The sequence below is a fragment of the Magnolia sinica genome, chromosome 2, assembly GCF_029962835.1.
Source record: "Magnolia sinica isolate HGM2019 chromosome 2, MsV1, whole genome shotgun sequence".
NCBI lineage: Eukaryota > Viridiplantae > Streptophyta > Magnoliopsida > Magnoliales > Magnoliaceae > Magnolia > Magnolia sinica.
The window spans coordinates 134,871,821-134,943,909 of NC_080574.1; the positions used below are offsets into that span (position 1 = coordinate 134,871,821).

Genomic DNA, 72,089 nt, shown 5'->3' on the forward strand with positions numbered 1-72,089 from the left:
GATCTAGATGTATCACAAACGTAAATTACACTTACTTGATTACCTGCTAATCAGTTCACTGCACATTTATTGGACGGCTGAGAATGAAAACATCCAACGGTCGGTCTTCACCAAAAAAGTGCCCGCAGATGAGAGGTAGCATTTTTAAAACAGTCAGCCCCACAGTGTTGTTGGTTTAATTTGAATTTAACTTTTTCCAACTTTACAACTGATGAGTGCATGCATATCAAGCGTCACACTCTGCCAGAGTATGAAATCTCTCCATTCAGCATACGCGTGTCGTCCACCTGCTGATCGATCAGCCTGATCCTTGGCCAGAAGACGTCCACAGCCGGGGCCTCATCATTTGAACGGCCTGGATTCCACACACGTATGTTTGTTAGCACGTGTGTCATGAAATAGCAGTCTCCTAAAAAAATAGTTAGCCACGTTTTCACGGAGACGGATTGGACACCAGCCCCGTGGCTTGTGGTCGGTGCTCTGTGGGCCCTACCATGATGTATCTATTTCATCGATTCGGTTAATCCATTTCTAAAGATCATTTTATGGATTTGTACAAAAAATTATATGGATATAAGTCTTAGGTGGACCACACCACAAGAAAACAATAATGTTTGGATATCCACCGTTACAATCATCCTAAGGCCCACTGTACTGCTTATTGGACATCCACTCTGTTTATTAGGTCATAAAGACTCCGATGAAGGGAAAAAATAAATATCAGCTTGATCCAAAACTTTTATGGCCCCAAAACGTTTTTAATGGTCAAAGTTCATTCAACACTGTTTCCTATAATGTGGTCCAACTGAGATTGAAATATAACTCATTTTTTGTTTCCTACCATAAAATGATCTATAAAAATAGATGGACGGAATGGATGAAACACATACATTATGGTGTGGCCCACAGAGCACGACCACCAGCCAATGGCTGGTGACGGGGGAGTAGCCACTCCGTTCCCCGTTTTCACGGACGCGGTTTGGCCAGTGCCGCTGCCACTAGCCAGGTGGCTAATGGTCTGTGTTATGTGGACCCCACCATAATGTATGTAGTTTATCCACGCCGTCCATCCATTTTTAAAGATAATTTTAGGCTTGATCCCAAAAACTAGGTATATCTAACTGTCAATTGGACCACACCATGGGAAAACAGTAGTGATTGAATGTCCACCATTAATAACCTCCTAGGGCCCACTGTAATGGTTATTTGACATCTAACCTGTTTATTAGGTCATAAATACTTGGATGAAGGTAAAATAAATATATCATCTTGCTCCAAAATTTTTGTGGTCCCAAGAAGTTTTTAATGGTGGGCGTTCAATCAACAATGCGCGGTCCACTTCAGATTTGGATCAACCTCATTTTTGGGCTCATAACATAAAATGATCTGGAAGAATGGGTGGACGGCATGGATGGAACACATACATCATGTCGGGGCCCACAGAGCATTTACCGTTTTCACAGCATATTTCCCGCCCATAGATTGGACGGTTTGCAAAAATCCATCCAACCAAGCCATTTATTTTATTTTGTCCACCTAGAAAATATTCGGTACTCTGGAAGACATTGATGGGTGGTGTACACGTAATCAAAAATAATCTATAATTGGCATTATTTATCTAAGATCAAGCCGTCCAAATCTCAGTACCTACATTAGATGGTCCATAAGCAACATTAAAATAGTATTCTAAGCAGCCTATCCGTGTTGATTTCAAAATGAAAGACATTGAACGGTCTTGATCCAAGTTTCAGATGTCCATTAGTCAGAGGTTTTATTTCTGGCTGAGTACTTTATCACTTGTACTTAAGTGGGTCCCATCACTTGGACGGTTTAAAAAAACAATTGTATAATTTCCAAGTGCATGCGCATGGACCACTGTGCCTGCCAGAGTATATTAAATAACTCCTCAGCATGCGCTGGAAGAGAAGTAGAAAATGACAGGCATTACAGCAGGGCTTATATAACTCGGTGGCGTGACTCAGAACCAAAGAACCGACCGAGTCAACTCACCGACCCAAGCGAGTCGTTTTGTTCTGGCATTTCATCAAACAGCTAGAGAGCAGAAGCTGGAGGAGAAGAAGAAGATTACAATAACGTCGCTCTCGAGGAAGCACTCCGAAGCTCCCGCCACCCTTTTCATACTCTAGCTACAACTTCCAATAAAAAGACTAAAATACCCCGAGGTCATTTTCGTAATTTACGAAACCCCCCTTTCTCCCTTCTCTACAAGCCCTATTCGCCCTCGGAGATGTTCAATTCCTCTTCTATTTCATCTTTCTCCAGTTGGGCTTGTCGTAAATAATCCAAACTCTGTTCTTGGATTGCTTGGGTTGTCAGATAATAGGATTTTCCTCAGTTGGATTTGATTAGATTTTCATTTTTTACTGTATCTGTTTGAATATTTTTTTCTTTTTCTTTTTAAATTTCCGAGGGTTTTTAGAGAATGGAACCGACGGACATCGTCGGGAAGTCGAAAGAGGACGTCTCGTTGCCGAAAGGTGAGATCTCCTTTTGCCTCCTCGTTTGATGATCTCGATGAAGGGTTCTTGATTCTTTCATTGATTTTTCGATTTGGGTAGCTTTAATTCGTTATGAATGTTATTGATGCTAGTTTGGGTGGATAATTAGATCTCTGCTGACTGCAAAGTGAGTTTTTTGCTCAATTTGATTATTTTATTGAAGATATCTTGAATTTCTATGAATTTGGAACTTGGGTAGTTTTGATTTGTTATGATTGGTATTGGTGGAAGCTTGTTGATGTTGAATTGATGATTGGATTTCCACTGATTGGTGGGTAAGGTTGTTCTCTTCTCAATTCGATGATTTTGATCTAAGAATTCTTGACTTTGTGTGTGGGTTTTGCGATTGGGTAGTTTTGATTTGTTTCCACTATTATTGATGCAAATTTGTGTGAATTTGAATCGATAGTTGGATTTCCATTGACCGTTGAGGCTTCGGCCTCTCAATTTGATTTTAGCAAAGTATTCATGGTTTTTTAGGCTTTGGGTAGTTTTGATTTATTATGGTAATTACTTTTGTTAGTTTGTGTGAATTTGAATCGATATTTGGATTTCCATTAACTTAATGGTGTGGTTTTTCGCCTCTTTTTTCATGTCAGTTATGGAGTTTTGGTTTTTTATGAGTATTATTGATACGCTTTTTGTGGATTTGAATTGGTAATTGGAGGATTTCCTTTGACCAAAAGGTTATGTTTTTCGCCTCTCAATCTGATGATTTTGGTGAAGAATTCTCGACTTTGACTGGTTTCATGAATTGGGGAGCTTGTTTTGTTAAAATATTATTGATGTGAAATTAGAATGTTGAATTTCCAGTGCCGATGTGAGTTCCTTTCCTACTATTGTGAGGAAGTTTTCGTTTTTATTTTTAAAATTTTTGTTGATGGGTTTTGTGTATTGGGGTAATTTGATTTCTTAGGAATGTGGTTGATCCAAATTATTTGAGTTGATAATCGCATTTTTCTTTCTGTCATGATCAAATGGAACTTCTCAATTTGCAATCGAAGGGAGCTAGGCATCTTAGAATTTTTGTTCTTTTCTTTTTCTCATGCGTATCAAGCAATCATCACTCTGAAGAAGAAATGAAACTTTTTTTATGTGTAGTATATTATATGGTGAGTTCATTTTGCATTGGGCAATGATTTTAACTTTGGAATTTGTGGAAGAACGTGCCAGTTTCTGCTTATGTTTGATATGGGTTGTATCTTTGGAAAATCATAGTAATTGATAGGTGGCCATGTCTGGCAATTCATGGTTGGTCGGGCATCTCTTGCTTGTGAACAAGGAATATGGGGTTTTGGAGTTTTTCTTTCCTTTCTTAGTTTTGATCAATCAAGCGAGTGATGTTTTATCCATCCTCATCTATGGTTAAAGTTACCAAAATCAATTTCAGAAAAGATGCTTTGGCAGAATGGATGGTTCTATTTTGCCAACTGTCTGGCCTATAGGTTAGATAAAGATGGAGTATTTCACACCTACCTTTGTAGTGGGAACTCTATTCCCCCTCCTCGATGTAGCTTTCTCTTTTTGTTGAATTATATATATATATATATATATATATATATATATATATATATATATATATATATATATATATATATATATATATATATATATATATATATATATATATATATATATCTGCCAACTGTTTCGGTTGCTGATGAAAACCAGAACTGCATTATGTGTGATATGGTTTTTCTGCCTTCTCCACCTGAATCAACATCCAATGTATTTCAGGTCCTACTGGAAAGCTATTGTGTGTTACTTTGGACAGAAAAGCATTCCACCTTTCCTACTTTCCTAGGTTGATGAATAGCTTAAAAGAAGGTTTATTTTGGGTATTAATATCAATGAGGTGGTGGAAATGTTTCAAGCAAACATGCATTCCCCACCTTTTTTGGACAGAATAGGCAAAACATACTCGATTTGGCTATGTTCTATGCTAGCAGGTGGGATGGATGAATCGTCTGGGGCTCCGCCAATACCTGGTGCATCTAATTCTCAAGTTGAAAGTGGTGGTGGAATAGTTCATGGTGATTTGGTAACTTGGAGAGGGCGCCCATCATGTCTTATGTGCAAGGGCCCCACTTGTTTTCCAACAATGTTATTTCTTTGTTTATATTGTGTACATTTCAATTCTGGTCAATGCGAAAACCGGAATGCATGTTTATCTTCTTAGCCTTGGGTTCTTTTCGAAATGGAGCTTTCAAGCCCCAAATCATGCTTTTATGATGTCTGTCTCATGGGAGGTGTAAGCCTCAAAGATTTTATATTTATGCCTTTATTATTAAGCCACTTGCACTTGCTTCCTGTTTTAGCAAACATTCTTCTCTTTGTAGAATTGGATGGTTTATGAAACAGTGCGTCTTCTATCTCTATCATCCTGTGTAACAAAGCATATGTAAAGCAAGAAAGTAGACTAATATAGTATAGTCAATGTATTCCATAACAGTAACTGTGGCCATAATGGCCGCCACTGTTACCTTTACGATACAGCCTCTATAATGGCGGTTACGGCCTCTATAACACCTGTTACGGGCTCTGTAACTGCTGTTACGGTCTCTATTTTATTGAAAGAAAAATGCCAAAAAACCTATAGCTGCTCTATAACATTAAAAAACAAAATCTAAAAAACCTGTATTTGCACCGTAACAAACCATTACGGGGCTATTACGGCCTTCATAGGGATGTAACGGGCTGTTAATGGTTTTTTCCATAATGGCTGTTTCAACCGTTACGACCCCATAACATGTAACAGTTGCCACCATTACCTTTACATAACGGCCTTTACGGCACACCACGAGTATAGTTCATTAACGTAAACATTCATATGCGTGCACATGCATATGCATAAGAAAAGGAAAAAGAAGCTGCTGCCTTGTATTATTTTGTCTAGCATATGAGATTGCATGCTGCTATTTATAAATATATCCATAAACAAGTAACATAAAGTTGGGAATTTTCCTTTAAAAATAATTTGTTAGATGAAGTAATTAATGCAGTTTACTATTCCTTTCCAGCAACTATGTTTAAGATCATTAAGGAGATGCTGCCACCAGATGTCCGAGTTGCAAGAGATGCCCAAGATCTTCTCGTTGAGTGTTGTGTAGGTGAGAATGCAATAATGAGATTATTGATGGCTTGAATCAATAATGACTTATGCCGTCTTTTTCTCTCTTTTTCTTAATGCATGTCTGATTGCTACTAGTGGTTTATAGATATTTAAATGAAAATTTCTCTATGACCATGCATGTCATTGCATGGGTATGGGATCCATGTTGGACAGAGCTATAACCTTATATTTCAATATTATATATAAAAGATAATTAAAAAGTTTGGATATGTCTTTTAAAAATATGTTAAAACACATTAATTTTGACCTTAATGTTGTGCTCTGGACCATAGAATTTGGGATCAAACAAATCCAACACCACAATTCCTAGCCGTACATGACACACTTATCCATACCCAAGTAATATAGGTTTGTTCCACAGGTCCTAGCTGTTTCTCCTCAGAATTACCTAATTTCTCTCTTCCCATTTCCCTTATCCAGCCCATGCATTTGTTTAACTGATAATAAAATGCTATGAAACAAGATGCTTCCAACGTCTGTTTCTAAGTCCAGGAACCATCTCTTGTACCTTCACATTATTATTCTGCCATGGAGGTCATCTTGACGCACCTGTCTCGAGAAACTGCTACCTTGTAGCTGGCTTTTTCTTTCATATATGTGTCAGCGGTCCTTAGTTTTTCATATCTAGGCAATCCTGGAGTTGGAATTGGACATTATGTCAGAGATTCCTACAAAAGTTGTTCTGATATGCAAGGCCTCGTTTGGACTATGACGCAAATTGCAACTGTTCCCTATTTAAATGGCAAACTTTAAATATGAAATTGATTACATTTGGGAAATGCACAAACCCAGTTCTGCATTGAGTGGAAGGGATAAAGTCCACCAAACAGTTCAAATGGCAAGTGATTTTAATGCAGCATTGAACTGAATTGAGTGCAATTGCCATTCTGTGCAATGCAAATAAGTCAAACTTCCAAGGCTGCCTAAGCCTAATGTTTGACTCCATCACATCTACATTTTACATTGGGGGCTATTACTCCTATGGAAATTATCAAGAGTCAACATAGGTTGTCATAAATCACATTGTTCATAGGTTCGGTTTGCAAGCGCATGTGGATCATGCTGTTCCAATATTTCATATTGTTGTGGCAAGCAAGTCTGGGAATGAGTTGATCTGATATGCCCCACCATGGATGGGGGTTGAATAGCATCCTGATGCATGTGAATGCGAATATTGTTTAATCCACCTAGCCAGTAAAAGTGGGACCCATGGTTCTGTAATCTAGACCATTGATCTTTCGGCCCCCCATGGATTGGGGATGCCCCAGAAATCCTTTGGGGCCTGTTTAGTAGATGCTTAAAATGAGTTCATCTCATTTTAGTTAGTCCTAATTGTATATTATAGATCATGATTGTTGGTTATCAACATTATTTTAGTCCTTACCAATAAGAAATACGATCTCTAATAAATAATTACGATTAACTAAAACAAGATGGACTCATTTCTAAGCATCTATGAAAAAGGCCCTTAGTCCTTGGTGAATCTCTCCAATGTTCCTTCTCCCATCAGCTGCTCATCTGTTCCTGCTCATTTTTGGCATTTTATCTAAAATTTCATTATCATATTCATCTGTGGATCATCCTGAAAAATGTTGCTAAAGTATATGGATCCTGACTTTGCATCCCTGCAGTTGGATTACATGCATCTAATATAGTGTGTCATGTGAGTTATTTGATATGCTGCTGCTACTAAATTGTAAACATTTTGTGGAAACCATGTCGCTAAGGGGGCGTTTGGATTGTAAGTTACTTAAGATAAGCGACTTATGCCACAAGTAGCTTATCTTGTTTTCTCCTAATGAAGGAGATAAGTATGTTTAGTAACAGCATACTTATCCAACAACACAAGTATTTATCCCTCAAGTATGCTTGGCCCCCGTTACATCCACTGTCCATCATGTTAGGCCAACCTTCGATGTGGACAGTTCATTGTGTGGGTCCGCCTGAGACTGGAGTCCTTACAATTTTGGGTCCTAACATAAAGTGAGCTAGAAAGAAAAGAAAAAGAAAGAAAAAGGGATGGCCAGCTTGGTCACACAACACATACAGCAACATGGGCCCAGGGGGTTTCCACAGCATGGGTTTAAATCTGACAGTTTTTCTGTTGTGGGGTCCACTCACTAGACCCAGGAGTGTTTCAATGGTAGAGATTCTATCCTCATTGTTTTCTGCTGGTGGGACCCACTTAATTAGCTCAGATGGCAAATGCATCATAGTGGGTCCCAGCTATGGGCACCATTTCAGTGGACCCTACGGAGGCTAAGTGGTGGGCACACATAAATAGGAAAACGGATTGATGGCATGGATATACAACACATACAGAGCGGTGGGCCGTCAGGGCATGTGCAACGGTGGGTGTCATTGCTTCCCTGCTGCTAGTGGTGGGGTTAATTTGATGGATAGTGTGGATCCCTCAAAATTATGGTGGGTCCCACTGTCCCATGTGATGGGACCCACACTCAAAAGGATCTGACGAAAGGGATGGATAGTGATGATCTAACACATATGGCAGGGTGGTACTCCAGAGAGGTTTTAGCGGTAGGTGCTTGGTCACCCCCGTTTGCAGACGATGGGGCCCACATCTGAGATTTAACTCTGCCACAGTTTGGGCCTGAAAATGGATGGACGGTGTGGGCATGACATACGTCAGTGGGGTCCACAAACTGGTGGCCCACTGGTGATACATTAAGCTGGTGTTAGTGTTCACGTCAACCGGGTCTGTATGCCCAACAACAGGTTGGGTTGCAGTATGCCCAACAACAGGTTGGGTTGCAATCAACCTGCTGTGTCACCAACAAAAATGAAGGAAATAAGTTGCTTTTTGGAAGTTGAAAAGCAAAAAAAAAAAAAGAAAAAAAGACACAGAAATAAATAAGTTACTATTTTCTTAAAAGCTACTTATTTTAAGTTTAATAACCAAACTACCTTTTAAGAATAGTAACTTATTGACTTACATTTGTTTTTTAAAAAAGTTACTTGTTTGGTAGTGTCCAAACAGGCCCTAAGTGACAGTCCCAAAATCAGTTTGGTTGAACAATCCTAACATCTAATTCATAGGCACTTGTTTATTGCAATAGGACCGTTGGATGTTTTAATTTTTAACCATCCAATAAATATCCACCAATCCAATAGTGAGATAACCAAATAAGCATAATGTCCAGTTCATGATTCATCTTAACCGTGACCCATAATTTGGACAGTTTAGTTTGAATTACTTTATGCCACACATGCAGTTTCTAAGTGCCTGCATATCATGCATCACACTCTACCTGAGTATCAAAGTTTTTCTTAGTGTACTAAAGGTCTGGTATGTGTTTGTTTCTTCTTGCAGAGTTCATCAACCTTGTTTCGTCGGAGTCTAATGAAGTATGTAGCAAAGAGGAAAAAAGAACAATTGCACCTGAACATGTTCTCAAGGCTCTAGAGGTTTTTGACCCGCCTCACATTTCACTCTTGAGTTAGATTCTAAGCTTCCATAACCCATGCTCATTTGTCAGCATCTGTTCAGTCTAGAATGCAAACCAGACTACCATATGCATTATGGACTATGAGGAAGAATATGATCTGTCTAAAGATATCTGTACTATCTTTGGGTCTTCAGTTTGTAGAAGCGCATGGTCCTATTGTGGAGACCGTTTATCTGATGGTCCCATCCTGGACTGAGGAGTTGGGATACTCCAAAAAGCTCTTGAGAAGGAAAATTCTGACCTTTTGAGTGGTAGCTCTAGATAGAGAGTTCAGAAAAGAAATGCAGCAATGGCCACATTCAATGGAACCAAAACCAAATACTGTATAGCTGAGATCTCCTGGGAGAATTTTGGGCATGGCCCATCAACTTTGGGCTCATCAACGGTACTGGTCACCAAAAACTGGTCCTAGTGTCTACAAACTGAGGACCCGAGTACACTTTATGTATCATCAGGTGAAGAATCACAAACTTCACCACGCAGTATATGCCTGTCTTTACTCATTTCTGTCAAGAAGTTAAATATTCGAAGGCTCGGAGCAAGGCCCCCGCGACAGGCTGAAACATAACTGCTAAAGCCTCAACTGAGTGAGTCCTGTCTGATGAACACATACAATCTGGCTTAGATTATCAACTCAAACAGGAGTCCAAGTTCACAAGACTCCTTTGCCAAGGTGCAAATAGCACTGCAGCCAACCACCTGACAGTACCACCCTTTTAGATTTTGCAATTTTCATTTAATATCACTGTGAAAACTACCCTGTCATTTGGACCCGCAGAAGGATTTCACAAGTACCTCAACTGTTACTGCCACCAACAGCAATCCTGTTGGTTCCAACTGCCTATATTCTTTCATCTACCCACCCAAGAACTAGCTCCAACATGCACCTCCCCTCCATGTTTGCATCACACTGATGGCATGACTCACATTCATATGAAAGCCAAAAAAAAAAGAAAGGAAAAACCATAGAAGTTGTTCAGACCTTTTGGAGGACGGAAATCATAGGTTTGCCACAGCCCGTGACAATTGATCCTTGATTATAAATCCATAGGATTTTGTGGATTTTGTTTGCATAAGCTGCCCACTTGTGCCCTCCCGAGTTCTCTTTTTCTTTCCTTCAATCTTTTCAAAGTATGGAGGGGATAAGGAAGCTATGAATCTAGGAACATAGCAAACCTCTGATTGCTTGACCATGTCCTAGTTGCTTAACTTCGGTCTTGTTTAACAGAAAGGCCTAATGAGTAAGGGGCACATTTCAGTGTTACCGGGCAGATGTTGGATCCAGTGATGCGTCCATAGAATCGTACCCGTACATAAGATGCGTCACCTCAGAAAACCTGCAGATACCAAAAATCAGACCGATCCAAAACTTGGATGGGCCACAGCACAGGGAACAAATTGAGAGGGTACACTCACTATTGATTAGTGTGCGGGGCCCCCCGTGTTGTGCATATATATATGAAAGAAAGGCAGAAATAAGAAAGAGATTATTCCCCGAGAGCTTCTCCAGTAACAGAAATGCCCCACACTATCCCTCAGTGATGACACTTCCGGAGTTGCGAGCCTTGGGCTTCCTGACTCCCTCAGCGAACTATCAGTTCGTGAACTCAATCTGGGTGACTCCATTGGTCTTGAGTCCCTAGCAACAGGAATTTCCTCCTGTTCTTGGAACAACGCTCACATCATTGTGTCTAAGAATTCTGTATCTGGTAGTACCTCTTTCTCAGTAGACCACCATGACTAGGCATCGTCAAATACAACGTGCCGAGAGATATACGCTTTCTTGGTAGTAGGATCCACACGCCTCCACCCTTTCTTTTGCTCATCGTAGCTGATAAAGATGCACCTCATATATGTATATATAATATCATATAAAATCAAGGCCATTCAGACCCTTCATACAAATGAAGGGTCATACCAAGATTCAGACTGTCTTGCGACTCAGGTGGACCCCTGTAGAATTCAAGGGTGGGTGTTCCCTTGCAGGTTGTTCACTTTGCTGTGATCCACATTAGTTTTTGATTGGGCTGAGTTTTGGGTGCTTGCGGATTTCGGAGGTGACACATCTGATAGAAGGGTTGGATGGTGAAAATACATAACCTGGGCCCCACATCTGCGCAGTACCACCACAAGCTTACGGTGGTACTGATACCACTGGAGCACCAACAATGAGTAATTCTATGTAATTTCAATCAATACAAGCAATTAATTTACATGCACTTGTCCTTATCTTTGATAAAATTGCAATATGCTGTTGCCAGGTTCTTGGGTTTGGTGATTACATTGAGGAGGTCTATGCTGCATATGAACAACATAGACTGGAAACTCTGGTGTGCATTCCCATCTCTTTCTAGCATATTACTCATCTAGAATTTCCCGGTGAATGCATCTCTAAGTATATTACACATATCTCTCTCTCTCTCTCTCTCTCTCTCTCTCTCTCTAAGTATATTACTCATCTCTCTCTCTCTCTAGTATATTTACTCATCTAGAATTTCCCTGTGAATACCTCTCTTTCTCTAGCATGTTACTCATCTCTCTCTACTATATTTCTCATCTAGAATTTTCCTGTAAATGCCTCTCTCTCTAGTATATTACTCATCTAGAATTTCCTTGTGAATGCATTGCTTTATGGAAGGATTCTCCTAAAGGCGGGAAGTGGAGCGGTGGAGGTGGAGCTGAGATGACAGAGGAAGAAGCACTCGCAGAGCAGCAGAGAATGTTTGCTGAGGCACGCGCAAGAATGAACAATGGACCAATCATTCCAAAGCGATCAGACTCTGACCGGAGTTTAGACAGCTGATTTCTACCTTGGTTACATGAACCATAGGCATCCTTGGATCCTTACGTGTGGGTTTATTTTCGATCCTAGTTTGTGAAAAGTGAGGGATCTGTTCTCTGTGGTTTTACACTCAAACTTTGTATCTACCTATGAAATATGTAAAAATGACAGATGGGTTTTTTCCTTATTGTAAGTCATACTCAAACCCAATGCATCTGTTATTGAGTGGGCCACTGGAGAGTGTATGATTCATATGCCATACGATACCAGCTACTCAGGAAATGATTGATACTCTCGCAGAGTGTGATGGTTGATGTGTAGGCTTTGAAAATTTGCATATGCAGCATACAGGAAATATAAATTAAACTGTTTGAATTGTGGTCCTGGACTCCCAGTTAAGATGGCTTATAAACCAAAGTTTCCACTGATTTGATTTTGGAACGGACAAAGGAAGAACTGCAACAGTCCTAATTTGACAAATGCCTATTAATCAAAAGTCAGAATGGTGAAACAATCTTGCTTTGGACGATAATGTCCTGTAATTTCAGGAGTTTAATTTGAGTTTATCCATGCCATATGTACAAATTCTAAGTGCCTGCACATGAACCATCACTCTGTCAGAGTATCAAATGACTGCCAATTCCCCAAGCCTACAGTAGTAGTATATGAGGAACTTCTGGAATAAGTTGGGCCGTCTGAAAGATGAATGTTTGTTAATATATTCTCTTCTTGAAAACAAAAAAGTCACAAGAATTGCATGCTTTTCTCAGTGCCAGAAGATTGGACGAATTGTAGGTCTGCTGATGAATCTTTCTTCCTTCTTTCTTTTTTCTTTTAAATTTAATTTACGCACATACCCCACATGGGTACTTGAACCCATGACCTCAGTGTTGACACCTAAAGGATCTACGGCCAAGCCATGAGTAGGTTAGCTGATGAATCTAACACCTAATGTCCTCCTATGGTTCCTATGTCCTCCTTGATTCATCTGGACTGTTTGATGGATCCCCTCATGTTGGATTTTCCAGTGGCCCAATATCCACTCATAAGATAATCTAACCATATGTATGATAAAGAGCATTCAAACAGACAACAAATAATAAAGTGGATGCCCACACTCCATATCCACAAATCATTGATCACAAGGTTAAGAATGACTTCTGGTCCATTGACAATCCAAAGTGGGGGCCACCCATCCAGTACAAGCCAGTCCCCTCTGCAATATACTGAAGAGGGAGCCAACTGGATCATCGCTCCTAATATGATTGGCGATATTGAATTTTAAGATGTGTAAATTTAATAACTGTCTGATAATGATCAGACAGTTATCAAATGGGGAGACACCCTCAACCAAACCCATGCCCCAGCGGTTATAGGCAGGGATTCTAACATGGGATGACCGTTTGACAAAGATTGGATGGTTTTAGCAACTGCTTACACCAGAAATACATTTGGAAGTTGTAATACAAGCTGTTGAAGAAAATCTCTCTTCCTTGATTGCATGGAAATCAAACATCTGTCTTTTCCAGTGACATCAACACCCTCTTCTCAATCACAGAAATAACCCAAACACCCTTTTAACTCATTAAATAAATCTGTGTTTAAGGAGAGTCTGTGATGGTTCAATCCCACACAATGACACTCCTTGTAACAAATATATACTATGAAGATGATCCAGTAAGAATTCTTCTGCATAGAGTATGAGTTTCTCTATTGGACCCAGTTGGGCAACATATGATCATTTACTGCTTTTGGATAGGAAGGGATCACTGATTGCTCATGGCCCCGGATGATCACAGCCACCCGGTTAACGTGCATTCAAAATGGATGCAATCTCTTATTGGATGGCTATGATCATCCAACCACGGTGACGGTGGGTCCATGCAAAACAAAATAGCAGGACCATCTATCCAATGGCCTAACATGATCAGGCGGCCCACCTGGACCCATTGCAAGAAGAATTCATACTGGTTCTTGGCTATATAATGCATGAGCTGTTCTTTCAGCTCACCCAAGAAAAAGGCTAGTTAATAAATCAACCTGTATTCCTCATGCCTGCAGCTATACCATTGATGGTGATGAGCAATGCATCTCTAAGCTTCTTGTTGTCGTCATCCTTCCTCAGCCTCTTCAGTATCTCTACCTGTAACATGTTTATTGGATTAAGATTCGGTAGTCTACTGTCAATCAGTCGCTTCAAGCTTCGGTTATTTTCCAATAGCTTCTCATGCCCGCTAACCACCAGTATGTACTTCTCCGTCGTCAAGAGCTCACTCCTTAGCGCTGCTCCGAGCTCCATCCTCGTTTCTGACACTAGAACTTCATCATAGTGCCTTGCTATGGGAATGTTGGCCTTGCCGAGCACCATCTCTATAAGGTCTATGGTGGACTGAAAGAACGGCCATTCCTTGTACATTGCTTGCAAGTCCTCTTTGTATCCTTTTTCACATGCACCCTTGAGGCCGGCCCCCACTCCAAGCCATGCAGGTAGCACAAACCGCGTCTGGGTCCACGCGAACACCCATGGTATGGCCCGGAGGTGCCCGATGCCCACCGTGCTCTTCCGTCTTGTGGGACGACTTCCAATGTTGAGGTATCCAAGCTCGGCCTGTGGGGTCGCCTCATGGAAATAGTGCAGGAACTCTGGGTTGTCGTAGACTGTGCTCCTGTAGCTGTTGCAGCTGATCTTAGAGATCTCATCCATCACGTCACGCCATCTCTCTTCCCTCGGTGGGATCGGGGGACGTACTGTTGCGAGCAGGACGGCTGTTGTGTAGATCTCTAGCTGCCTCACCGCCATCTTGGGCAGCCCAAACTTGGCCTGCACCATCTCACCTTGCTCTGTTGAGCGGAGCGTTCCCTGGCCACAATAACTGACCATCGGTACCAAATGCTCAAAAACATAAAAACTTCAAACATTGCAACTTTCATCACATGAGCCAATGTAGCAGGTGTGAGAGTTCTAAGCTGTTCATCCAGTGTGCCCAAACTGAAAACCAGGCCAGTTCAAACATCAGGTGGGCCTCACCTGCATCTCAAATGTGGATAGCTTTTCATTCCTTCTTAACTGTCCATTCTTCATATAAGCATGGCCTATGCCTGATGATCAGAACTCCCTGATTTTTTTAACAAGGGCGCGTGTGCAGTAACCTACCAATGAATGTCCCAGAAATTATGTGTGTGTGAATAGCATCTCTCTCAGTTTGTCTGGTTCTCAACCAGAGGCAATCTTCTGAACTGAATGAAATTGTAGATTGACTTACCATAACAGAACCAGGAGGTTGTGACTGTATGGCAAGATAAGTAGGCCCGCCACCACGACCGATACTCCCTCCACGCCCGTGAAACAGCGTAACTTTAATGCCATACTCGTTACAGGCAGCTACAACATCCTCTTGCGCTTTGTAGAGCTCCCATGCTGCAGAAAAGCGGCCAGCATCTTTACCTGAATCAGAATACCCAACCATGACCTGTACACAAAGATCTTGTTTAAGTTTGGTAAGCCTTATGGGGACTCAATAAATTGTGAACCATCAAATGGTTACGTAACGGCTGTTATGGCCTTTATGTAGCGGTGACCGAAGGTACCGTTACATGTTACTGTAACGTCCCATTACAGGGCCTTTACAGTGTTTTTTTTTTTTTTTTTCCTTTTTAATTTAGCCATAACAACCGTTACGGCCCGTATCGTAATGGCAAGGATGGTGGCTGTTACAACCACCATTGCCGTTATTGAATACCTTGATCATTAGAGTACCCGCAATGAAAATACCTCTTGCTTTCCATTGTGGTTCTTTATGATGTGCTCCCGATACCAATCAATGGACAACAACTTCCTGATCACTGAACCGGCCGCTCTCAAGTCCTTCACCGTTTCGAATAAGGGAACCACTCGCAAGCTGTTGCGAGGATGATTGAACAATGTCAATAAACGGGTACAGGAAGATGGTGATGGTTATTGTAGCTGTTTGTGTGGGGTGCACCTTTTTGGTAACATAATCCATTGATCAGGTGGGCCCCATGATGGAAACGGATATGCCCCAATGTCACCCCCTATCAGATGATCCTAGCCATCCCCTGAAAATGGTAACTTACTAACAGGGTGGAATTGGATGTTAGGATCATCCAACGGGACACTTTGGGGTGCCTCCCATCCACCGTGGATCTCACCATATGAAGAATTGGATCACTTACAGGCAAAGTTATCATAATCATTATCGTCTTGCAAATCGTAGTAGGTCCGGAATCAAATTGTATAGTAAATTGTAACATTCTTTTCTTTCCATTTTCTTAAAAATTAGAAAATTTTGAATAAATTATAAATAAATCAGGAAAAAAAAAAAAACTAAGAAAACACATCAATTATTCATTTTCCATCAATATGCACCAAGAAAGTAACATATCATGATATTATCAATTGAGAACCAATAACATGTGCACCTCAAAATAATGTTCTCCTGAAAGCTTAAATGTTGTCATTTTTTAAAGTCAAAATCTTAAAGTGCAAGCCCCTAACAAGGCCTTCGGAAACAAACAAAAAAAAAAAAAAATCTTTTATAATTTTTCATTATTATATAAAGAATCAAATAAAGCTTTTGAGTTTATAGTCACATAATGGAACTCTAAAAAAACAGAATTTGAATTAAAGTTATGTGGACAAAATAAATAAAATAAGTATGCGTCTTTAACTTGAAGTCAAATCCTAAACACCATTGCTACAATAAATGTAGGTAAATATAATCAAATTGTCCATAAAAGTTTCCAGATAAACCATAGATAAATTTGGTGTTTCGACTAGTTAAGAGGTAAGAAATCATAAAAAGAAAAGTTACACAATTTAAGATTAGAGATAAGATCCATCATTGTATCTCTTATAAAGAATTAAAAATAATAATTTTTGACTTGTTTTAAAAGATTCTTAAAGCCCCCACAAATTTAAAAACATGAAATGGAAGCTAAAGAGAACAAATATAATTTAATTTGAATCGTAGATCATAGGATTCAAATCATAGAATCATAGGATTTATCCAAAAAGGGATTCAAATCATTTTGTTTAAGATTTTACTTAAATCGTACAATGGAATGTGTGTATATGTGTATATAATCTTACGTTCCACCAGGACACGGTCTCCCGAGCTCCCCACTAACAGAAAGCCGGGCATCTTTCTGGAACAACTCCACAGCAAGAACATCGCTTGCCTGTCAGTCACCATGTGGGATCCATCATTACCATTAATGCCATTAGACTTGGAATAAATTGTACATAATCCATGTCCAAGAAACCATAAAACCAGTGCTCAAAACATACATTTGAGGCCATGGAAATGACATATGCCCCAAGCGCATCGCTCCCTAGTTCAGCAGCGACACGGAAGGAATCCAGGACCTCCTTCACATCAGGAGCTACCTGAAAAAGATCCGGATGAAAGAGAAAAGATCAGTTTTGGCAAAATGTGCATGACAAAGTGATGCTGGACAATTAACCACTTGCTCTAATAGCTCAAACTAATAGAGCATGGCCCCACATCGCATGGGTTAGGACCTCAGCCGAACCCCTTTGTGGTCCCCACTTCACATGGGTTCCACTTCACATGAGCCACCCGCCTCACACGGGCCGCCCATGCCGAGTGTGCCCCTGCAACCCACAAGCGACCCCACTCAAGCCTGGTGTGAAAATGCCCCTGCATTAAAAAGAGGTACTAATTCTAACATGGAATATATAATTATCTTTGTGATATGTAACATTATGTTTTATTAACATCAATGTTCATATAGCTTTTTGAGCCAATTCGTTCTCATTGTAGTGATTTTTTACTCAAATTTTACATTGTTAGTGAATCAATAATTTTACAAGATATCTTCTATCACTCTACTTAAAATAAATTGATTTTATATGCTCTAGCATAAAATATGTTCTTTGATCAGCGCTTAGAGGACAAGGACATTAAATGTGAACAGATGGTCTATTGCCAAACATTTCATTTGCACATGTTGGTGAGGCAATTTGGAAGAAGAGAGTTCAACTGTCCTGCTCTTTTGCATGAGAATAGCTTCCCTATTCTCTGATTTTCCTCAATAAAATTCTTTGTATGCCTCAAACAGGGGGAAAAAAAAAGCATGGACAGTTGATCAGATTTTGTCACCATCCATTTTTTTCATATGCTCGTAGCCCACCTGATAAGTGGACCAAGAGATTTATGGGCCAGGGCATGTACGTGGTGGGACCCACCTGATGAGCAGACTGTGCCACACATGTGGCCCACATTGGCACATGTGGTACATGTGTCCGAGTACCCAGGATGATAGAGTCCCTACTTCACCTTTGGGCAGATGATGCAACTGCATCCATTGCATATATTAGCGCAAACCAATTTGAAATTTAATTTGTGAGATAATCTGTATGTTATTTTCTTTTCTCTCTTAACCTGTCCGGATAGAGAGAAACCAAAATGTGGGCATGGAAAAACCCTATTAAATCCTCAGGACTGGAAAATTGCAGAATCCATCAGTAATTCCATTGTCTGGTTCATGAGTGTTGCTTTTTAACATGGAAATTTTAAAAGGTCAATAGTCAAACAATGAGAGCTCTCTCATAACCATGGAAATTAACATTTTCAAATGAATTTATTTATTTTTTTATTTGCAAGAAATCAATTTCCATGACTACTCTTCTTTTCTTTTCTTTTTTTCAAACATGGGAAAAGTTGATTTCTGAAATGATTCTGGGTCTTGTGGAGTCTAAATTGAATCGGGAGCCGAGCCAAGCTTATGGTCCAACTCGACTCCGGTCCCTTGAGTCAAGTTGTTGAAGATTCGATAACGGGGCTATATTTACTTCTCTAATTCTATAGTTCTTCAATCTTCAATCTGAGAGTTCTATGAAAGATTTGAAGTGTAATCTTGCAACCAGTTTAAGATATCTATGAAAAGTGGTGTCATGACTTCTTAAGGAAGGTCCCATCAATTTAATATATGTTTTACACAACCGGGAATTACTATTACAATTGCACAAGAATGAATACCAAACGATTCCATCCTATATGATTAAACATTAGTTAAAAATTCAAACAAGGCACCATCTATGTTAACTCATACAGAGCATCTTCAGAAGAGGTTTGCTAAGCCACACGTGTATCGCCCTACACATCTACAGGCCAGTGCATATGCCACAATGACACACGTGCAACATCTGAGCATCATATCATGCATGCCACACTGATGCCCTATTGCAAAAATTAAGCTAGAATATCAAGAGTGTGGCCCACCTAATGGACCAATTGGATCTTGCACATCTGTGCCACATTAGCATGTGATCTGGCTTTTAAACTAGCAGCACTATACGCACACCTTGGGCTTGGCATACTTCTGTAGAAGGGGAAAAAAGGGCTTTATCTGATCCTTAGAACAAATATAAACCTCAAAATCAAGGCCCTGTCAAGAAAATCAACTCACCTCTATGGATTGAGGAACTAGTGGCCTCTTGTTTTTGAGCTCTCTAGTAAGAAATTCCAGTTTTCTTTCTTCATCCCATTCGCTAAATACACCCATGTCTAAGTATTTAGTGACTGAATCCAGTGCTTCAGCATGCCTGCCAGATTCCTGGCAAAAAGAAGAAATTTAGACTATGCCAATGACCTTAGGTGCATTTGGATGCAAAAGTGAATCGAATTGTGAATGTTGAGGAAATGACAAAAATTATATGATGTTTCTGAGCATTCGCCAATGGGAAGTAGTCATTGATTGTAGTTGTGTTATCTTCAGTTCCAATAGAGAGTAACCTAATTGCAATTTGTAGCTGGAACCTCAATATGAATTATAAGAAAACTACCGTTTTGTTATTTCCATTCTAATAGACTGATAACTGCTATTCAATTCAATAGTGCATCCAAACACATGAAAAAAAGTTGCAGCTCAGAATGCAACTTGCACACACCTGACGCAAATCAAGCTTCATTAATATCATTCCGAAGGTGGCAACCCTTCGGATCAGATCCGCAAGCCGTCCGTCAGCAAGAATGCCGGATCCACATGATTGCTGCAAACATCAGGGGCCATGCATCAATTTAGAAATAGAGAACTTTATAAGCAACATATTTTGAAATGCTAGAACATGAAGACAATGATACCAGAGATTCATAGCAAAGGAGTAGCGGTTCTGCCAGTTGATCTGGTGTTTCATAGTACTCTGAAGGATCATAATCGCATGGAAGATTCTCAAGGAGAAGTTCCAGTCGCTTCCGTGTCTTCAAGAGCTAAAACCATCAATCACAAACATATGTTGAGTATTGCATTGTATCATTTTATGTTATAAAAAATTTGTGTAGTATTGCATCATAAATAGTGCATAACCTAGATGATCAAAAGCGTTCGCCAAGGGTTCACGTGATAGTAGTACTCAAGGTCCAACTTCCCATGCATGCAATGTAACATGTGTAAGAAGTTGAACCGTTCATTAAGAGAGCCCCACTGCATATGCCATGGACCAAAAGTCAGGACAATCTGGCTGTCAAGTGGATCACATGTGTACATTGAATGTGGACTGTTGGTGAAATTTTATAGCTGTCCTTTTTCTCGTACATGTAGCCCACTTGATGATTGAGTGGTGGAGACCACTAGATGAACATCCTGGATCTTGCTCAGTTGCCTCTTTTTCAAATGTGGGCAAACTAAGAATGGAAATCCTGCTCTTGCTGGTGGCCATCACCACTTCTCAGAATTTCACATGGCACATATTTGGAAATTAAATGAAAATTAATGATGAATGACTAATTAGTAGAGAAGTGGTTCCTTCTCCAAAACTAAGTGATTTGAAATCTTACTGCCAGATTAATGAATGTCTTTGATACTTATGAAAAACAATATAACGAAAAATGGATCTTACCTTTTCTTTTACGTCCCCAAGAACAACTCTATAAGAAGCAATTCCGGGATGTTGAGTTGGCTCTAGAAGCTTCTGGAAGCTCGTTCTTCCTATTTGAGATTCTGCGAATTTTTTCCTTTGAGCAAGGAGTTGACTGGAGCTAAAAGAATTACACCGAGCAGGTGCTGGCACTGATGGAGATCCTGTTGCGGTAAACTGAGATTTGGTAGGAACCTTAAAGGATTTGCTGCCCGTAGCTAGATTTCCATTTCCAAATCTTTTGCAGAATTTTTGAGTGGAATCTTGTGATGAAGAAACTGAACTCAAAGAACCTTCAACATCCTTCAGTCAGAAAATTACGTAATGTAAAGACCATGATCAAGTTAACAGAACATAAGAAAGGTGGCCTTGACTTGTGTAACTGAAGGAAGATAAAGTAAAATAAAATAATCTTAAAAATTCCGGCCTTTTTTTTTTAACCTGGTGAGCATGTGTCGTGTAATCAGTGCCAGGAAATTCAAGCATGGAATATTGAGATTCTCCATCCTTGTAGTCTGCAAAAGAGACATGCACTAACAAATTATTATCCTTCACCTTCCTGACAGGCTATTGCTTCAATAGTTAAATTTCATCTTCAAGTAGATAGCCATCATCATCATCATCATCTAAGCCTTATTCCACTCTATCAAGGCTTCAAGTATATAGCCACGGATATGAAATGTTAGTGGACAGATAAGAATATTCATAATTCAAAACTAGTGACAACTCCTTGGATGGTTTCATGTGAATTGAAAATTTCCATCCCTAAGTTTTGGTCAAAGGAATAAAGAAATGAGGCCAGCAGTGAATATCAAGTAATATAAATTCCTATTCTTTGTAAAAGGGCACCACATGTTTCTTGAGGAATAACAGTAAATATTGATCAAATCTTTCCCCATCATCATAAAGTTTTTTTTTTTTTTTTTTTTTAAAGGTAAAATGGATAGGACTTGCCATACAAATAAATTTTTAAAACAGTTAAAGGGAAAGAACTACTATAAAAACCATGAGTTGGAAATAACTCTGAACTTAGCAGTAAAATCCCCTTAGATATTGAGGGTCACCCTTTCCACCCTAAAACATGATAATTGAACCATTCATCATGAAGGACACACATAGATTGGCCACAATGCAAAAATCCCACTCATAAAAAATTGCAATTTCCACAAAAAATGTGAGAAGTGACTGCCCAGAAAAGAATTTCTAACTCACCTTCATACGAATGGTGAGGATTCCCAATCAGCGAGTTTTTTTTTTTCCATGTGGCCCATATGTGGTTGGACCTTCTAGATGAGCAGAGTTTGTATCATCAGGTGGTGGAGCAAACATAGCTAGAAAAACTCAAATCCCAATATAATTATTGCAGTTGTGCTAAGCGGAAAACAATGTCAGCCTTGCATCATAAACTGAAGCTGTTATCCAATAGATAGCAGAGAACATTCACAGTTGGTATCTTTTTATTTGACGGCAGTTAAAATATGTTCCATTGCAAGTGCTGTATATGGGCATTGTTGTCAAATAGCATAAGTAATGGTATGCGACGCAAGGGGGTCGTGCACGTATGCGATCGCATAATCGCATATTCCATCGCACAACCCCCAAAAAAAATTACATTTTTTTAATGGCACAAGTGATGTGGCATAATTGCATATGCAATCGCATAATTACATAAGCCATTGCATATGCCATCCCATAATTGCATATGCCATGGCATAATGCCCAATGGTCATATAACCGCATATGTGACTATGGCATATGTGGTATATACTCCCAAAATGGCATATGTGATCGCATAAGCATTTATGTGATCACATATGACTACACTATATATGGGTGATTTATTTTTTATCGAAGGCAAGCTTACAATTACAAGCGACAAGGAGGTGATGTAATTATTAAATTCATTTTGGTTTTGGGAGAGAGTCATTGAGCATTGGGGGTTACATTGTGTTTTGGGTTGAAAAAATACAAACCTTTTTTTTCTTTTTCTTCTATTTTATGTTCTATGTTGGGTTTTGGGAGCCTGGAAATTGAGCTCTGAGGATTCTAAAGGGTGTTTATGTGAGCTGAATGGCAAGGTCTCCAAGCAAATCTCCTTTGCAATTTGGATCTTTCCTTTCAAGATTATCTCAAGACCCTCTATGAATGAATCTTGCTCCACCCTGTTAGCTAGATCCATTTAACCCATGCTAAATAGGGGGTTACAACATGAGAACCTAGATGACTACGGACCCGCTGAAATTGAGCACTGTCATTAGTCAACCAGAGATGTTGTCCAAGCAAGATAAATATAAAAGAAAGAAAATATTCTGTTGTTTTTGTTGTCTAAATGGAACTTCAACATATAAATTTGAAAACATCAACAACCTATTGTTTATAAAAGGAAACATACCTGTGCAATCTGGAAAATATGCACCGGCAGGAAGTTGTGTTGGCAAGGCTGAAGATTGTTGGTTGTAAGGCTTTGAGTGATTTCTATTTGTTGGTTGGTTCCAATTCTCCTGATTCCGATCCAGAGATTCATTTTCTAGAGAGGAATATGCATAATCTTTAAATTTGATGGCCATACTCCACAAGATAAATGATAGAGGTCTTAAACTTCTTATAAACAATGCAAGCAAAACAATCAAATGAATGATCTCAACAACAAGCAATAAAAAGCAGTTCTGTTATGGAAAAACTTCTGTTGGAACTTCAAAGAAAGTTGGACATGCCAAACCTTTAAGTAGAATTTCATGTGCAAGTTTTGCCAGCCTATCACTGCACCTATTCATGGAAAATTCGAATCTGAGGTTGTCGACTTCTCGAATATAAAGATCAATTGCCATCCACCGTGATAAAAGAGAAACATCCTTTGTGACCTATGAAAATATACATGTAATGAGGCAATGAACCTAAAATGCAAGTAGACATCAATCTCAAGTTTCTAAGTTTAGTATGAGTGAAGTCAAATCGCCCTATTCTCCATTTAAGCATTATCATAGTATCTTCTTTCTGAACAAAATATTTGAGAGAACAAAATGGAATGCATGTGCAACATTCCCCAATCGAGTAGCATAATAGGAGTCAATTGCAGTTTGTAGATTTATCATGAATTGGTTTGGGTTAAAGACATATAGCACTATGCAGACAATATACAACAATATAAGAAGATGGGAATGAGGAATGATGAGTCATAAAAACATTAAGTATCCATGCTACAACCATTAGGATCAAAGTATAAACATCGAATGAATCTCACTCAAAACCTTACAGTGTATTTGGATTCTTGGATGGACGATCGAAATAATTCAATTAAAATAGGGAATGACCGAAGAAGGTGGCAGGACAATTTTTTGTTCATAGTGATGACCAACCCCTAATTGCAGTTCAATGTGTTTCAAGCCCAACTTTAAATGAACAGAATTGCTATTTTGGGGCAAGTTCTACATTATGAATGGAGTGGGCAATTTCAACTCCAGTGAATTGAATTATTGCAGTTCCATTCGTTTGATCATCCAAATGCAGCATTAAGGAATGCATAGTAATAATGGGATTCTTTCATCATTTTAACAAAATAAATAAAAATGATAAATGTTGTAGCAGTGAGGGATGCATGCTGCAATTTAGGGGTCATTTGGATGCTTGTAAAATCCTTAGTTGTAAAGGGTTAGAACTAAACACTTATCAAGCAGGTGTTTGGATGGAAAACTTTACCTGTTAAGTGTTTATAGGCAGTTGTAATCACTTTGCAGGTAAACTCAGGTAAAGCCTTCACATATAAAAAGACATTTACAAGTAGAACACAAAGATCACACTCATGGTATGTGGGACCCACCATGATGTGTATAGTACATCCAATATGCTGATCATGAGTGTCCCTTGATGCTTTCCTACAGCCCCGGAAAAATAGACTGATGGATCATCACACAGGCCACACAAAAGGGAACATTTAGGATGGCATGCCCACCATTAAAAACCTTCCACATTGTGTGTGGGGCCTACTGTGATGGGTGCAAGACATCCAATTTGTCTTGTGTGTGTGTGTACTACAATGCTCTCCTAGGGCACCAAAAAAATTGCAAATTTTAGGTGATTTGCAGATTTTAGTGGGATTTACTATCCCAAAGCTCCATGTGGCGTGAATACCTATTATACATTGCAAACACTTCACAAGTTACCCAAACACATAATCTGTTTGCTTGTAAACACTTTACCACTTAAAAGCCAAAATGAATCATGCAAAAACAGTTTACACCTGAAACTCTTTTCAGATATAAAATATTTAAAACTTAAAACTTTAAAAGCATCCAAATGACCCCTTGTGCATTACATGGAATTGGATGGTTTTTGTAGTAATGAAATGAAAGAGTATTTATCATCTTAATTTTTTTAATAAAATAAATAAATTTAAATGCAAGAAATTAATGATGGTATTCTTACTTTTGCTGTTACATTAGGATTTCCATCTCTATCACCTCCCATCCATGAGCCAAATTTTATTGGTGTGGTAGACAATGGAAGTGGTCGTCCAGTGTGCTGAAAGGCCGATAGAATCTTACAAGAATAAGACCCCTGTGATATGAAGTATAGGTAAACATTCATATACACCTCAATGAACAAGAAGTTACCATCCACCTTGAGCACATGTGCCAACATGTCATATGTCTATGACATTTGAGCCATACAAAATGTAGGCCCCACCATGAAGATTACCTAGCATAAAATCAGACTGGTCGACCCGTCAGGTGGGTTACGCAGTATGAAAGCACTGCACATATATGGCCTACTGGATTAATTAATCAGCCTTATTTTTGTGCCAGACGATCTTGACAAATAGGGCCTTTTTGTATGGCTTAGATGTCATACATGTGACAAGTGGTAACATGTGAGCAAGGTAGATAGAAACTTTCTGCCCATTGAGGTTTATATGAAGTATATACATCCAATAATGCATTGTAGACAACCTTTTTCAGAGCAGTGTTGAGACGACGCAAGTAATGAGGCACAGCTTTCCAAAGGGACTGCTCCACAATATGCAAACCTGGCAAACAGAACCCATTCATTGTTATGAATTTGTTTGCACCCCACAATGAAGATGAGAAGAAATGCCCCTTGCACATGAGGAGTCTTGAACATGAGACCTCCCACTCTAATATCACTTTGATGCAGGACATTAACCACTTGTTCTAAAAGCTCATATTAATAGAGCATGACGAATCAATCCCTTTATCTCATAGCCCAGGCCCCAATTCCCATGGGTTAGGACCTCGGCTGAACCCCTCGTGGGCCCCACTTCACATGGATTCCGCTTCACACGAGCCACCTGCCTCACACGGGTGGGATCCGCCTCACACGGGCTGTCCACCCCAAGTGTGCTCCTGCATCCCACAAGCCACCCCACTCGAGCCTGGTATGAAAATGCCCCTACATTACTTGTTAGACCTGTTATCATCCCATTCTCTTTTGGAAGGGTGGATACATGCTCCTGTCCATATTTGGTGGGCATCCCAAATGGGCACAAACTAAAGAAAAAATTTCTAATATAGCACCAAACACTTCACCTGCCCTTGCTTCATCGACTGGAGTAGGCTTGTGACGCCTCAACTCATCAGTCTGCCATATTGAAGTTATCTCTCTGACCTACACAAACCAAACTGGAATTTGCAAGCCCACAAGATGATAAAACATGGTTTATGAGATCTTCATTTGATGGAAAGTACCAGATCATCAATCAGCATCTCTCTATCTTCATGGCTAAGATCAGGCCGATCATTATGCTCCAGAAGATGCTGAAAGTAAAAGGTTAAATTGACCATAGAAAGAATTAATTAGCATGAAAAAGAAAACATGGAAAACATCTTGGGAAGTTAAGCAGAAATTCAAAGGTAAGAGTCTAGAACTTAGATGCATCATAGCGTTATTAAAGAATAAAAAATGGAAATAATTTTGCTGCAACGCAACCAAATATGATGAAATGTATATTTTAGGACAGGCTTATGTAGTGGGTCACCTGAAACAACAGAGGTAGCTTGCTTAGGAACTGAATTATGAGATTGGGATTAACATGCAAGAAACTATGTCACAAGGACATTCATTTTTTTAAAAATATTTCCGTGTCAGACATGTATCAGTTTTAGACATGTGCCAAATACTCATCAACATGTTTACAGGGAGAAACTATCAGATTAACATTTCTATATTGCATTCTATTACTGTTTTTATGTTTATCTAGATGTGTTTTTTTATATTTTGCATTTTCAAGTTTCATTAAGCAAAATAATAATAAAATGTTTGTATCATAATTATGGGGACATGGCTGTGTGTCTAATTTCTAAGGTCCCCATGTCGGACATCTCATGTCAGTGTCTAACCTTGACATGGGTGTCCCTATCTGACTTTTATGGTAGGAAAGGTGTTGATTGAGTGCCTTTAATCCGGTGCAGTGTAGTTGGGTCGGCCAAAGGTCTAGTGGGGTTGACTAAAGCATGTTGTGATGTTCCCGGTCGACCGAGGTCTATTTTGGTTGTCCAACAGACTCTGTTGATATCTCGGTTGACAGAAGGTGCGACCGAAGGAATGCGTAAGTTTTTTAGAAAGTGCGGGTTTTGTTTCTAATCTTGTACGGGAATATATAAGTACGTCTCTAAGCTTGATTAGGGTAGAATGAGGAGAGTCTACATGATTTCTAGGGTTTTGAAAGGGAAAAGGTAAGGTTTTCTATTCTGTAAGTTGCTCCATCTCTTGTAATTCATTGTTCATAGTGGATTGGTCGTTGTTTTGCCGTTTTTTTTTTCCACAAGGGTTTTCCACACAAAATCTTTGTGTTCTCTATGTTTGCTTATTCTTTTTCATTCTATATTGCGTGTTTAATTTATTCTGAGGTTGCTTCTACGCCCATTTAGGGGTTTCAACGCCCAAGAAGTGGTATTAGAGAGTACGTTGGGTTATCAGATTAAATATGGAAACATGGCGTCGAGGGGATCAAATGTGAAGTTCGAGACAGACAAGTTCACAGTTCACAGGAAAAGAAAAAAAAAAATTTAACTATAGAGGTTGAAGATGAAAGTCCTCCTACTTCAGTAAGGGTTGCAACATGCACTTCTTGAGAAAGTGAAATGTCCAAAATCTATGAAGGAAGAGGATTGGGATGAACTTGATCAGAGGGCGATTAACACAATTCAATTGTTCTTGGCTGATGAACTCATTTATAATGTCATTGATGAAACGACTAGCGCAAGCTTATGGGCGAAGTTGGAGAGCAGCTACATGACAAAGGGAACCACTGACAGAAGAAACTGAGAAAGTTGTTGCAGAGGGAATATGACGGGTCTCTAGGTGGAACTCACTCACCAATCGTCTATATCCGAAGAGACAGTTCTATATTCTGAGGATGGCGGAAGAGTCAGATCTCTCTTAGCACATTAACGTCTTCAACAAATTAATTTGCAAGTTGACAAACGTGGAGGTGAAGATCGACGAAGAAGACGAAGCCCTAATTTTGTTGACGTCTCTCTTGGAGTCCTACAAGTATCTAGTTGATACTATTGCTATGGTAGGGATACCTTGGACGTCGATATCGTTATCTTAGCCCTTCAGTTGAATTAGTTGAAAAGGAATAGTGGAGGTGAAGGTAGTTCTACGGATGCATTGTTTGCTCGAGGAAGACTGTCTGAGCGAGAGAAGGGGAAGTCGCGGTCTAGATCCAAGTCGAACGGCAAAGGCAGGTTGAAGTGTTGGAATTATGGGAGGATGAGACATATGAAGGACTATCAAAATCTCAAAACCCAGAAGGAGGAGAAATCAGATAATTCGCCGAAGTAGGCCAATTCAGCGGCATCAGGTGAAGGATCGGGTGGTTGTGACATGTTGTCAATGTCAAAAACCAATTACTTGTATCAAGAGTGGATTTTGGATATAAGGGCATTATGCCATATGTGTCCTTATCGGAGTTGATTCATCATATATAGCGAGTATGAGGTGACCTAGTTCTTATGGGCAATGATCATGCCTGCAAGATGATTGAAATTGTTTCGGTTCACATCAAAATGTTTAATGGGGTAGAGCATACTCTGACCGATGTGAGGCACATTCCAAATTTAAAAAAGAATATGATCTCTCTATGAGCTCTAGATGCACTCGGGTGCAAGTTCGCTAGTTACAAAGGGGTCCTGAAGGTTTTAAAAGGGTCACTCCCTGATATGAAGGCACAGAAGAATGAAAATTTTTATACGTTGATCAGGAATACTATATTGGGTGGAGATGCAACATCTATAGCAGAGTCCACGTTAGCACGTTTGTGGCATGCGCACTTAGGCCACATGAGTGAGCACAGTATGAAGGTACTTCTTGATTGCTAGTTAATTTCTCATTTTAAAAGTTTTGATTTAGATATATGTGAGCATTACATATACGGGAAATAATCAAGGTTAAGCTTTAAAACTGGGAAACATGTTAGTAAAGGTTAGTTGGATCATGTGCATCCAATGTGTGGGGACTATCACCCGCTTTTTTCTAGAGGAGGGTCATCATTTTTTGTCACATTCATTGATGATTTGTCGAGAAAGGTTTGAGTTTACTTTATGAAACATAAGTCTAATGTGTTTGCCACTTTCAAGATATAGAAAGCGATAGTTAAAAACTAGATAGGGCAAAAGATAAAAATTCCGAGGACAGATAACAGAAGAGAATTTACTTCCTTGGAGTTTAATCAATATTGTAAGAATTAGGGGGTAGTGAGGCACAGCGTAGTGAGGCATACGCCAGAGTAGAATGGTGTGGCTAAATCTATGAATCCAACTCTTTTGGAATGGGCCCAAAGTACGTTGAGTAATACTGGGTTGGGCAAGGAGCTATGAGCTGAGGCCGTCAATACGGCTTGCTATTTAATGAATCAATCTCCGTCTACACCTATTGATTGTAAAATTCCAAAGGAAGTATGAAGTGGATAGGAAGTTGATTACTCGAGGTTGCGGATATTTGGTTGTGATGTTTACCCTCATGTACTGTCAGTTGAGAGAGATAAGCTAAACCAAAGGACTAAGAAGTGTACTTTTGTTAGTTATGGTGATGGAGTGAAAGGATATAAATCGTATGATCGGGTTTTACAAAAAATCATATTTAGTCGAGACGTCAAGTTTGATGAATGTTCTTTTTTTAGGAGGATGAGCATAAGGAAACGGAAAAATTGGCAATTGATGTTGAAATATATAAAGTTAAAAAACTTGAAGAAGCTAAGCCGCAAACAGTGGTACAGGAAGAGGTAAAGCCACCACCTATCAGGAGAAATCCACTAAGGGATCACAGGGCATTGTTGAGATATAGGGATGACTCAAACGTTACGTTTGTTGTCATTACAAATGAGAGGGATCTGTTTACTTTTCAAGAAGCACTTGAAGACAAAGACGCTAAGAAGTGGATGGCAACGATGTATAATGAGATGGACTCTCTGTACAAGAATGAAACATGGGAGCTAGTGGGGCTACCCATTGGGCATAAAGTGATCAGGTGCAAGTGGATTTTTTGAAAGAAACTAGATAGGTACAAGGCCAGCCTGGTAGCGAAGGATTATGCTCAGAAAGAAGGTATCAACTTCGGTGAAGATTGCGTTTTTACATGGGGAACTAAAAGAGCAGATCTACATGAAGCAAACTGAAGGGTTCAAGGTGCAGAGAGAAGAGAATAAAGTTTGTAGTTTAAAGAGGTCATTATACAGTCTGAAACAGTCACCTAGGTAGTGATACAAAATGTTCGATTCTTTCATGTTGAGACAACGGTTTATCATGAGTGAATTCTATCATCATGTCTATTTTATATCACTCAATGACAGGGAATTCATCGTTCTAGTGTTATAAGCAAGGTGTCCCGTATCGGTATCGGTTGGCGTAACGGTGCCCTCCGAAACCGATACGGATACGGGGGCGTAACGGCGATACGGGGCCGTAACGGCCCGTAACGGCGCAATTTTTTTTTTTTTGCCAAAAAAATATGAAAAAATATGGATTAAATCCAGAATATTCTAAGCATTCCAAATATGCATTCATTTATAAATTGGAACATGTTTATGGTGGTGTAACGGTCCACTCTTTGGTGAGAAGTTGTATCGGACTGTCTGATTAATTTTTTAACCAGGTAACTTGAATTTGACTACAAAATTCATATATTTAATTTTTTAAATATGTAATTTATATACTTAACATCTTGATATCATTTCTCCCAATAGTTCTTTAAAAAAATAAAATTAAATTCAGGTAGATGGCGTTGCCAATTTGGGGCTGACTTGGAGGACCAATTTATTCTCCAAATCAGCCTCAAATTCATGCCATTTATTGTCATTATCCCACTTATAAATTGGTGGACATTTATTGGATAGTGAATCATAAAAAAAAATAAAAATCAAAAAGCCCTATTTTAAAAAATAAAAGTTCACAAATTAACAATTAAAACTATTCAAATAATTTGATTTTGGCATTGTGAGTTAGCAATTGCAGTCCATAATTTAATTGTCAAATTTCAAGTTAATATATGTCTCGTGTACAATTTTTTAAGGTTTGAATTAGGAGGGACTCGGATGTAAAGTGCAACACACGTGTTAAAGTTTTTTGGGCCTCACCCGTGATGAATGTGTTATATCTACACCATTCATCCATTTTGCCAAATAATTTTAGGGCATGAGCCCAAAAATGAGGCACATCCAAAGCTCGGGTGGATTGCACCGTAAGAAACAATAATAATTAAACGTTCACCATTAAAAATTTATTGAGGGCTAGAAAAGTTTTAGATCAAGCTGACATGGGTGTTTTCCTTTCATCCACGTCAATGTGACCCAATTAACAGGTTAGATTGAAAATAAACATTACAGTGGACTTTAGGAAATTTTTACATTCTATAACCACTATTTCCTATGGTGTGGTCCACCTGAGATTTGGATATTACTAATTTTTTGAATCCTGACTTAAAATGACGTTGCAAAATGGATGGACGATATGGATAAAATATATACATTATGGTGAGGCCCACTTGGGTCTGATATGATTGGATGGAAAATAAACGTTACGTGCGCCCTAAATTATTTAACCGTGAAAATCATTATCCCTGCTGCTATTTTTGGTGTGGTCCAGATGATCTCTGGATATAATTCATTTTTTGGCTGGTGCTCTAAAATGATCTCTGAAAATAGGTGAACGGTGTAGATGTAATAAATACATCACCGTGGAGCCCATATAACTTTGATCTCCTTTGAACCGTTCGTACAACTCGGAGCTCGAGGAGTGTCAGCGCTCGTCTTTGCGTGACACGTACCGCAGTCAGCTGCGGCAAATAAAAAAAAAAAAAACGGAGAGAGAGGGAAACGAAAAGAAAAAAAGAGGGAAAGAAAGAAAAGAAAAAAAGAGGGAAACGGGAAAGAAGAGATTGGGAGAGAGACAGAGAGAGAATGAGAGAGAGAGGAATAAGAAGAAGAAGAACAGGAAGCAACCGCAGCTGCTTGAGAAGAAGAAGAAGAAGAAGAAGAAGAAGAAAGAGAAGAAGAAGAAGAAAAGAAAGGAAAAAAAGGTAACGTTTTGTTTTTTATTTTTTATTTTTTATTTTTTTCAGGGCCCATAACAGCCGTTACGGGTATGTAACGGCCGTTATGGCCCCTAACGGCCCCGTAACGGCCGTTACGGTCACAGAAATCCATAACGGCCGTTTCGACCCCGTCATGAGTGAATTCTATCATCATGTCTATTTTATATCACTCAATGACAGGGAATTCATCGTTCTAGTGTTATATGTTGATAAAATGCTTATCGCTAACCATAGCATATTTGAAATCAACATATTGAAGACTTAGTTATCCAGGACATTTGAGATGAAAGATCTGGGGGACAGCAAAAAGGAATATCGGCAATGATATACACAGAAACAGGGAAAGGTGCAGGCTATGGTTGTCTCAAGAGGAATATCTTGAGAAGGTCTTAGTCAAGTTTGGACTGAAAAAGGCTAAACCAGTTAGTACACCCCACGCTACTCACTTTCGGCTTTCTTTGGAGTAATGTCATACGTCAAATGAAGAAAAGTAGTATATTTCTCGTGTGCATTACTCAAGCACAGTTGGCAATCTTATGTATGCCATGGTCTGTACTAGACCGAATATTTCACATGTGCTCGGTGTTGTGAGCAGATACATGTCAAACCCCTAGAAGCAACATTAGGAAGTAGTGAAATGGTTACTTTGCTACATACAAGGTATGACAGACTACATCTTGATATTTGAAAATTCTGAGGAGAGACTTGTAGGCTATGTGGATGCAGATTATGCAGGTAATATGTACAATAAAAGGACGGCTTCCAGTTACTCGTTTGTGTTAGCGGGTGGAGCTATCAGTTGGATGTCGAAGTTTCAATTTGTGGCGGCTATTTCTACAACCAATGCGGAATATATGACAATGATGGAAGCATTCAAGGAAGTTGTTTGGTTGAAAGGGATGGTGAATGAATTGGGGCTTCAGTAGGAAGTCGTGCCTGTGTATTGTGACAAAGAGAGTGCTATTAATTTGGCAAAGTACTCGGTATACCATTTCCGGACTAAACGCATTGATGTGTGTCATCATTTTATCTAGCAGATGCTAGAGAGCACTATCACTCTTGAGAAGATTCACGCCAACAAGAATCCAACAGACATACTTACGAAGGTTATTCCTACAAAGAAGTTTAAGTTTTGCTCGACTTCTCTAGGTTTGGCAAAGAAGAAATGAAGATGGAGTGTGCACGAGAAGCAATGATGATGGTGTTAGTATTGAAGATTATTAGAGATGGCAATAGCAACTTGGAGCAGTAGAGGTGGAGGATTAAAGTCACGATGGAGATTGTTGATCGAGTGCCTTTAATCTGGTGCAGTGCAGTTGGGTCAACCGAAGGTCCAGTTCGGTTAACCGAAGCATGTTGTGATGTTCCCAGTCTACCAAGGTCTATTTCGGTTGATCGACAGACTATTGATATCTCGGTTGACCGAAGGTGCGACCGATGAAATGTGTAAGCTTTTTAGAAAGTGTGGGTTTTGCTTCTAATCTTGTACGGGAGTATATAAGTACGTCTCTAAGATCGATTAGGGTAGAACGAGGAGAGCTTATACAATTTCTAGGGTTTTGAAAGGGAAAAGCTAAGGTTTTCTATTATGTAAGTTGTTTCATCTCATGTAATTTATCATCATAATGGATTGATCGTTGCTTTGTATCATTATTTTTTCCTGCAAGGGTTTTCCACGTAAAATTTGTGTTCTCTATGTTTTCTTGTTGGTTCCATTCTCTATCCCATGTTTGATTTGTTTTGAGGTTGCCTCTGCACCCATTAAGGGGTTTTAGTGCCCAACAAAATGACTCTTCATGATTCATATTGCTAAAAGGAAATTGGGTAGGAAATTATGTACTTCTTTTATGTGCACTTGGGAGGTAACCTGCTGATAGTTTTGGTCATATGTTATTTCATATTATTGAAAATGTTAGTTTGATTGTCTTTACAGGCATCTGTGGTGGTGTAGATGGTTATACTTCTACATGTGCAATTACAATCTTTTGCTCAGGTCCCACACATGCATATTCTTGTTTCTTTGTTTTTGGTTTTGAACTATGGTCTATGGTAGAAGGGATTTAGCAAATGGAATTAACGCTTGTGTAGATGGTTATACTTCTACATGTGTAATTACAATCTTTTGCTCAGATCCCATTCATGCATATTCTCATTTATTTCTTTTTGGTACTGAACTATGGTCTATTGTAGAAGGGATTTCACAATTGGAAAACAAAGATTAGTAATTCCAAAGAAAAAAGAACTTAAAACCTGGTTAATATATACTAATGTCAATGTTACTTTTCTTTCAGACATTTATGCATAGCTCAATTTAATCAACGAATTACATTTCCCATTTTTCAAAACTGAATTGATTGTCTAGCTTCTAAGTCTCTCCTTTATTGTAGCTCTTTAGGACCCTTTGGCTCACACAAACACATACAAATTATTTGCATGCATGTATATGTATAAATTAGTTTGGATTCACAGCAAGGAGATAAAAATTGTATCTATTTTTTCTACTTAAAGAATTAATAGAAAAGGTTGAGTGAAAAGAGGAAGAATCCATACATGGTTTTTATGGATTTGGAGAAAGCCTACAATAAAGTTCCGAGGTAGCGAGTAATGGGGAAAGGGTCCCAAGAGGTTATATTGACATCATTAGAGACATGTACAAAGTGTCGTTATAGGAACAAGAACAGCTTAGAGGCATAAAAGTTGCAGAACAAAGACGGAGTATTTGGAATGCAATTTTGTTGAGAACAGTTACAGATGGGAGGCTTTAGTTAAAAGAAATGGTCTAGAGGTTCCTCGATGCTACATGTTTCATTACCTTGAATCTTTTATTCAAATGGATGAGGAGATTCATGAGGATATTTCCAATAGAATTTTAGCTGGATGATGAAGTGGAGATGGTGGAGATGCACCTCTTAGGTTGCACGACCGCCATATGCTACCATTCTATGCAATGCAATATGAGAAGAGATCGAATGTTGCAGAAATGAGGATGTTGGGATGAATGTGTGGGAAGAATAGGAATGGCAGAATTAAGAATGAGGTAATTCAAAGCAGCCTTGGAGTAGTCCCAACAGGAATGATGGAGAGCAGATTGAGATGATTTGATCATCTGCAATGAAGATCAGGGACAACTACAATAAGAAGAGCAACACTGATTAGGGTTGATGAGCTTAAATTATAGGAAGAGCTAAAAGAAATTTGACTAACTTTGTGAGAAGGGGTGCCAAAGGCTTGTTCACTAAGGATAGGGCCTGAGATAGGATAGATTGGCAAAGCAAGATTCATAAAGTTGATACCAAATAGTTGAGACAGGGGTATGATGGTGATGAATGATGACAATGATATATATCTGTATTATATGTATGTCTATGTGTGCAGGGAGAGAGAGAGAGAGAGAGAGAGAATCTCCAGTCCAGCTAGTTGGACACAAGGTACAGATAATCTCCAACCTAAGTGCACTGGGACATACAACCCTTCCAATAGGTTGGGCCCACAATGAGTATCTCCTTGTGCAAAAATCAGCTAAATCTACACATTATGTGGACATCACCATAGTATATAATTTGTCACCATTAAGAAATATCAAAATAGAAGCGTGGTCCACTCGATAAGTGGATAATGCTGATCTTTCCACAAGGTGATCCTCATGGTAGGGCCAACCTATTGGATGGGTTTGATGTGACTCACGCATCCAAAGTTGGAAGTTATCCACTGGGTGGAGTGTAACTTATGGTCCAACCGGTTGGACTTGAGATCTCATTACATACATACATACAGATACACACATGTGTGTGCCTGCACGGGCACATAATGCAAACTGTAAAAAAATTAGAAAATGGAAAGTATATAATTTTTTTCTGAATACAAGGATGAAATGTTGAAACATCTTACTGCGATTCTGATATGCTTATATTGTAGGGTGCGCCTGTTTATTTGTGTAGGATGTGCAGTTAAAACAATTTCAACCTCCTGCAACAACAATAGAATAAAACACAAAAATGTAATGAACAAGAGTATATTATCCCTTCTCCCATTAAGCAAAATCTGAAAAGCTGGGTTAGAAGGGCAACCTGCTTACAGACGGTGTTATAAAGCTCATCTGGAGAAACTCCACTTTGTATCAAACGATTGAATACGTCATCACAAGATCTGGATAAATGGCTAGTGTTGCTTGTTTTACCAACCCTACATAAAAAATGCATCCATTTTGGACATTCCACATTTTGGTGAGTACACACTCACAATACAGAACGTCTAAAAAATTAATAAACATAAACATGTAAAGAGATTCCCCAATTCAAAAACCATAAAGTTGCTTTTAAGTATCACATGGTCAACTAGCAAGTTATCTGGAGTCACCATAACCTGTTTGGATGCACCCCAAATCAACATTGGATTGGATATCCATGGTCAAAATGACAAACATTGCTATGCCTATGCATTTGCGAAGGGTGATATTTTCTGAAACTACATATGGAGAAGGCAAGTTCTTTGCCCCTACCCCAACAAAAATTCACCCTTCAGAATTGAAGCTAGTTAAAGTTATCTGGGTAGTGATTTAGGTGGGGCAAATCCCCATTTGCGCTCAGAAGCAAGCATACTCAAACATAGGCTTAATAAGCCATTGCATTAAGGAACAGTAAAATATGCAGACGTGTAATGTAAAGTTGTAAACTATGTATGAAATGTAATAATATTTGGCCATGGAGAAGGGAGGAGCGGAAAGCTGTTTATCAATCCTCCTCTATATTATCAGAGGAGAAATCAGGTACAAAGTCAGCAATCTAGCTTCATGGAATTTGTTCTTTTGTTCTTTTGTTCTTTTAACAGGAAAAGACACATGATTTTTACTCTTTTTTCATCATTACATCTATGTACGGGAAGTACAAGAGTGCATTTGAATTTTGAGTTGGGAACATCTTTAAAAATCAAATCAGCAGTAAGGCAAAAGTGTATGTGCAATTTAATGATGCTTTTGTATGTGCCCAGAGATATGGGGGTTAGGGTCTCAGTTTTGGAGAAAGCAATTATTCAAAGAAACCAAAAGAATCGCATGATCATGCAAAATAAACCATAATGGCATAATCTACTCTCATCAATGATCCCTCTGCATTGAATTTCTGCCAAACAAACCATCAGAAATTCAATACTACAAAATTATTTAGGGAATTTTGGATGAAGGGTCCAACTGAATTGCAATTAGAGTGAGATAAATTGGAAATAACCAAATTGTAATTTGCTTCCTTAGAATTTATATAGAATGTTCAGGCTCCAAATTGTGAATTCATTGCTTTCAAGTTGGGTCTTGAAAAAAAAAAAAATGTAATTTGAAGGTTACTTCCTCATTATGAGTACAGGAAACAACAATGACTTTGGTCAATTCCTCTTTGATTAAACCAAATATTCTCAATTCAATTCACTGGTGCATCCATATGCAGCATTAGTGTCTTTTGATGAATTCCCAAAAGATTTTACCTCACAAATAATTACAATCTATTATCAACCAATAGCAGGATCTTCAGAAATATTCATTAGAAAGAATAATTCAGTACCTGTGATGGGTCTCTGCAATGCCCGTGAGGTTGAGGTAATGACTGAAGGCACGAGCCAATGTCAAGGCTTCTTCAAGCGTCAGCTTTGATATCTCTGATACCAGCTGCTTCTCAAGCAACTCAGCTGTTTTCTCGATTCCGGCCAATCGCATATTGTAAGCACTCTAAAATGTGGGGAAAAAAAAAAAAACAATAATAATAATAATCTAGCATGAAAATACAGGAAATGAGGAAAGAAACGAAGCGATAATTAGCCAATACCAAAATTACTGTTGGAAGTTGAGTCTACACAAGATTTCACAATTCCCACTATGGCACTATGTTTAAATCGACATTCAGCAGAGTTGTTTGGAGAGGATTACTAGTTTAAATCAATAGAAATAAGAGAAGTATCTTCAGAATAGTGTTGAAGTCTGGAGAAGTTGAGAAATCTCTATGGAGGAGAAATGTGAAATTGCCAAGGTCTCATGGCCACAGGTGCCATGTCACACATGTATGTGAAATCCAAGCTTCTCCTCAGGCATGGCTGGCCTAAAAACCAGCCTGGTCGACTCATCTGACAAGGTGTGAATGCAGAATGCTAAGTAATTTTTTATCTGTCCATTCTTTTATGTATGAATAGCCCAGATGACAAGGGACATAATGGATAATGCCCGCCTGATGAGTAGCGTGGATCTTGCAAATGTTTTCCACATTGGCGGCACGTGTGAACCTCAAGTCCCAACCTCCAAATGCGAGAGTTCCATTAGCAGGGCTCTCTTTTCTTTTCTTTTTTCTTTTCTTTTCTTTTCTCAAAAGGTCATTAGCTGGGCTCTTAATAACTTCCATTTCAAGAAGAGGCTCCAGAGGATTGTATGTATGTATGTATGCACAAAAGCACACACATAAGAAAAGACTAGAATTTGAAATGGTGCTACAAAATCATATAACTATAATTAGAAAACAGAGTATGTCAAAAGAACAACCATGGCCACAATAAAGACATGTAGATAGAATTTAGCCATGCATACACACATATAGAGAGATAAAACAGCCAAAATGGATACATACAGTTAGAGGATGGTGTATCAATGTATATTGAGGGACTTTAACACTCCCCCACACATGCAGGGTGGAACTCCGCACGGGAACTATAACACCCGTGAAAAAAAAAAACTTGAATTTGAGATAGATATTTCGTTTCTCATCTCTCTCTTATCCAAACCTAATCCCTAATCTCCTATCTTATCTTTATCCCTAATCCATCTCCCTTTTATCTCTAACTCTCTTCCCGTATTTCTCAACCTCCTAAAGAGCCTTTCCTTTTGAAGAAATGTGTCGTAGGAGGAGTTCTACTCCAACTCAAATATTAACCAAAAAACACCCTACATACAACTGAGAAAGAGAGAGAAGGTTCGTGGGAAAGCAATTTCAAGTTAGTACCTTTATAATTTTAATAATCTTAATGTAATATGTGGCCAAACGGGTGCAATGAACAGTTTGTATTAGTCCTCCGACCATCATATACACTTGAATGGAGATGATCAATTCTCTACGTAAATAGTCTAATTTCGGCACAAGGAATTGCTCTCTATGAATGATGGTAAATTTATATTTGTAAGATAGATTAGTTATTATCAATTTTGGTGAAATTGAGATTTAATTATTTGGACAACGCAATGAACAGGCCATATTAGCTATACAATTAGTGTGTTGTTAGATTTGAAAGTGTTTAATATGAAAAGCTCAGATTTTTTGCAAAAGTGTTGGTATCATTTGGCGTAGAAGGTCGAGATGGGTCATCGGTGTATGTGTGATTAGATCCACACCATTCATACAATGTGTAGAAGAAAAATATGCCAAGACCTCAAGAATTTGAATGATCCGATCATTCAGTAGGCCACCCCGATCATAGTATGATAGATCTAATACTAATTTCGAATCATATTGAAATTTATGAAATCGGTAGGATCAGATTGGTCCAAACAATCATTGGGATTAAATTATATTAAGATTCCCAATTATCTAATCTAATTAATCAAATTTGATGGACCACACTAATCCGATCAATCATTTGTCATTTAAATTTGGGATCTAGATGTAAATAAGCATATGAATGGTTCAAATTAACAATCTATGGGCCTTTCTGATTATTAACCAAGGAGGGATCAATAATGAGGGTAGATATATCCATTGTGGTTAAATTGACCCTAGACCCTTAATTAAAGTAAATCCCAACATTTTCAGGCTTACCTGCGTATCATCGATCAATTGATCGATCGGTCCAAGGTGCCAAATTCTATCAAGCGACCTATCTTCCTTAAACAACATTCCTTCAATTCGAAGTTCAATCGATCAAGGCATCCTCGATCGATGTTGATCGATTGACCGTATCAATGGTGTCTGGATAGAATCCGAGCTTTGATAATCGAATCAAATGAATATATTATGCATGTAAACTTCAATTAAGTTATTGTTGAGGGTTGTTGCATAGCGGTTGACCACTTAGGGTGTTGAATCAAAGGTGGGACCCACTACGTGATGTAATTGGATCAAACGATAATATGGTTATACGATTGTTAGGATTTCCAAATTCAAATCCATCAAATCATCTTGTGAATTTTTCACTACTAGACTCAGGTGATTAACCCAACACGTCTCAAGTTTATGAAAATTAAAATGGAATTTTTTGTGTAATTGATTGATTGATGTTTTGATCTAACTAATGTTGATTCATGAACTGTGTTGCATTCTAATATATGTTCTCACATTTAATTTTTGAAAAAATTATGGAATCATATGATTACATTCTGAATTAACACGTGTTTATAAAATGATGACATCACACATCATCCATGGCATCCGCACATCGCATGGTCGATCCTCGGGCCCTCTCTGGAAGAAATGTCAATTATGGTAGCGTGTTACCAGATGCGGGCCATGCCCATGCCTACTGAAAGGTGTAAGCCTACCCAACGGGTGGATGCGGGTTGACGATCTCCAACGTGAGCAAATGGACGATTACCCTATCTGGCGCATTCATACATCATGTGCATACATTTTTGCATTCAATGCTTTTTAGTATTTTAATTGCTATGCTTATGAATCATGCTAGGTTATTTCACTAAGTCTGGTCAACTTTTTTTTAATGGAAAAACCATACAGATGAGCCATTAGCAGATGATGTGCTGTAGGAATCAGAATGGGTCACTGAACCTGAACACGACCCACGTGAAACGTGGCCATACTTATCTGAAGATGAATTGGCAACATTAGATCATTCCTGAATATCTGATTTATTTGCTAGGATAATTTGGTTGGCATACAATGCACATTGGCATTGATTATGGGATTTTAAATAATTGTTTATATTTATTTGATTGAGACATTGTGAGTATGGAATAAATATATTTATGGTAAGATTTGATAACAAATAAATGATATTTGAGATTTATGTTATTTGAATGGTCGGGAAGATTTATATATGCATAGTTGATTGGTGCTATGCGTGATTGGAAATCAATGAAACTTAGAATGAATGTAATTCTCACCTCTGATTAAACCGATCAACAGATGAAATTAGTACACTTTGTATACAAGTTACGAACTGAAACTCGAGTATGAGGGTGCACACTTTGCACCCAGATTTTTGGGGCGTGACATGAACATACTGGGCAAGGGCGGAGGGACAATCACACCATAAACAGCCTGGGTTTGATTTCCTAGTCCGCTCAAACAACCACTTATTCTAAAAGCTCGAGTCGTTACTCATGTGGGGTGGGGAGCCCAGTCAGCTCAAATAAGCACTTGTTCTAACAGCTCGAATCATTACACGTGGAGTGGGGCTCCGCATGAGAACATACCGGGGAAGAGTGGAGGGACACTCACAACTTGGAGAATATATCATCAAGGCATATTTATTGCTCCCAGAATTTGAACACAAGACCTCACACTTTGATACCATGTCAAATAATCACTTTCTCTAAAAGCTCAAATCATAGTGTATCAATGTGCATCGAGGGACTTTAACACATGCATACATACATAAAGATAAATGTATCAATAGAATTCAGGAAATAAGCAACAAACAGCTCAACGTTCTGAGTTGATTGTGTACAAAACTAGGCAAAACAAAATGACGGCCAAAATCCAAACAATCTCAAAAGAAGATTTGTGTGTACGCTCGTCTAGAGAAATGGTCACATACCACCATCCATGAAACTTCACATACAACCCCATCTTTTTCGACAATGGGTCGCATGTTTAAGACATCTGAGCCATTCAAAAGGTGAGCACCAGCTGACATGAAAATCAGGCTAGTTTATTCATCATGTTGGCCGCACAATTGAAATCAATGGACAGCCGGTCATTTGACTCGATTTACCGGTACGCCCCACCAAATCAGTGGATCAGCTTGATTTCCGGAGATGTTGATTTTCATGGTGGGACGTTTGTCTTGAATGTCACATGGATGGAAGGAGTGTCTAAATACAGCTCAATGGACATAAAAATCATCATCCAGCTTGCACATCCGGCTAACATGTGACATGTGTACAACATCCAATCTGTTCAAAATGTGGGCCCCACATTGAATCCTCATCAATGATGATTATCAGTGATAATCGCTGTGGCCAATTTGATGCCTGATTATTGCACCAGATGATCACCAAGGTGAGGCCCACATTTTGGATGGCTCTAATTTCATCATACATACATGACGCATTGGCCACATCTGCAAGGTCCATGGTAACTTTACCATCAATCGAGGTGTACTTAAACACTTTAGGATCCAGCGCGTGTCACCATCCACTGGGGCCCACAAGCTGAGTGGTCCGATGATCAGAACCGTCCATGTTACGGACTGAAGGCATGCTCTTGACTATTACCATCTTGTAGATGAATTTAGAACAATGCAAGGAGAAATTTCAATGGCTGGCATTCAAGTCTAAAAATCAAAGGTTAGGATTGGCACGGAATTGTGATTATGGAACGTTCAAATCAGTGGACCGACCTCAGCACTGGATCGGGGAGAAAAGAAGAGAGGAGATAAAAGCAATGTTGGAGAATCGGAAACCTGCGCGAGGATTCGCTTCTTTTCGGTTTCCTCCATGAATTTGTGGCCGACCTCTCGATGGAGGACTTCGTTGAGGAGGCTCCCGAGCAGCCGGCAATCGTCCTCGAATGACTGGAATGTGATCCCCTCTGCAATATCATCTGTAGTGTCTGTCATGGTAGGAGAGAGAGAGAGAGAGAGAGAGAGAGAGAGAGAGAGAGAGATGAATGGATTTTGCTAGGAATGAGAAACGAGAGAAGGCAGCATTCATAAAGGCTCGACGGGGGAGAGTTCGAAAAAGATGTGGCCTTTCGTTGAGGTGGGTCCCAGTTTCGGTGAACTTTTACCGTGTCTTCCACCATAAGGAGCCTGACACGTGTCATTCGTCTTGCGCATCGGGTGGGGGAGGAGGGAATTTCTGTGGTACGCGCGTGCCCGCGTATTTGCACAGTATGCGCGGTTACTCGATTCTGGAAGGTGGGGCCCATGTTTCGGTAATCAGAGCCGTCGGTATTTTTGTCCCCTGTTTGTTGGATGGACTATGCTGCAAAACAGGACGGGGAATGATCACATGCGTTTCGAACTTATGGTTATTAGTCACTCCCAAGCGTTCTAGATTTGTTCAGCCCAAGTCGGTGGAGGAGCTCCATCCAACCCGTCCGTTGGATACGGGCCCTCATTTTATGGCTAGAACCGATAATTTGTCCTGATCCATATCTCAAGTGGGCCACACCAAAGGAAATAATGGGGGAGATTGGGGAAGGTAGTGCTCACTGTAGAAAATTCCAAATAGAATGTGGGGTCCACTGGGTTGTGCATACATCAGTTAACCCAGTCAACAGGTTCCCCGCGCCAGGAAGAAGGGACGCAGCAAAACTCAGGTAGGATAATCACGTGAGGATATAGATATTTAGATGTGATTGCACCTTACTGATTGTGGTGTGTCATATAGGGTGGATTCGGATGATTCTTCGTATTTTCAATGAAAATAAGGAGGCTCAACCGATGAACGGTTTAGATTCCACATACAGGTCACGGGTGGGCCCCACACAGCTAGAACGTACGGTGAGTTCCATGCGGATGCGTGTGGGGTGTGTGTGCGTGCGTTAAAAACAATATGTGTAACGTCGCCAGGATCTCAATGGAGCACAGGGCGTACGGACGCAGTTTGGCTAGCGACCCCAACACCAGCCAGCTATCTGGTGTCATAGCTTTGTGGGACCCACCATGATATATATGTGTTTTATCTACACCTTCCATCCATTTTTACGGATTATTTTAGGGTAATAACCCAGTAATGAGTCAGATCCAAATCACAAATGGACCACACAACAGGAAAACAGCGTTGATTAAATTTCCACCATTCAAAAATTTCTAAGACCCACTATAATGTTTATTTACCATCCAACCAATTGGTAAGGTTACATAGACCTGGATGAAGGGAAAACACAAATATCAGCTTGATCCAAAACTTCTGTGGCCCCCAAAAAGTTTTCAACGCTAAGCCTTCAATCCCGACTGTTAACTGTGGTGTGGTCCACTGAGAGTTGTACATGCCTTATTTCTAGAATTGTATAATAAATTGATCTGCTAAAATAGATGGACGGCATGGATAAAACACATACATCATGGTGAAGCCCACACAGCTTTCACATCATCTAGCTGGCTTGTGTTGGGGTCACTAGCCAAACTGCGTCCAAAGGCGTGCAGCCAAGGGTTCACGTGTATGGGACATCCGAGGCCCCACCTTAAAGATCAGCGTTGCCCAAAAAACAGGGCGATCGACATCGTACGGACAATGAATTTACTCTATGTAAACGTGGTGCGGCCCACCCATTGAATGGATACGCCTGATCCTTGAGCACAATGATTTTCAAGGTGAGGCTTACCTTTTCCATGTCCCCGATCTATTGTGTTGAAAAAATTACACAGGAATAATATTTTTTGTAAAATATAAAAACTGAAATATTCTGAAATCAGGAAAGGCTGAAACACACATGAGAACGCTGTCCTTAAAATGTTATTTGCCCCTACTAAGGTAATTTGAGTATGCTGAAATGTTACAGGCAAATTGCTCCTAGAATACGACGAGTCTAATAGGGCATCTGGGTGATCTGTGTCTCTTTCTATCTCCTTGATGAGTGGCCTGGATATGCCCGATACTAATATGTGATTGGATAGATCATATCCTTCTTCGAGTTATCGGATAGATCATATCCTTCTTCGGCTCCCTTCGTCTTCTCTTCATTCCGATCAGGGCATGGCTCTGGACCCAACCCGACTAATGTGTCTGTTTATCCTGACCTAGGTCCGAGTCATGGCTGGGTTCTCTTAGGCATTGGTTCGATCTTTCAATCTTCGGAATCTTCTCTAATGCTACATTCACTCCAAACGTCTCTAAGAGGATCTCCCATTTTGGAAAGACTGTGAGAAATGGTCTCACCGAGAACATTTTAACTAGATTCGTAATAGATCTATTTTCTCAACAATTCTCTTATAGACTCGCTCAGTACTTTGTCTCATTAATGGGCACAATAAACATGGCCACGTGGTATGTGCTGGTTTGTCCTCCTAAAGGCGGGTATAAGGGTTCATGCCTTTGCATTTATAACAAAATGTGTATGCCGAAGGAAGTTCAAACGGTGATACTCTCGGATGAGAGTAGGTTTCAAACCAGTTACTATTACGTGGTGTTGACATATGGTGGCCTTTGATTAGTCCACGTCAGGGCGTCAAAAATGGGTGTAAATACCCTAGGCCCAAAATTTAACTCCATCTATAACTTAGGTAGACTACACAATCAAAAATAGTGTATAGGGTAACCGTAACCCTCCAAACTATTTCCCTTAGTATGACTCACCTGAATCATAAATGGGCTTGATGTTTGGCCTCAAATCTAAATTTTGGTGTAATATCGGTTGGTTGGAGTGAATTTTATATGATCATTGTACCAAGCCCATAAAAATCAAGGGTGAATGTTTCTCTCCTTACTTTTTATTTTAGTGTGCCTAACTTAATAATAAGTCAACCTGGCTTTTTAGCCATGGGCACAACGTGGGATTATACATTAATAATCAGAGTGAATTTCACATGAATATCATAGTAACGGTCAAAATTCAAGGGTGGGCATCTATTAATTCCTTTAATTTTTTGAACACTCATGGAAGGAACACCCTTTGTTTTTATAAGGCTCGTCGTGGTGTGCATGTGAGATCCACTCTAACCATTAAATGTGTAATCTACTAATAGACCCAAGGACAAAAAATCAGGCTTATTTGTGATTTAGGTGGGCCACACTAAAGATAACGGTTGGGAGAGACTTCCTCCCTTGATTATATAGGCCCACTGCGATGATTATCTGAAGTCCACTTCAAATTTTAGATGCCACAACAAAATTTGGGTCGGTACCCAAACATCACCCATTCATCATTTAGGTGAGGTGCCATACCAAGGGAAAGAGTTTAGAAGGCGATGATTGACTTGTACATTATTTCCAATTGTGTGGTCCACCTGTGTAAGTGCACCTACCTTTGCACACTTGTTTGTCAATCATATGACTAGTTGTGTCAAGTAGTCGGATGAGTTCTTGGCAAATGAAGAACAGCGACGCAACTAGATCAGAAGCACCAAAGCCATATTGAAGACAAAAAATCGTTTCTACGATCTTAACCTTGCAAATAGATGATCCCAACCCAAATAGGAAAACCTACTTAGGTCATTTATTCAAAGCTAATTCCGAGTTTATATTTTCAATCCTTTAGTCTTGGCTTTAGCAAATCCCAAATTGATGAATGATTAAATGAATAAATAAGAAAATTCGTCCACATTTGGTAGGAAAAGGTGCCACCGAATAGCACTTTCGGCATCACCGAAGATACCTTCGGTGTTACTGAAAGCGCTCAAAACAGTCCAGCAACATTTCAAAGGTATTTCGGTACCACCGACTGGACATTTCGGTAACATCGACTGCCATCAACGAATAGAGTTCGATGTCACCGAAAGGAATCTTTTTCTTTCAGCAACTTGGGAATTTAATTTGGTACTACCGAAGCAAATTCGGTGATACCTAACTTCGGTATCACCATAAACTAGCCGTTTTCTATCCGTTGGAACTCTTTCTCTAAAAAAGCGGTTGGTAGAAACTTACAAAAATAGTAGATTAAGGCATCTTAGAGTCTCTAGTGTATCATAAGCTTATCCTAGCCTACCTAGACTCTATCTATATGAGTTTCATGCTCTCTTCATTATGATCTTTCACTTCTATGAGCATTTAAAGCTCCTATTAATGAAGAACATGACTCGTGCCTTCTCTAGAGTACAAAGACCAAACCAATAGGAAAATCATTTGTCTTTTTGATACTCTAGAGCATCCATAGGTTAAATCCCTTAGGAAATTCACTCATTATCCTAAATAAAATATTTAACCAACTCTCATTACCTTGGTCACCTTTATAGGTATATCTTATGCAAGGTTCTTGATCGTGAAGCTGAACCAATAGGAAAATCCAAGCTACGCGATTGAGAGAGCACGGGGAAGCTGATTTAAGTACGAGAGCGCAAAAATCAAGCAACCCAAGACGAGCTACAAAAAAGGACTCTATCCAACAAGTAAGTATCATTGTTACACGATTGAGACTAAGAGTTTGTTATCAACAAACTCGATTAGGTTCCTTATGTGGGACCTTGGCCAGTGTGCCTAAACGTAGGTTCCTTATGTAGTACCTTGGCCTGTGTTGCCTAAATTGTTGGGTTTAGGAGTAGGACCATTGCTCTTGTGAAGAGCATAAATCTTAGGTTTGAGATTAGGACCTTGGTCTATGTGGCCTAAACTGTCAAGTTCGAGATTAGGACATTTGCTCTTATATAAGGCATAAAGTATAAAGTCCTTGTGTAGGGCTGTAAATGTTTAAGGTGAACCTGATTTAAAATCTCCGATAGTGAAATCCGGTACGGTACACTCATGGGTTGAGTGCGTCCACCGGGAGTGAAGTAGGCACATAGCCGAACCACTATATATAATTATCTTTGGGATTGCTATTTGTGCATTTATTTAATTATGCTTATGTGTCTTGAATATTTAAATATGATGCATGATTAGATGAATGTCTAAGATTAACTGGAAACACATTCCACACACTCATATACACTATCTTATATAAGCTAGTTGCTTAACTTGCGTATCTAGTGTAGCCTATGTGATGAGACTCTCTATTGGCTTGGAAGCCTTTAGAATTATATCGCCTTACTTAGTTTAATTGTAAATTAGTTTAAGCTAGGCAATTAGGATTTTAAATTGTCATAATTTTTAATTGGTGTAAATCACTCCCCCCCTCCCCCAAGAAGGACTTAGTCTGCATTCTATTGCTCTGTCATATTCCGCACTTAGATGCATTGCAGCCCGTAATCGCAAATTCAATCACCTGAATCATGGATGACTTGATTTTTTAGCCTTGGGTCTAATATGTGGTGGCGTACCTAATTGCCTAGGTGGATTTCACATACACATCATGGTAGGGTTAATTCGAGCAATTGACCATTTTCTTCGAGGAACTTTCATTATAAATCTAAAGTACTCTGGATGGGGTTGTTTGACATCTCTACTAATAAGAGTTTATTTCCTTATTATTATTTTTTTTAAATAGCTCTTATTATAAAAATAGATTGTTTGGTAAAACATTTAATTTATCAAAAACTAGTCTAAAAGCTCTTAAAAACTAAGTGATACGGAGGTCATTTATTTTTTAAAAGCTTATTTGGCCTAAGTGGTTGGACATTTTTTTATTAAATTTTAGAGAAGTTTGTCCTAAACTTTTCAAGTAATTCCCGTCTTGCCTTTTTCTCTTCTCCTTACAATCTCTCCAAGGTAGGCTTATGCGGTGAATGATGCATATTGAAGGCGAGGCCCGACATGATGAATGACTCACATCAATGTAGGTCCACATAATGCATGGTCACATCAAAGGTGGGACTCACATGATGGATGACCTACATCAAAGTGTAGCCACATATGATGGATGATCCACATCAAGCAGGCCCCAACTAATAGACAATCCACATCAAAAAGTGAGGCCCACATGATAGATGGTGGACCCTGAATATGGGAACACGTGATGGAAGGTTGACATTAAAGGCGGGCCCACATGATGGACGATCTGCAACAAAGGTGGGACTTATATGATGGATGGTGGACATCAAAAGTGGGTCTCACATGATGGAAGGCCCACATCAAAATATGAACCTACATGATGGGCTATCCACATCATGGGTTCACATGATGGACGGTCCATTATAAAGGTGGTACCCACTTGATGGATGGTGGACATCAAAGGTGGGTAACACATGATGGATGGCCTAGATCAAAATGTGGCCCCATGTGATTGTCTATCCATATTTAAGTGGGCCCCACATGATAGATGTTCCACATCAAAGTGGGACCCACATGATGGATGGTGAATATAAAGGTAGGCCCACATGATGAATGGTCCACATCAAGTTGAGCCCACATAATGCACGATTCACATTAAAGATGGTCTCCATATGATGGATGGCCCACATCAAAGTGTGGCATGGTATGATGGACCATCATCAAGTGAACCCCACATGATGGTTCGTCCACATCAAAGGTGGGACCCACATGAGGGATGATGGACACTAAAGGTAGGCCCACGGGATATTCTGTTGACATTAAAGGTGAGCCCACATGATGAATGACTCATATTGAAGGTGGGGCCCCACACAATGCGTTGACCACATCAAGGTGGGCCCACATAAGTGGGCTTCGCATGATGGATGGCCCACATCAAAGTGTGGCCCCTCATGATGGATGGTCCACATCAAGTGGGCCTCACTAATGGACAGTCCACATCCAAGGTCTCACATGATGGACGACCTATATCCAAAGTGGCCCACATGATGGATGATCCACATAGAAGGTGGCCCCACACGATGGATGGTGGGTATCAAAAGTGGGCCCCACATGATGGGTAATCCACTTCAAAGGTATGGCCAACATAATGGACACTTCATATGTGGACTCCACATGGTGGGTTATCAGTAGTGGATATTAAGGAGCCACATGTAAAGGACATTTAGCATTGATGGTGGGCCCCCGTGGACGTTGGATTCCGAATAGAATTGAGTCGCGGCTTCTACGGCTTCCACAAGTTCCTTTTTCAAGGGCTTTTCTACATGGTACGTTTGAAATGGTGTTATATTTGACAATAATTGCCACTAGCTAGTTAATTTATTTCTATAGTTGACTAGACTTTATAGAAATAATAGGAGAGAGGATCCGAAAATTCTCCACCCTAAGATTGACTCTTTGATTTGCATTCAAGGACCAAGGTTACAAAGGACGCAGGAATGTTTATATACGCGATATGATGTTTATTATGTAATTAAATATGCGTTATGTTTGGTTAACTTCAATGCCTTTGGTAAGTTTTGACTTGCGTTTAGATAAATTTGTCCTAATTTCTCCACTTGGCAGAGTCATATATCAATCAAAACAAGTTTTTGACGAAAAGACTCTGACTACGACAGCAAACGACTGAGGATACGTTTGTAATTAAAAAAAAAATGTTGATAAAACACATACTTTGTTATGGGACCCACATATAACCATCCACGTCTCCGCACGCAATTCACACCCGTATTTTCAAATGACACATTTGATCTCGTTTTATGCTAACCATACCTTAATAACCCACGTGATCGTCTAAAGTGCGCCAGGAGGCTTTGTAACTTAAAAAGGAGCCTTGCGAAGCCCGAATACGGTTGCAATAAAGCTAATGTACACGACAGGCATGTGTAAGCATACATAATATGTCAAAAAGATCCAATCCATCCATCAGAAGGAAAATAATATATTTATTTTATGTACCAAGAATCAGTTGTATCCTCAATTCAGGTGGGCCACAGTTTCCAAAAAAATTGTACGGTTTTGAATAACTTTGCTAAAGGTTTCTAACCCATCAGCAACTTTCCAAAAGACTAGATTAAATGTCTCTAAAAACATTTACAAGGTCGAATCAACTTGATGGATGTATTTGATCTTGCACTTATGTTCCATGATGGCACATGTGTGGCTGTGCACGAGCTTTATTACACACGCGCGTGTGCGGTTAGCAAAGCTCGTTGAAAGAAAGGGCAAGCTCCTGTGTCAGTTTTACACAATTTAAAAAAATGGCAGATGTTCTTTAACCGTAGACATGAGGGGTTATACAGCAATCCAACCAACTCGTGTGGTGGATGGACCATAATCTAAAACTGCATTAAGAAGATAATATTGACCATCTGATTTTTCCTTTCGAATTTGGGACTCACTATTTTACTTTTGATCATCCATTTGATATAAATTGGACGGTTAGGATTGCTTGGTCAGTGTGATTTCAGATATGCTCCATCCAAAACGGGACCCACAAATTTGATGGTCTAGATGGCTGTATGTCAGTGCCACCTGTCAGGAAAATGAGTCTCCAACAGCTTTAAATTGTGGAAAACTATTAGAAATACTAAATGCACTTCCCTCATACGTGAAAACAACCCCCTGCATCCAAAATCGTGCAAATAAGATCATCAGGCGAGACAAACGTGAAGATGGAATGTGAACAACTGATCAATTCCTTTAGCCGTCCATTTGTTTTGTTCCGGTGTGGCCCACTTAATGATAGGATATGTCTATTCTTTTCAACTTAGCATGCATGTTGTTTGGATCACTTGATGAACGGATCTAATCTCTCACATGCATACCTCATTTCAACCCTTTGAGAAGATTAGTTCAATTAGCATACCTGATAAGTTAATTTGAGATGTTTTCTATTCATCATGTTATGGTTGAGGCAGAAAAATAGAAAATTAATTACTTAAAGATAAGCTTATAGCGCGTTACGATGTCACTATCTTTAAGGCGATATTCGCACCCTACTAGTAGATAAATTAATTTGCAAGAGGATTACAACAAATCCGCCTCTAGGATACAATAAGTCTCTTCTCCAAGACCGGAGAAATGTGGGTTTCGGCATGCAAAATCGAAAAACCTCACCCCGAACACACTTTTACAACGTACAACCCTGACTTTTATATTGTTACAATTTACCCCCTGAAAACTATTTGCAATCTACTGTCTGAAAACTATTTATAATTTGGCGCCTGAAAACTGTATCTTTTCAAAAATCTTGCAAAAATGAAAATGGTGAAGAAAAAGAAGATGGAGAGGAGATTGTTGGAAATTGCGAATTCGGATTGACCCAAAGATGGGTTTATATAGTATCATAAGAGATGCTTACGACCCTTTTCATGAAAAAACATATTCTTCCATGGTGTCTTCTCAACAATGGTGGTGTCTTTTCAACAATGACATCCCTTCATTTCAAATTCGAATGATGCTCCATTTACCAAGAGGCACCACCATTCACAAATGAATGGTCACCAACAAGCACCAAAAGCCACAACCCTTTTCCCAAATTCTTTTATAAATTAAATTTTATTTTTTTCTTCTTTTGAAAAAACCCAACACATCACATGTATATGATAATGCAACCAAGGTTTTTGGTCCAAATAGTCCCACACTGTCACGAGGTCATGACAGGAGCCCATGCATACCAAACTTAAGACTTATGTTTGTAACCTTCGATCCACTTTTTCTTTTTTCTTTTTTTAACGATGAAAATGTCATTCTACCATAGTTGTGTCTTATACTACGAGTTTTAATCTCAGAAAGAGAAAAGTCTTTTTAAAAAGAATGTGGGCCCCATTTAAAACTAAAATTCGGCCCATTTCTTGGCTGATCTGATTCGTTTATTTTAATCATACAAACATGAACTAATGGAAGGATTTTTCTAGTTATATATTTGAAGCTATCTATATCTCACAATTATATTAATGTTGTGCATTAATTATGAACTATTTTATCTCATGTGGTCTATTTGTAATAAGTTTTGCCATCAAAGTTAGGCCGACAACATTAAATTAAAATCCCTTACATGTGAACATGGTAGATTTGTTTGAAGACAATCCAATGAGCCCCAGATAAGATATTGATATGTTCAAAATGTGGGGCCCTTCTGCACGAGGACCATTTGGACGTTTCCTTCTTCCTTAGTTTTTCTCAAGGGAGAGGAGGATAGTGTTTTTTTTGGCTCCATTCTTCTTTCTTCCTTCTTCCTTCCTTCTTCCTTCCTTCTTACTTTCTTAGATTGTAATTTGAAAATCAAATATGTCGTAAATAGAGCTGTACACGAGTCGAACTGAGTCGAGCTTGGCACAGCTAGGCTTGGCTCAGCCAGTAGCTAAATCCAGCTCAAACTCGGCTCAGCTTAGTCCTTGAGCCTGACTAACCAGCTTGGCTTGGTTCGATCAGTAGCTCAGGCCAGTTTGAGCCGAGTTCGAGCCTGTGCGACATTTTCTCAAACACATAGAGCACATCTTCAATTTTTCACAGAATGCAAAACAATAACAGCAGTATACATATATTTCATTGAACACTTGGCGAGCAACATCAAAATCATGATTTGAGGGCAGTTTTAAAATGTTATTTTTTTTAAAATTTTTATTTTTATTTTGTAGTGGTTTGTTTCGTATCCATTCATTCCTCGCCTCTAGCCAATCTTGCGAAAAATGTATACACCCAAAACAACACTTTATTGAGTCATTTCAATAAACACTTGGCAAGCAATATTGATATTAAAATAATCGAATCACCGAGCCGATTCGATCTGAGTCAATTCAAGTTGAGGTTTGATCCGAGTCGAGTCGAGCTCGGGGCAAGCTCGAACTCGGCTCGAAATTTTTTCGAGCTCAAAAAATCAGCTCAACTCGACTCGACTCAATTTCGAAGTGAGTCGAGTCGAGCTTTTTCGAGTCGAGTTGAGCGAATTAACTGAGCTAACTCGATTCGTGTACAGCTCTAGCCATAAATCAAAAGGATATTTTATAATAAGTAAATTGAAATTAGGCATATATATCCCTAATTAGGGATGTAAAATTGCAGAAAGCAATAGTGAGAAGGAAAAAAACCCTACATCATACATAAGAATATGAGATTTCATGAAAATTGAAAGCTTTCTACTTCTATCAGCATTACTGGAAAGGAGATGATAGGGAGATTAATGTATATGCCAATTTCCAGCATTAAAAAGGAAGAAATTAGGGTTAGGTTTAGGACAACATTATAAAAATTAGACTAATCCATATAGTTTTAAATAGGTCTATACAAACTTAAATAATGGAAAAGAAACAAATATCAGCTTGATTCCCATTTTTAAGTGGCCACAACAAGTTTTAATGGTCAATCACTACTGTTTCCCATGACATGGTCCACCTTGAATTTGGATCTTCTTCATTTTGTGCTCATGCTCTAAAATGATTTGCCAAAACATATGGACGTGTGAATATGGAATACATACATCAGGGTGGGCCTTACGTTAGTACCTTAGATCCAAATCTCAGGTGGACCAATCTGTTCATCTATTTTGTAAGATGATAATAGGTCATGAGTCTAAAAATCAAGTAGATCCAAAACATATAATAGGACAGCAGTATAAAAATCAATCTAATTCATGCAGTTTTAAATAAGTCTAAACAAACAAGTCATCTACTACATCATTCATCAATTCTAACGTTTATCACATTCATCAATTATAACATTCTTTTGTTATAAAATTCATGCATTACAATTCTTTTATTACAAAATTTATTCATTACAACATCTTTCCATTATAAAAATTCATTCATTTTAGTATTCTTCAACATCCTATTTCTTTTCACAAATTCACACCAATCATACCAATTTTTATTTAAAAAAAAAAACCCTTAAAAATAACTATAAATAAAACTAATGAATGAAGAAAGAAGAATGAATAAAGAAACGAACCAAAAAATACCATCCTCCCAACTCATAACAAAGAAAGAAATGGGCAAATAGCCCATCCTATTTCTTTTCACAAACTCCCACCATTTTAAATTCATACATATTTTACGTGGGGCTCATTGGGTTGTTGTGAAACAAATCCATCCCGTTCACATATAAGTAGAGGTGTACATGAACCGAGCTATCTCGGTTAGCTCACTCGACTCGATTCAACCTGGTTTGAAGCTGACTTCGAGCCAAGTCGAGCTAATTTTTTAACTCGAAAATGAGTTCGAGCCGAGTTCAAGCTGGCCCCAGCTCGACTCGACTCGGGTCGAACCCAGCTCGAATCGAACCAGTTCAGTGTAACGCCCCGTACTTTTCAGTACTCGGGTGTCACCATGGATATCTAAATTAGTTTACACGTGTGTGAGAACGCACATAACTTACATTACATGTCACCATCTAACGACTCTTTATATATCCATCTCAACCGTCTTGAACAACTTTCATTCCTATAACAAGCTGTCCATCTGATTGAGTTTCGAAATATTCCATCACAACTTCAGGGGAATAAACTCTTAGGGTTTTAATCACCTTGATAGACGGATCTAGCCGTGCATTGTCAATATCAGATTTTGGATCATTAAATTCACCGTTCATCAGGCCATAGGGCCAAGGATTTATAATATACGTTAATTATAACTTAAACACGCGAGCAAACCATTATGTTTCCTCTAGACTAGGTAGGGAGCTCCTAGGATCACTAATGATCAAGTATGGACATGATTTGACTGTTGGATCGTCTAGTATTCACCACATGGAACGCAAAACCATCAAATAAGGCTCACCTAGGCTTTAGATCTGTCTGATCTTCAATCAAAGGCCCCGATTAAGGTCTCCAAGGAGAATGGATGGAGTGGATTTCACCTGAACACCACTGTGGACCCTACCCCAATTGAATGTGCATAAAGTGCACGTGCACACGCAGTGCACTGGACTAAAGAAACCCGGTCAAACTGGGTTTAACCAAAAATTTCCAAAAGAAGGAAGTTCTCTTCTTCCTTTTTCCATTCCCACGCTCAGCGCATTTTGAACGGTTGAGCGACCGTTCATTTGATCGAGATGGGGCCCACCATTAGGACCACTTTGGATGATCGAAACTGTCCATCTAGTGTGGCCCTCAGTTTTAGCCAAAACCTCATCAAAATCACCTGTCATTGTCCACATATGATCGCACAATGTTGGACACAAACAGGTAGGCGTGCAAGTGAAAGTGTGTTTCCTACCCCTCCAAAACCAAGCCACTATCACTAATGTGGGCCACTTTGAGCTAATCCAAACCGTCCATCACGTTCGGGGCTCGGGTTCGACCAAAACCCAATCCATCTCGCATGTTGGAATTCACACGTGTGAGCATGAGCTTTGGCACAATCAGGTTCGATGCAAGCTTTTCATAAATGGCCTTCTCTTGCTGTTACCAGGCTAGCGATCCATGCAAGCAACCCTCGTGCCATCTTAGCTAGCCATCCACTTGACTCAATCCTAGCCTTACAAAGCTAGGGTTTCATACAAAGAAAGAGAGAGAGAAAGAGTAGCCGCGAGTAGATCTTTTATTACGCTGGCTCGATCCCGACCATCCATTAGCCTCTAAAAGCTCCTCTAAATAGATCCAAACCATCCAATCCAACATCCTTGAGTGCAGAAAATTCTAAAAAGGCATGTTAAAAACGTTGACATTTGCTGTTTCTTGCAACTGCGTGAGAAAACCCATCTGCAAGCTTCTCCTTTCGAACCTACCGGCCCAACCTCCTCCTAGCTTCAATGAAGCTTGTCTACAAGCTTCCTAGGGTCCATACGGACCGTTTGCAAGAGGCATATTAGAGGAGGGAGCATCAGTTTTGAGAGTGCCATTAATGGCCACATCCTTCCTCCCCGTTTGAGTCGCACCAAGGCATCTCGAGTCGGGGTGATATCTGGTCAAGTGGAGGTCCAGCTGGCCTTAGTTGAAGGAAAAGAAAGAGAGGAAGAACGAAGAAGAAAGAAGAAGAGAAGCATAAAGAAGGAAATGCCGAGCTTACACCAGTGCAAGGTTGAGTTGAGTCACCTCGCTCAACCACTCTACACTGTCAAGTCTTGGTCGGGTTGGGTGAGTTCTTGTTCAGTCCAGTCCGAATCCAGCCACCTTTGGACACCTCATCAGGAGCAGTGACGAAGGAATCGATGGTCGAGCTATAGCAGCTCACTGTGTTCCACCGCTAAACCTAATTCGAGTCAGTCAATGTCTTGACTCGCTGAGCCGACTAGACTCCAAGTTGATCAACGTCCAGCCATCATCGGCAACCGCTGATCTCTGTCCGTCCAAAGAAAGGACGATAGAGGGCGGAAGAAAGGAGAGGAACGGGAGTGCATTGCTACACTAGCTCAACTCAAGCCGAGTCATCAAATCGAAGCCGCATAGGACAAATATCAAATAGATGCGATAAAAAGATCATCCTCAAAAGCCATGCAGACACAATAACCCATGGATGGTTGGCCCACTTCAATATTCATACATTCAAGTAACTACTAGATCAAGGGCCCATTATAAACACAATTAATCAAGTTACATCCCAAGTATGGGTATACATTTATAAGTGAGATTTTTCACTGATTGATGTACCAGTTTATGTTTCATAAGCAATCCACAAGTAATCCACAAGCATGAGAAAATATGCAGGATAGATATTGAGCATGTAATCTAGCATTCAATTTCAACAACTAGCACATGTAATTATAAGATTAAGATACCAAGTATTAACTGAAATAAAAATAAAAAATAAAAACTATCACTTAAGCTAATGAGAAAATGAAAAGCTCAAGGGAAAGAAATCATCACCTTGGGAGTTGTTTCTCCTAATGGCGTTGTTCTTAAAAGGTGTGTGTGTGCTTCTTAAGATTGAATCATACTCGCTCCCCTTCGAATTGGAGTAAGGCGATTGATTTGAATCAACTTTGAATGGGAGCTACCTGTCTAGATGAAGACATAATATGTAAGGAATCAAATTAGGCAACCAATTAACCTTAATAATTCCTAAGTAATGGGGCATTGGGGAAACATCTTACCATTCTTGAAGTTGTCACAAGGTGGTGATAAACTTGATTCCCGATTGCACTCGGTTAGGGATTTAGCTTGCTATGGTTCTCCAAACGCTGCTGCCCAAATGGACCCAATTAGATTAATTCTACCTAAGCTCCATACACCACCGAGTTAATGACCTATACTTTACGCATTTAGAATAATGGATCACATGAGGAGGTTACTTGAGGAGCTGACTTGGTTGGGTGTAGAGGAATCAGATTCACTTCGAGGAGAAGCCATTGAGTCATGGCTAGTTTGGTACTGGTTAGGTGGCGACCGAGTCAACTCGGCTGGACCGAGTTGATTTAATGCATCTCTCATCCTCTCTCATTTCCTCTTTCCTTCTCTACGATCCCTTCCTCGTTATTGCTCTCTCTCTCTCTCTCTCTCTCTCTCTCTCTCTCTCTCTACTTCCCTTCCCTTTCTTTTCGATGATCTATTTCTACATAACCATGCGATGGTAAGTTCCATATGTTGAACTATGATTGACTACTAGTTGATGGGCTTTCATTAAATATCCTAAGGTGGTAGTCTCATGAGCTGGGGATGGTCATGGGACACTATATCCGAGCTGTCGGCCTATGCTGGATGATAAACCCCCCATAGTGACCTTTGAGCTTTATTAAACTGGCTGGTTGTAAATAGAATAATAACGAATGGGCTAATCCTGCATTCATAGCATAAGGGCGATGACGGGTGGCTAATTCTGGATGCTGTAGGATGTGCCTATAGGATTTAGTTGAGGTATCGTTTCACTAGATCCCATATCACCAACTATCGGCCCACTTTCGGTGAGCTTGACACTACGCAAGTACGATGTACTTTCGCTGGTGATTGGCCACATGCATAGGTTTTGCCCAAAAGTCAACTAGATGAGCATCCTTAGTTGATGTGCACTCAAGCATTCATGCATTTAATAAGACTGCATCATGTATTATTTTAAATGCCTTTTTATCTACAATTATGCTTACCTAATGCGGCGGTGTGTAATCTTGATGGGAATTCACACTGAGCTGGCCATTCATTCATCGAATATATAACCATAAAAGTAGCACAAGTGGCCTAGATGATATTCATGTTCATATTGATGAAGAGTAGGGTACAATTGTCAAGGATGCATGCTTCTACTTGCCAAGAGTTGCTACGTGATTTTACAGCTCACGATTAATTTGTTACAATTTACTTTGTTTCACATGCGATATTTTTTCATTTTGTAGTTGTAAGTATTGGGACATTGGTTTGTATAAGTCATTATGGGCAGCCGCTTTTATATTCTAAATGTAAATGCAAATTTTCTTTTATGTTTGATTTGTCCATCTTCCACTAAACTGCTAAATCTGAAAAAAAAAGTAAAAGGATACACACACACACACACACACATCTAAATTTGACTATCTTTAAAGGTTAATACTCGGGTTTTTGGAGAACGAGTCATATACTCAGGTTCTGAAAACACGGGGCGTTACATTTAGTGACTCAGTTACTTTTATATTGATGTTGCTCACCAAGTGTTTGATGAAATGACTCAATGAAGTGTGGCTGGTGGCAAGGAAGGTATGGAATCGTTTTTCATATGCCCCATTTCTTAAAACATTGTTGTTCGAATTTCTTCTTTGATGTCTTCTCTCAGATCACATCATCACATTAGCAGTGGGATGTGGGGCCAAGACAGACCAGATCTCTCTCTCTCCCTCTCTCTCTCTCTCTCTCTCTCTCTCTATTTAGGTGATGGGCAGTGATGTAGTAATGGAGTAAGGTCAAATCCATTACAAAGCTTCATATAGGTTAAGCTTGAGGCTCACAGTGATGCGTGCATAACATCTAACCCGTCCACCATGTGCGCCGACTCGTGTTCTTGGACCACTAAGATCAAGCTAATTGGAAGCTCAGGTGGGCCGCACTAGATGGACCAATTGGGATAGGAGTGTTCACCAATAAAAGCCATTCGGATTGCACGTTGGCCCATCATGTTTTTCATATGCCCTATTGCTGTTGTTTTACATAGTGTGATTTTGAAAATGTAGTCTAGGTGTTTGTTAAAATGTTGCACAGGCGAACTCGACTCAATCTTGGCTCGAACTCGCTCGAGTTGCTGACCAAACCTAGCCGAGATGAGTTCGAGCTAGGGTTAGCTAGTGATTGAGTGGAGTCGAGCTAAGGCCAACTCGATTCGATTCAACTCAATGTACACCCTTAGATATATAGAGTTTTAATTTCATGTCATTAATTCAAGTACGAAAATAAAATTTAGCACAGATGGATCACAGGATAAACGGATCAGAAATAATGCACACCATTGGTATAATTATGGACCACAGATAACCTCAAATAGAAAACATAAAAAATTATATCTTGAGTTCATAACCGTGCAATTAAAATGAATAAATCAAATTAACAAGAAGTGAGCCCAAATTTAATTTTGGATGGGCCCATGTATTTTTTTAAAAGTATTTCTCATTCCTGTACGAAAGTCCACTTTACGGCTCACGAGACAGGTGCATTTTCATCATGTAGAAAATAAAAAAGTAATTTTGGAGATACAAAACCTTAGTTCTAGTAAGTACCGGCTGCACCAAAAACCCTGTGCAACAATCCTCGTTCCGGGGACTCCATCTCTTCCATACATCACACATGAAGTGAACCAAACCATCCATCTGATCGTCCACTGACATAATCACAATGTCTACCGTTGGTTAAATGAGCCTTTTCTACAGTTGGATATGGACAATTGCCCATCCATTGGCAACTATTATTCCTAACCGTTGATCTGCAATCCTTATCTGACGGCTAAGATCTGCTGATGGATGAGAATTTTTAGGGTCAACGCCCACCTGTTGTGGGACACCAATGATGGATGGCCCCACCATACATGTGATTAGGGAGATGGAGTGTGCATGTATTGTAACAATAGAAAACCACGCCTCACCTTTGTTTTTTACTCCCCTCCCAACAACGAGAAATCACGTGAATCTACGGCCGTGGATATGCACAATACACTCGGGTTCTTCATTTGGCGCAAGTGGGTCCACGGTTCAGTGATCCAGACCGTTAGTTTGGGGATCCTCATGGTGGATGGAGCATGCCCCCAATATATTGTCTATAGGACAATCATATCCATTCAATTCGTGTCCAGTAAGTAAACGGACAAGAAGGGAAACACCGCAACAGTTCACATTCAACTGAAAAAGGGGCCAAGTTTCATGGCTAGGACTCCATGGACGGTCTGGATTAATGACACATGTACCCGACTAACTAAAATCGAAAACCCGAGTATGCTGCACGTTCTCGGGTCGAGGACCTATATATAGCTTGTGCGTCGACACACTCGATTTTAGAACCTCTTCTGCTACAGAACGCAGGGTGCGCCGACTATTAAACTGCGCCTCTTCTGCTCTCGCTATGGAGAGCGCTGCCGTACCGCAAGTCGGAGTCGTGGCGTTCGTAATCACAGGGAAATCCATACTCCTCGGGAAGCGCCGGTCCGTCGCGACGGCTAATAACGTCTTTGCTCCCCCTGGTGGCCACCTAGAATTTGGTCAGTTAAGCTCCTCCGTCCATTTTCTTTCTCGCCCTTTTCGTTGGGTAGTATTTCGTTGCTCGTGATCGAGGGCCCACCATCCTGGAAACATCCATGTGGGTCCCCGCGGCTGGTTTGATTGCAGTGAGTGGTCCATCTCGTGGGCTATGCGTTGGATGGTTCTACAATCACGCCCATGAGACAATCTTACCACGTGAGCCGTTGAAAATCCATGGGATGTGCAAGTGAAATTATCCACTGCTCCTAGTTTGTGGACAGTCCAATCAATGGATCTGGACTGTCTATGTGGTGCAGACCGCATTTCATGGGCCACCCTACAAAAATCACACCAATCGGCTGATCCTGCCCTTTGAAAGTGGGCTTTCTTTTCCACAACCGTCAGTATTCCGACCCATGGATGGGATGGTTAGGACCGTCTTATTACAGTGCCTTTTTTTTTTTAATAATCAGAAATTCATTTTGGTTCCCGCCAAATGGATGAATCAAATCGTCCACAAACGATCTCAACCGTCTATTTTGTGGTCTAAATTGGTAATAGTTAAAATGGCCCTACTTGTGTAGTTTCTATCAGGTGGATGATTGATGTAAACTAAATGAACAGTCATGATCGATTGATTGGAATGTTCATATGTTTCTGCATGATTAGGAGCACCATAATTCAGAGTGCGCTGGTAGCAGTGGATAATTTCTGATAAACCAGCACCATCTCAAAACGTGAAAATCATGTGTTTTTATTTTTATTTTTATTTTTATGGCCGAGGATATGCTCCGTACACTTGGGTTCTTGGTTTTGTTGAAGTAGGTCCATTGTTCAGTAATCCAGACAGTTAGTTTGTTGATCCTCATGGTGGATGAAGCATGCCCCCAAGATCTTCTCCATAGGATAATCATTTCCTTTCAATTTGTGGCCAGTAAATAAACGGTCAAGAAAAGAAATACGGTGACGGCTCACATTCAACTGAAAGAAGGGCCAAGTTTCATGGCTAGGATATTACAATCTAGTGGATCTTACTGGCGGCGGCGGCGGAGTACATCTACGATGGGCACGAGTCCACGGGACCAAATGCAAATCTATACACCCAATCGCATCTAATGCCCTGCGCCGAACCCCCCCTGGATTCCGGACCCCTGGATTCGGAATCCCTTGGATTTGGAATCATTCGGTTGTGTTTGTCACCGGCCATTTAAAATTCAATAGTAACTATGTATGATATATTCATAGAGGTTTGTATTTAATTATTGCATTAACTTTAATATATTTAATTAGTATATGTATGTAATGTTTAACATAATGGTTGTAACAAGCATGTGGAAATATATACTTTACTCAAAAATAATGAAATTTCAAGTCTCAAATGGGCCACAAGCATAGGATCATATTCGAGTGACTAACTAATGGTTCTCAACCATTGATGTACACGGATAATGTTTATATGGCGCACATTATCTTATTAAAGTAATTACAGTGAGGCAGTTGATACTCTTATTGCTTTGGAATATCATTAGTGGGTCATTTGCCAAATAAATTAATTGTATAGTGACACAAGTTTCTTGGAAGGATTTTAAATGTAGCTTCCACTTTGGATTTCAAACCCCTTTATTTAGGAGATTTGAAATCTTCTGGATGTGAAACCCTCATTTACTTTATGGTGCTAATGACCCCTGACATAATGAGGACCACTTTTCAGTTATGATACATGTTACCCTTACTTGATGATCCAAATCATTGATCTGTTGTGTCCCAGATCACCTGGACCGTGCTTCCAAAATACCCGTGGTATGACAAATTCTAACTATTTGAACTACATTTATATAGATCCCAATATTAGTTATTGGAACTATAAATGGAAAATTATGAATAAAAATGGAAGGGACTCCACACCTGTAAGTGTGTGATATGCAAAATAACAACCGCTGATTATTATGTTTTGTTGTTGGGTCAAGATACCTATGTACTCGTTATTCTTAAGATACTTCGCATCCCTTAGTCGATCAAATAGGTGCATAAGAGCATCAATGTACCCTCTCCTAGGATACCAAATCCTTACAAACGAATCTTCATAGCATGCATTGGCTGTGAGAATTCCAACACCAATCCCGCGGAGAATGTATTCACCTAAAAAGAACACTTCGTTGAGTTATTTCATCAAACACTTGGTGAGCAATGTTAATATCAAAATAATCGAGTCATCGAACTGATTCGAGTTGAGGTTCGATCCGAGTCGATTCAAGCTTGGACAAGCTCAAACTTGGCTTGAAATATTTTTCAAGCTCCAAAAATCAGCTCAACTCAGCTCGAACTCAATTCCGAACCGAGTCGAATCAAGCTTTTTCAAGTCGAGTTGAACGAGTTAATCAAGCTAACTCAGTTTGTGTACAACTCTAATTGCCATGACAATTGAGATGCACCTGCATGGCTGAAATTGTCTTATTAAGTGGGCCACATACAACATCACGATAAGAGGCTCATTCAGGCCGCACTTGAGTACATGAAGGTGTGGACGTGCGGACATGGATGGATAAAGATTTTTGGGTTTTCGGGGTCAAGTTTTCTCAGGAAGTCAAGCTTGTGCATACATACGGACTTGAATATTGCATGATACATTTTACAATATTCTATAAAAAAACAAAGGTATATAAACTCATTTACAACTATCATTTATATATATATTTTTTCCTGTTAGCTTGTTAGTATAAAACACTGTCAGTTGACACTTCAGTGTTAGCCACCCCCACTAGGGATCGATACCAAGACCTTAAGGGTTAAAACGAGGTATCTTTCACTCAGTCTACCACTCGAGCTATGGATCAGGGTGTACTTATAACTATCATTTGATCCTGGATGGAATTAATGGTTTTCATTATAAAAGGAAAAAAATCAAAGCAGAAATACTTTTGCTTTTCCAAACAATTTTCTCTGTGTTTTTTTGAGATACACCGAACGTTGGTTGCTATGTTGCTTTTGGCTCCTTCCACATCAAGATAGGACTCGGTGGACCAATGGTCTACATTACTAACCCATGTGGCCCACTCACCAAAATTGAAAATCTGAGTCGATGCACGTTATCAGGTCGAGGATCTTCGAAATGCTTGTATTCAGAAGTCAGAACCTCTTTAGCTACAGTACGCAGGGTGCGCAGACCAATAAATTGCGCCGGTCGTACGGTCGTAATGGAGAGCTGTCCTGTACCGAAAGTCGGAGTCGTTGCGTTCATAATCAAAGGAACGTCCGTACTACTTGGGAAGCGCCAATCAGTCGCGACGAGCACCCACACCTTTGCTCTACCCGGTGGCCACCTAGAATTTGGTCAGTTAATCTCCTTTCTCCATTTCCTTGGTCATGATGGACGGTCCATCATCCTTGAAGCGTCCATGTGGGTCCACACGGTTGGTTTAGTTACAGTGAATCGTCCATCTCGTGGGTTATGTTTTGGGTGGCTCTGCAATCGAGCCTGATTTTATTAGAGGTATTATATAAATTTATAATACTTGAGCCCTGTGGTACATGCAAATTTTCGGGAATAACTTGTTTTCGAGGGTTAAAACAATGAGTTAATTATAAAAACAACCTGCTTTTTGGTTGAATTTCGAAAATACGCCTGTTTCTTATCCCCCCCCACACCAGCGATGAAACTCCTGGGAGTCTACCACCGGAGCAACAGTAAAGATCTAGGAAAAGGACTGTTAAGGCATTGGAAAGTCCATTTGACCTATGAGGTCATTCATTTTTACAATTGTACCCTGTTGTTTGGGGTGGGCTCTATCAATTTCGTAAGCCCATTTTAGGTCCTAAGTCCGCAAATAATGCAGAACTTAATAACAAGTGTGGCCTAGAAAGGTTTCAATGGTGGGTGTCTTTAAGGGCCTGTTTGGATACTACTAAATAAGCAACTTTTTTAATTTTCATGAGTTCATGAGTTAGTTTTTGTAATTAATTTGGCTATTAAACTTAAATAAATAACTTTAAAAAAAAAAAAAAACCCACGTTGGATGAGCCAGGAGCTGCCTCCCCTTGCAGAAGTGGATTAGGTCTCACCACCAAACTCAGTGGTGCATTGACATCACCAAGTCTTATGAGCCCCACCATGAGGTATGTGTTGTATCCACACTATCCGTCCGTTTTGCGAGATCATTTCAAGGCATGGGCCATAAAATAGGCAAATTTAAAGCTTAGAGTAAACCACACCACAAAAAGCAGTGGGGATAATGACATCCACGGTTGAAACCTTCCTAGGACTCATGCTAGGTATAGTTCACTTGTGATTTGGATATGCTTTATTTTAGACTTATATGTCATATAATGAGCTGGCAACACTGATGGACGTCGTTGATATACAATACATCCATCAAAGTGGGCCCCACAGTCAGGGTTGCACCTAATCCAGTCCCGATCATGAGTCTTGGGCGACTGGTGTGAGATTAGATTGGAGGTGGTTGCAGTGATTGCGGGGCCCACCGTGATGTTTGAGAGAAATCCAATCTGTCCAAAAGTTCTGACTTATCATTTTACCCCGGAAACCAAAAGATAAGGTAGATCCAGATCTTAAGCAGGCCATAATCCAAGTGGACCATTAAAGATCGCTATCTGACCTTTTCCTGCCGTGGGACCCACCTGTACATTGGATCAGCCTCAATTTTAGGTACACGTCTTGAAATGAGATGTGAAAATGGTGAGCTGAGTCGGATTTATCACAAAGCATCACAGTCAGTCAATCTCTAACCACTGCTGTTTGATTAGATTGGAGATGGTTGCAGTGATGGTGGGGCCCAACGTGATGTTCGTAAGAAATCTACTCCGTCCATCCATTTTGGTAGGTCATGTTATGACTTCATAAAAAAAATCAAGCGGATCTAAAGCTCAAGTGGGCCACTTGACTGGAAAAAGTGAACACAGGTTCCTTATCATTCAAATCTTTATGGGCTCCATTGTAATTTTTATATGCAATCCAAACCATTCATAAAGCAACCCAATCGTTCATTAGGTCATTCCTCCACTAAGATGAAAGAACAAAAATATTATAGCATGATCCAAGGCTTTTGTAGCCCTCTAATGTTTCATTATACAATCTCCCACTTAAGCTTTGGATCTGCCTCATTTTTGGGTCATGCTAGGAAATGAGCTAAAAAAAACATATGGATGGAGTGGATTTCTCACAAAAATGAGAAAGGTAACACACATCACACACCAAAAATCCCCTTGATTAGAATAATCCTACCCCTTCAATAGGTGGTTAAAAGATGAACGGTTAAGATAGAAAAGACTGAAAAGGTGAACATTCAACCAAGAGAAAGCCCAAATATCGTACAGCTAGGATCTACCAATATATAGAAATTTTGGACCATCAAATATCCACGACGATCCTTTCATATCAACGGTGTTGATCTTTGAACCATGGAGCCAATTGTACCAACTCAAAAATCGGAACGGTATGGTAAAATACGCTGCAGCCACTTTTGACTGTCTTGAGGCTCAAGAAATCATGGACTATAAAGTCGCCGTGGCACAAGGTGTTAACCTGCGCACAGCAGAGGATAGTGTTAAACTGCGCACAGCAATGGATACCGGTCCAGTGCCGCGAGTCGCGGTCGTGGCCTTCGTGGTGAAGGGCGAGTTCGTACTACTGGGAAAGCGACTCTCCTCAATGGGCCATTCCACCTTCGCTCTCCCAGGCGGCCACCTGGAATTCGGTTAGGGCACACCAACCTCTTCGTTTTTGTTTTTTCCACTTTTGCCCTCCTTTCCTAATATTAGGTGCTTGCTAACTTGCGCCGGAGGCTTGATTTGGTTCGACCGTGGTTAAGCACGAGTCGGCTAGCTGCGTCTACAGACGCCCGTGTTTCGGGCGCAAGTTAAAGGGGATTATCTAAAGTGCGCCTGGGGCATACCGTGCTGGTGGACGACTCCGACGGCGGTCGGGCTTGAGTGGTCCAGTCGGCCGGCTCCGGTTCCGCAATGCGGGTTTCAGGCGCAAATTAAAGGGTTTGTGCTAAAGTACGCCGGAGGGTCCTGCGCGTAGCCAGGGCTAGGCGGTAACGGCCGTACGCTTGCGGTGATAGTTGGTTTTCACCATTTCGTCCGGATATATGGCACTGAACCGTCTCCCATCGGACGGCTCAGATCGCACGGCCAAAGTTGCGGCCTGGCGCTCCTGCGCAGTTTAGCAAAACCCTCAGTTTGCTAACGTGCACGGAAAGAACCTTCCGCCAGATCACCGCTGGAAAAGTTCGGTACCGGTAATGGCCCCCACACCTCATTGGCTGTCAGAGATCACCAAAGACTTGCTGTAATAGAAAAAACTTTGAAACTCTGGCAGAGTGATGGATTATACACATGCACTTAGAAATTACTTAGATGCTGCACGCGTGGCATACAGGATATTCAAATTAAACTGTCCAATTGTAGTTTCCAGATGTTCAGACTATAGGATCAGTGGAAGTTTAGAATTATTGGACGGTTAAAAAAAATCCCTATGGTCTTATTTCAACGGTGTCCACGAATAGGAGTTCATGGTACTTGGATTGATCGAAAGACAATCCATGGGTCTAGATTTCATTCCCAAGCTGGCCCATTGATTTTTGAAAGTGATAATATACACACACACCCACACACTCATGCCGCAGTGGGCTTTCAGCACCTATGGATGCTCGAACCCTTGACCAGGTGTTGAAACTCCCGAGAGTCTACCGCTACCACCCGAGCGAGAGCAAGGATCCTTTTGAAAGTGATAATTGAGACAATGTTCTATGCATAATTTCAAGACCCAAAAACTAGACTGGAAGGCTCGACCCAACGCAACTCGATGTATAATAATTATTATAAAATCCGCTGGTATGAGGGGATTTCAAATCCACTAGTTATTTGGCACCATAAAGTAATTACTGGTGTAGTCGGAGGAAGATCCGCTGGGGGAGTATCACCCATCCTAATATTGACAATATGGGCACTTGAAATAAAAAAATAACAATAATAATGAGATAACTATTACAAGATATATATATATATATATATATATATATATATATATATATATATATATATATGTTTTTCATATTTAAAAAATAACCTTGAATGTTTACCATATATACAATGCTCGCATATACTTAAATAAAAAAGAGAGGCTGTAACAGCCGTTATGCCCCGTATCGTAAAGGTAATGGTGGTGGCTGTTACGGCCACCGTTACCGTAACGAAACACCTTGGTGTCACTAGACTATTAAACTATTGGGCACATGGCTCACTAATGATATCCCAAAATAATTAGATTATCAATTGCATCACTATAATTATTTTAATATGATGATCAATGCCATCCAAACATTGTCCATGTAAATCAATGGTTAAAAATTGGTTGTTAGTCACGCGGACATGATCTTGTGCTTGTGGCCCATCCGAGACTTGGAATTTCATCATTTTCCGGCAAAGTATATATTTTAGTGGGCTTATTACAATCATTGTGTCAAACGTTACATATGTTTACTAATTAGAGATATTAAGTTTAATTTAATAATTAAATTCAAACCCCATTAAATATACCATGCATAGCTACTTTTGGATTAAAGTTGATTTCCAATATAGGGTGCCAAATGCAATAGGAGGATTTCAAATCCAGGGGTTCTGAATCCACGCTCCCAAACAGGCCCTAGGGGGATTCGGCACAGCTAAAATGCAATAACTGATATCAAACCGGTGAATAATGCATGGGTTATGTTCATCTCTCTCCATGGCTTATTTACAATTTTATTAGCATTTGCATGTTAAAGTCCGTATAAGCCAAAATAAATCTATTTCAAATTATCCTTAATCTAATTTGAACCAACTCAAAGCTTAATCCAAGCCATCCAAACTCTAAAATTAGGCTAGATTGGCCATCTAAACGTTGAAACCAACTGCCCCAACTAACTAATGAGAAAAATACTTCTCACCACCTATTAATAACTAAAGTAACATCATACACACTTACGAATACTCCCTTCATTTCCATCACACACTACAACAACTCCAACTCCAATGCTAGAAGATTAGGTGAAGATGTTGTAGAGAAAAGAGTGAAATATTCCTATCTCTCATAAATTACCCTCCTACTAGTTTCGAGTGAAAAGATATGAAGACTAGGTGAGGCATCCTAGAGAAAATGGTAAATTGTTCCAATTTATCTAAGACTATCCTCCCACAGGTTATGGGTTAGAAACTTCGAAGGCTAGGTAGGATGTCCTAAAGAAAATGGTGAAATATCCGCCTCTTTAAGACCAACCTACCATAAGTTCCGTATGAGAATGTCCTACAAGTAGCGCATGGATCGAAGAACTCAAGTCATCTTCTCTAATTGATGAGTGCGAGTGTTCTTTCGTACACACATTTCTAACCAGGGCTTGTCATTTTGTGATCGAAGATTTTGCAGAGTAGAGTTGGAGATCTAAGACCTCTAATAATCTTCTCCTTTTGAGCAGTGTCGAAGTTCTTTCCTCTCTACTCACAATTTTAGGCTCGTGGCTCATTGTGCTTTTTGATTACTCGTTGTTACTTTCAGTTCATAATAATAAGATGGTGATGGTGACTGGTCTATACCCCACGAACAAGATCTCCTTTCTCATCTTGTTATTGCATTGTAGGTGAGAGCTTTGAAGAGTGTGCGGCTAGGGAGGTGAAGGAAGAAACAGGCCTCGACATCGAGAAGATCGAGTTCCTAACCGTCACTAACAACGTCTTTCTGGACCAACCAAAGCCAGCCCACTACGTCACTGTCTTCATGCGGTCCGTTCTGGCGGACCCCACCCAAGTGCCCAAGAACATCGAGCCAGAGAAGTGCGAAGGGTGGGACTGGTATGACTGGAAGAACCTCCCAAATCCACTGTTTGCGCCGCTGGAGAAGATGGTCCGAAGTGGTTTTAATCCATTCCCATCAGAGTGAAATTTAAATACCAGCCCACCAGTAGCTGCAGATGGCATATATTTCGTTGTTGTGAATTGATAATGGAACACATGAATGAACATTTTGTATGTGATTCTCTATTTTTAAGTCTGAGAAAATTTTCATATACTCTTTGGGTAGGGTGGGCAATGGGTCATATGGCTCATGGTCAAAGGGCCTTACCCACTTCTTAGTTGGGTTCAGGCCAAGCTAAATGGGTAGTGACATGCCCTAGGCTAGAAAAATGAGACCCATTTAAGTAAATTGCATATCCAACCTGACCCACCCACCCACACACCCCCCCCCCACACACACACACACGTATCAGCGGTCACCCATTGTCGAGGGGAGAAAATATAACTATTTTCTCCCATGATACACCTTGAATCTACAAAGGATTAAAAAAAAAAAAAAAAACTCTAGAAGGATAATAAAATTGATAACAATAGATGAAATTTAGTTCACATGACTTTATAAACAATTGCTCTTAAATATTTTCCAAACAAAAAGCTACTGAAAATAATGAAGATTTCTATACTTAACTCGTACTACTCTCAGATAACTTAGACAAAAACTTTGAGTTATGACTAATCTTTTCAAACACTGAAATGACTGAAAAATAACAAATTCAGAACCTAACGAAAATAATAAAGTTTTAAAAGCGACCTTAAAAATATATAGAAATGTCAGGGCCAATCAACTCCGTCGGTTGGCACTTTGATTGTTCTCCAAAGACACAATTTTATAACCATTATATTGTTTTTGAAGTGGACCACACTACAGGAAACAGTGGTGATTGAATGCCCACTGTAATGTTTATTTGTCATTCAACCTGTTGATCAGGTCACACACAAACGTGAATGAAGGGAAAACATAGGTAACAGCTTGATCCAAAACTTTTGTGTGATCCAAAACTTTTTTGGCCCCCGCGAACTTTTTAACGGTGGGCATTCAATCACCACAAATATTTGGATCAAGTTGATATTTGTGTTTTCCATTCATTAAGGTTGACCTTACGAAGGATCCTTACTCTTGCTCCAGTGGTAGACTCTCAGGAGTTTCAACACCCAGTCAAGGGTTCGAGTATCCATAGGTGGTGAAATCCCACTGCTGCGTGAGTGTGTGGGGGGTGTGTGTGCTCAACACCCGGTCAAGGGTTCAAGTATCCATAGGTGGTGAAATCCCACTGCAGCGTGAGCGTGTGGGTGTGTGTGTGCTTGTGTAACAAAAAATTAAAAAAAATAAAAAACAAAAAAATACAAAAAGGTTGACCTTATGAATAGGTTGGATGCAAATAAACATCTTGGTGGGCCTTAAGAAGGTTTCAACAGTGGGTGCCATTGTCTCACTACTTGATTCACATAAGTTTTGGATCTTTTTAATTTTTGGGACCATTTCTTAAAATGATATTGCCAAAATGGATGGACAATGTGAATATAATATATTTATAAACCCTTCGTAATGTAAAACATTTTCAAACAGGAAATGGGCAAATATGTCAAATGAGCAAATATCAGACATTTCAGCCCTTTGTTAATAAATAAGTTGTTTCAAATTCAGTACTTAATTTTCAGACTTCAAAGCAAATTATTTCAGATTCAATACTTAGGTTTTAGACTTTGGGTACTTCTTTCAGACAGTTAGCAAACAAGTTTTCAGACTTTACAATCAGACTTCATATTCAGATTTTAAATTCATGCTTCAGACTTCAAATTTAACAAAAGAGGCCCAAAGTTTTGGATGGG

General features: G+C 39.7%; 3 protein-coding genes across 12 annotated transcripts; 2 read left to right on the forward strand and 1 right to left on the reverse strand.

Moving 5' to 3' along the window:
- The first annotated feature begins 1,917 nt into the window (after positions 1-1,917).
- LOC131237764 (protein Dr1 homolog) lies at positions 1,918-12,111 on the forward strand. 8 transcript variants are annotated; one of them, XM_058235724.1, is made up of 6 exons: positions 1,951-2,498; positions 4,257-4,552; positions 5,540-5,629; positions 8,984-9,078; positions 11,381-11,449; positions 11,758-12,111. In XM_058235724.1, the coding sequence occupies exons 2-6, from the start codon at positions 4,384-4,386 to the stop codon at positions 11,920-11,922; spliced, it is 588 nt and encodes a 195-aa protein (XP_058091707.1). In that variant the 5' UTR covers positions 1,951-2,498; positions 4,257-4,383; the 3' UTR covers positions 11,923-12,111. The 8 variants fall into 8 exon arrangements, with proteins under 8 accessions (XP_058091712.1, XP_058091707.1, XP_058091713.1 ...); XM_058235730.1 differs by having other exon boundaries at positions 1,953-2,498; positions 4,257-4,560; XM_058235726.1 differs by lacking the exon at positions 4,257-4,552 and having other exon boundaries at positions 1,953-2,294; positions 2,432-2,498.
- A 1,247-nt stretch (positions 12,112-13,358) lies between these two features.
- LOC131237767 (phosphoenolpyruvate carboxylase 4-like) lies at positions 13,359-43,148 on the reverse strand. The gene is made up of 20 exons (XM_058235732.1): positions 42,950-43,148; positions 37,897-38,060; positions 36,415-36,529; positions 36,236-36,313; positions 26,503-26,571; positions 26,344-26,422; positions 25,747-25,823; positions 25,223-25,318; positions 23,520-23,661; positions 23,193-23,327; positions 21,242-21,315; positions 20,783-21,103; positions 20,028-20,153; positions 19,835-19,936; positions 19,354-19,500; positions 17,210-17,308; positions 17,012-17,100; positions 15,674-15,800; positions 15,165-15,371; positions 13,359-14,761 (listed from the first exon to the last, which is right to left on the reverse strand). Exons 1-20 carry the CDS (start codon positions 43,103-43,105, stop codon positions 13,937-13,939), a joined length of 3,228 nt encoding a protein of 1,075 aa, XP_058091715.1. The 5' UTR covers positions 43,106-43,148; the 3' UTR covers positions 13,359-13,936.
- Positions 43,149-61,236: 18,088 nt separating this feature from the next.
- On the forward strand, positions 61,237-70,445 carry LOC131237768 (nudix hydrolase 1). Of its 3 annotated transcripts, XM_058235734.1 has the most exons (3): positions 61,237-61,432; positions 64,560-64,742; positions 70,046-70,445. In XM_058235734.1, the coding sequence occupies exons 1-3, from the start codon at positions 61,297-61,299 to the stop codon at positions 70,342-70,344; spliced, it is 618 nt and encodes a 205-aa protein (XP_058091717.1). In that variant the 5' UTR covers positions 61,237-61,296; the 3' UTR covers positions 70,345-70,445. The 3 variants fall into 3 exon arrangements, with proteins under 3 accessions (XP_058091717.1, XP_058091719.1, XP_058091718.1); XM_058235736.1 differs by lacking the exon at positions 64,560-64,742; XM_058235735.1 differs by lacking the exons at positions 61,237-61,432; positions 64,560-64,742 and adding an exon at positions 66,942-67,123.
- The last annotated feature ends 1,644 nt before the right edge of the window (positions 70,446-72,089 follow it).

What these genes read in the sequence shown, in the direction of transcription:
- LOC131237764 (XM_058235724.1), top strand. Translation starts at nt 4,384, where the DNA reads ATGTTTCAAGCAAACATGCATTCCCCACCTTTTTTGGACAGAATAGGC. An exon ending in TCTCGTTGAGTGTTGTGTAG is followed by an intron (nt 5,630 to 8,983) that starts GTGAGAATGCAA and finishes TTCTTCTTGCAG; the next exon opens with AGTTCATCAACCTTGTTTCG. An exon ending in ATGTTCTCAAGGCTCTAGAG is followed by an intron (nt 9,079 to 11,380) that starts GTTTTTGACCCG and finishes TGCTGTTGCCAG; the next exon opens with GTTCTTGGGTTTGGTGATTA.
- LOC131237767 (XM_058235732.1), bottom strand. Translation starts at nt 43,105, where the DNA reads ATGACAGACACTACAGATGATATTGCAGAGGGGATCACATTCCAGTCA. An exon ending in AGAAGCGAATCCTCGCGCAG is followed by an intron (nt 38,061 to 42,949) that starts GTTTCCGATTCT and finishes CCCACATTTTAG; the next exon opens with AGTGCTTACAATATGCGATT. An exon ending in ATTGCAGAGACCCATCACAG is followed by an intron (nt 36,530 to 37,896) that starts GTACTGAATTAT and finishes TTTTTTATGTAG; the next exon opens with GGTTGGTAAAACAAGCAACA.
- LOC131237768 (XM_058235734.1), top strand. Translation starts at nt 61,297, where the DNA reads ATGGAGAGCGCTGCCGTACCGCAAGTCGGAGTCGTGGCGTTCGTAATC. An exon ending in TGGTGGCCACCTAGAATTTG is followed by an intron (nt 61,433 to 64,559) that starts GTCAGTTAAGCT and finishes CTTTAGCTACAG; the next exon opens with TACGCAGGGTGCGCAGACCA. An exon ending in CGGTGGCCACCTAGAATTTG is followed by an intron (nt 64,743 to 70,045) that starts GTCAGTTAATCT and finishes ATTGCATTGTAG; the next exon opens with GTGAGAGCTTTGAAGAGTGT.